At 33.6% G+C, this 52,362-nt stretch overlaps 4 protein-coding genes and 1 long non-coding RNA gene across 10 annotated transcripts; all 5 read right to left on the bottom strand.

The window, feature by feature from the left end:
• Window positions 1-3,111: 3,111 nt before the first annotated feature.
• LOC147390754 (uncharacterized) lies at window positions 3,112-10,347 on the bottom strand. Of its 6 annotated transcripts, none has more exons than XR_015170287.1 (4): window positions 9,950-10,347; window positions 9,534-9,804; window positions 3,773-4,340; window positions 3,112-3,570 (listed from the first exon to the last, which is right to left on the bottom strand). It is a non-coding gene; the product is annotated as an uncharacterized LOC147390754 (long non-coding RNA). The 6 variants fall into 6 exon arrangements; XR_015170288.1 differs by having other exon boundaries at window positions 3,773-3,932; XR_015170285.1 differs by having other exon boundaries at window positions 3,773-3,858.
• Window positions 10,348-16,380: 6,033 nt separating this feature from the next.
• Window positions 16,381-19,222, bottom strand: LOC147390753 (protein NTM1-like 9). The gene is made up of 4 exons (XM_086417279.1): window positions 18,897-19,222; window positions 18,506-18,765; window positions 17,151-17,429; window positions 16,381-16,594 (listed from the first exon to the last, which is right to left on the bottom strand). Exons 1-4 carry the CDS (start codon window positions 19,060-19,062, stop codon window positions 16,553-16,555), a joined length of 747 nt encoding a protein of 248 aa, XP_086273405.1. The 5' UTR covers window positions 19,063-19,222; the 3' UTR covers window positions 16,381-16,552.
• Window positions 19,223-24,043: 4,821 nt separating this feature from the next.
• LOC147390752 (NAC domain-containing protein 62-like) lies at window positions 24,044-28,559 on the bottom strand. Its single transcript, XM_086459862.1, has 4 exons — window positions 28,266-28,559; window positions 27,858-28,123; window positions 26,341-26,613; window positions 24,044-26,243 (listed from the first exon to the last, which is right to left on the bottom strand). The coding sequence occupies exons 1-4, from the start codon at window positions 28,429-28,431 to the stop codon at window positions 25,275-25,277; spliced, it is 1,674 nt and encodes a 557-aa protein (XP_086315988.1). The 5' UTR covers window positions 28,432-28,559; the 3' UTR covers window positions 24,044-25,274.
• A 5,606-nt stretch (window positions 28,560-34,165) lies between these two features.
• LOC147390751 (NAC domain-containing protein 62-like) lies at window positions 34,166-36,706 on the bottom strand. The gene is made up of 4 exons (XM_086417312.1): window positions 36,289-36,706; window positions 35,917-36,194; window positions 35,050-35,325; window positions 34,166-34,950 (listed from the first exon to the last, which is right to left on the bottom strand). The coding sequence occupies exons 1-4, from the start codon at window positions 36,551-36,553 to the stop codon at window positions 34,690-34,692; spliced, it is 1,080 nt and encodes a 359-aa protein (XP_086273438.1). The 5' UTR covers window positions 36,554-36,706; the 3' UTR covers window positions 34,166-34,689.
• Window positions 36,707-45,286: 8,580 nt separating this feature from the next.
• LOC147390750 (protein NTM1-like 9) lies at window positions 45,287-48,960 on the bottom strand. Its single transcript, XM_086460290.1, has 4 exons — window positions 48,627-48,960; window positions 48,155-48,429; window positions 47,143-47,415; window positions 45,287-47,045 (listed from the first exon to the last, which is right to left on the bottom strand). The coding sequence occupies exons 1-4, from the start codon at window positions 48,790-48,792 to the stop codon at window positions 46,404-46,406; spliced, it is 1,356 nt and encodes a 451-aa protein (XP_086316416.1). The 5' UTR covers window positions 48,793-48,960; the 3' UTR covers window positions 45,287-46,403.
• Between the last annotated feature and the right edge of the window lie 3,402 nt (window positions 48,961-52,362).

The raw sequence follows: 52,362 nt of genomic DNA, 5'->3' as shown, positions 1-52,362 counted from the left end.
TTTTGGAATGGGTTGATTTTTTGTGATGATGATCTCCTCACCGTAGAGATCATCCCCACCAAAAATCAGCCCATTCCAAAACCTCTAACTTATGTTTTGAAAAATGTTTTGCTAAAAAGTTGGCCCTTGAACGCCACCCTATATATATATATATATATATATATATATATATATATATATATATATATATATATATGGGAAATGTTCAACACCCTAAGCTTTACCCTACACTTTAACAAACGTGTTTTGTCCGACATGGGTTAAAAGTTTTGGAATGGGCTGATTTTTGGTGAGGATGATCTCTATGATTAGAAGATCATCCTCACCAAAAAGCAGCCCATTCCAAAAAATTTAGCCTCATGTTTACAAGTTGAAAAATCGTGGACCATCAATTTTTTGTAAATCATTTTTGATGGGGTTAGAAGTTTTGGAATGGGCTGATTTTTGATGAGGATGATCTCCTCATCATAGAGATCATCCTCACCTATTCCAAAACTTCTAACCCATGTAGAACAAAACACGTTTGTTAATGTGTAAGGTAAAGCTTAGGGTGGGGAACGGGACCCTATATATATATGGATTAGGATCCGTATACACATAAAGCTACTCATAAAGCTACAATGTGTTTTGTCTTATATGGGCAAAAATATTTGGAATGGACTGATTTTTTGTGAGAATGATCTCTATGGTGAGAAGATCATCCTTGCCAAAAATCAGCCTATTATGAAACTTCTAGTCCCATGTTTACAAGTTGAAAAATTTTAGACAGTCCAATTTTTGTAAATCAGTATTGATGGGGTTAGAAATTTTGGAATGAGATAATTTTTTGCAAGGATGATCCCCTCACCATAGAGATCATCCTCACAAAAAATCAGTCTATTCCGAATCTTTTTAACCATATAAGACAAAAACGTTGTAGCTTTATGAGTAGTTTTATGTGTCTACGGAACCCGACCCTAAATATATATATATAGGAGCGGTTCAGCAGCCCTAAACTTTAAACAGCTTCTTGCCAATTTTTTTTGGGTGTTGGATCGAGTGGCATCCAACGGTTGAAACAGAGATTTACGGTTTTAAGTTAAAAACTAAACTAATTACAATTGCCTTCATGTTTAGTTTCTTATTCTTTCATAAATCCCTCACACCTCTCTTCTTTAATCAGAAACTAAAATCAGTTTCAGAACTTACACAACCTGTAACTCTCTCTCCCTCTTCTTCAAAATCGAAGCTCTCTCCCTCTCTCTATCTCTCAAAATCAATTTTCAGTTGGAACGAAACCTACCATCTCTCTCTCTCTCTCAAGTTTTAGTTCGAATGACCTGACGCCATCGCCGTCGATCTCGCTCTCAAGTTATATTTCGAACTACCTTCAGATCTCGTCATCTTCGGAGCCATCGTCGTCTCTCTCTCTCAACCCTCTCTCGTTGTCGCCATCAATCTCTCTCAAATTTGATCGAACACGTATTTTTTTCACTTTCGATTCTTACGAAAATCGATTGGGTTTATTTATTTATTTATTTATTATAGTTGTTGAACTTGAAATCTAATGTGAATGGTTTTATTTTATTTTTTTACTTAAACAATTTGAAAGAAATTGTTGGTTTTTTTTTTTTTTTTTTTGGGTTCTTGTTGTTACAGAATCCCTCTTCTTATCGCTATTTTTTTTTCTTTACCCTTGTTGATTTTTGTTGTTTTTTGGAAAATGGGTTTTACTAATCTTTCTCTTCTATCCTGAGAATGTAGAAAAATTAATTAAATTATTTTTTGTCTTGTATTGGTGGTTCCTGGAATGGTTTAGAGGATATATATATACAGTACCATACAAGAACATCATAAGAAACATCTCATAAATGTAGGTTGTAAATGATTTAGGTGTTGAGTGATTCTTTTGCTCAGGTTGGAAATATTACTTTCTCGTTCCTTCTTTAACTAGTTCAAATTTTCCATTAAGCATTGTTTGTATAACGAGTTGCACATTTAATTGTGTACAATATTATTTCAGCACATCCATGGATTTTGTTCCGCACATGGCATTGTGTAATGAGGAAATCAACTATAAGGTCTAAAGTGGGAGGGCCTTCCATCAATGATGCATCTGAACAGAAGGGTGTTCCAACTTCACACATGCAGATATCTGAAGCAAAGCGGAGCAGACTCAATGTTCCCACCAGCCTCATCCAACAGAATTACTTCACCAAGGCCAACAATCTGTGTCCAGCATTTTAAGTGGCGCGATTCAATTTCTTTTGTGTTTATGCGTTTCAATACTGAATTGGGGTAGAGTTGTGCAAATGATTGATAAAAGGGAGTAGGTGCCAACCTAGTTGGGATTTACTCTAACCTTTGATGATGCAGTTCCTCACCCCCTAATATATGAACTGTGATGTAAAAGTTAATTTCAAATGTAAATAAAAGTGCTATGTTACTCATTAATTTGATTGTTTTTTTTAATGATGTTCATCGAGATGTAATAGTTAATTTCAAATGTAAACAAAAGTGCTTATCAAAATATGTTTATGCCCAATCAATATGCAGAACATTTTAGCCGAGTCTGATTTATTCTTCCCTTATGAAGATGTATGCGGACCATTTCTAATAAAAGGGATTATTAAAGCAAAGATTAAATAGATGTACTTAGTTTGAAGCATAGTGCATAAAAATAAATTGTGCAAAAATCCCATAAGATCAATTTTTATTTGTTTATTTTTTGTTGAAAAAAGAGTTAAATATTGGGTTATTAAGGATTCCAATAATGCACAAATATGGAACTACTCTTAGCTGTGATGAGAATCTTGGTCTTAGACTTGCAGACTGGGCCCTCGAGCATTTAGCATTACGGTTGAATCTAGTTCAAGTACTTGTCTTGGAAGATCATTCTCTTAATATTCCTTTGGTGTCAATGACATAATAGTTAAAGACATTGTCAAAAGAGGATCGAAATTATACATTAATTGAGATCCATAACACTGTTGTAAGCACTGAGCAATAATTAAAAGGGTATGGTGATTGCAAGAGATGAGATTTGCTCGTATTGTATTGTCAGAGTACAAAAAAACACTCCTCAAATAGGCTACCCAAATAGAAGTATTCAATTCTGATGCACAACCAACATTCTTATATTTATTTTTTCCCATTCATTTTTGAAGAATAAATGTTTGTTAAACTTGAAGGGAAAGGGGCATTCACATTGAAAATATCTGTACAAAGTTGACTTGATAGAATGTTTCATGACAAGGGAATGCAAACCCAAATCCGACACATCTAACAAGAGTCCAAACTCGAAAGCTAGAGACTCCTACAAATTATGAATTTCCATCTACATGGCCACTTGCTTCAGCAACACTCCCTGCTCAGTTCTTCGTCTTCCTGCCACCCACTTCTCAACACTGGGGTCGTCTTAATCAGCTCCCCTTTGATCATTGCAGGTAAACACCGTGCACTCTTTATTAAAGGGGTTCAATTTGACCCACTACTAAGCCTTTATTCCAAAGGAAACAAGCTTGCGTGAATAGTGAGGTCATGAAAACAATTCAGTTTTTTTAATCATGGAACTGGCAGGTACTGATCAACCTACACCAAGAAAACATTATTAAGATAATGGGTCTGAATATATGCAAAAAATAATACAAAATAAATAAATAAAAATTCATGATTGAATACAGGAATGCAAGGTTTGAGTTATTAGATTGCTTTGCAATCTGAAAACATCCCTGCCTATGCATCAATGTGGTTGTGGTCTTTCATCGGAAGATAATATTTTTGAAATCCATACCTTCTTCTGAGAAGGCAAATATTCCCCCGAGCATATCGTCATTCTCCCCATCTTCCTTAGGTTTCTCCCGCTTGCAATGACTACTGCTGATGTCAGGATCATTAAAAACTTCAGTTGACTTGTGCTATTCATTGAGCTCTAATACTTTACAATAACCATCCTGAAAAAATTGCTCAAAATCTATTGAGTCATGCGAATCGAAATGCGCAGGCTCCTCCATCAGATTGTTGAGGTTTGAAATAGAATGGTCAGAACTTGCATTAAAGACTTCACTGATCCTATTGATGCTTGAAGATGAAAGCCCTTTGGCAATAGGTGTTTTACCACAACCCGAGTCACTCTTTAAAGAGGATAACCCACTACTAGCATCATCTTCAAAGTCACCTCTGGTAGAATATTCAAAGGGAGAAGAAACACAATCTCTGTTCGATGAGGTTTGGCTCAGTGATGGTGGTGAGTGGATAAAACTCCCCCTGTTTTCACTCCATGGTTTGGTTCATGTGTGCATAGGACTTGTCTGAAGTCATATGATACAAATCAAGCAAACTCTCAGTTGTTCTTGGTGACCCTAATGGAGAATCAGGAACAACGTTCAAACTAAGAAACCCACACTAGAATATTAGGCTCTAAATCAAGTATTTGAAGAATCAATAAGAAATGATTTTTAATTCAAATTTTATTTTTGTTGGTGCACATGGTATCATCACTCTAATTTATGACCTTTGGATTAAGTGTTGAAGTTGCTTCCATGAAAGCAACCTAGCTAGTGATGATTCTTATTTTTCAAAAATTACATAACCGAGTATTTTAAAATCAAAGGGGGTATTAAGGTGTATTCACTACAAACATTTACTCGCACGGGGGATGTAAATATTTTATAATCGTAAATGCAGTTGTTACCTGAATCTGAGCTTGCCATTGATCCAAAGGAAGTAGGTTTAGATTGGCAACTAGAAAACTCTTCTTTAAATTTCTCTTTAGTCCGACTAGGCTCATAAGATGTACTCTTCTTTAATCACACACACACACACACACACAAACCACCTATGCGCGCACAACACACATTGTATGTACAAAATTGAGTTAACAGGTTCCTGAGCAAGCCAAAAGATTTGCTATGCAGATTTGTTCATCGGAGAAACAAGGAGAGATGAAATTTCATATTATCAAATGTATTTAAATATTCAGATTATCGAGATTGCTTTAAAAGTGGCTAGTCTAGTTTGTGGAAGACGGATTCTGTAACAACAAGAACCCCCCCTCCCCCCCCCCCCCCCAAAAAAAAAAAAAAAAACCAACAATTTCTTTCAAATTGTTTAAGTAAAAAAAAAAAAACCCATCCACATTAGATTTCAAGTTCAACAACTATAATAAATAAATAAAATCCAATCGATTTTCGTAAGAATCGAAAGTGAAAAAAATACATATTCGATCGAACTTGAGAGAGATTGATGATGACGGCGAAAGAGGGTTGAGAGAGAGAATGACGAGATCTGAAGGTAGTTCGAAATATAACTTGAGAGAGAGATCGACGACGATGGCGTCAGGTCGTTCGAACTAAAACTTGAGAGAGAGAGAGAGAGAGAGCTTCGAAGAAGAAGGAGAGAGTTACATGTTGTGTAAGTTCTGAAACTGATTTTGGTTTCTAATTGAAGAAGAGAGGTGTGAGGGATTTATGAAAGAATAAGAAACTAAACAAGGGCCGATTGTAATTAGCTTAGTTTTTAACTTAAAATCGTAAATCTCTGTTTCAACCGTCGGATGCCACTCGATCCAACGCCTAGAAAAACTTGGCAAGAAGCTGGTTAAAGTTATATATATATATATATATAACATTTATAAATTTTCAAAATATGGGTTAGAAATTTTCAAAATATATATAACATTTATAAGTTTAGGGTCAGGTTCAAGGGACATATGAGAAAACATATGTAAAAACAATGTAACATTTATAAATTTTCAAAATATGGGTTAGAAATTTTGGATTGAGCTGATTTTTTGTAAGGATGATCTCTATGATGGGAAGATCATCCAAAAAAAAAAAAAAATTAGTCAAATTTGAAACTTCTAACCTCATTAAAAGTGATTAGAATGTGGACCGTCAATTTTTTACCAATTTTTGTTAATAATTTGTAAATCACTTTTGATGGATTTAGACGTTTCTGATTGAGCCGATTTTTTGTGAGGATGATCTTCTCATCATAGTGACCATCCTTGCAAAAAATCAGCTCAATCCAAAACCTCTAACCCATATTTTGAAAAACCATTGTTTTTTCATATGTTTTTACGTATGGCCCTTGAGCCGCCCCCCACATATATATATATGTGTGTGGGTTGGGTTCCGTAAACACATAAAGCTACAACATTTTTGTCTTATATGGTTAAAAAGGTTCGAAATGGGATGATGTTTTGTGAGGATGATCTCTATGGTAAGGGGATCATCCTTGCAAAAAATTATTCCATTCCAAAACTTCTAACCCCATCAAAAATGATTTACAAAAATTAGACGGTCTACAATTTTTCAACTTATAAACATGGGGCTAGAAGTTTCATAATTGGCTGAATTTTGGCAAGGATGATCTCCTCACCATAGAGATCATCCTCACAAAACATCAGCCCATTCCAAACCTTTTTGCCCATATAAGACAAAACATATTGTAGCTTTATGTGTATATGGATCATAATCCTATATATATGGGTCCCGTTCAATGGCTAACTTTTTGGCAAAACATTTTTCAAAACATGAGTTAGAAGTTTTGGAATGGGCTGATTTTTGGTGATGATGATCTCAACAGTGAGGAGATCATTCTCACCAAAAATCAGCCCATTCCAAAACTTCTAGCCCCATGTTTACAAGTTGAAAATTTGTGGACCGTCCATTTTTTATAAATAAATTTTTTTATGGGGTTAGAAGTTTTGGAATGGGCTAATTTTTGGTGATAATGATCTCCTCACCGTAGAGATCATCCTCACCAAAAATCAGCTCATTCCAAAACTTCTAACCCATGTTTTGAAAAATGTTTTGCCAAAATGTTTGGTGCTGAACATTTATTACGACTCACATTACGACACACTGTTTTGTCTTATATGGGCAAAAATGTTTGGAATGGGCTGATTTTTTGTGAGGATGATCTCTATGGTGAGGAGATCATCCTTGCCAAAAATCAGCTCATTATGAAACTTCTAGCCCCATATTTACAAGTTGAAAAATTTTAGACCGTCCAATTTTTGTAAATCAATTTTGATGGGGTTAGAAGTTTTAGAATGGGATGATTTTTTACCAAGATGATCCCCTCATCACAGAGATCATCCTCACAAAAAATCAGCCCATTCCAAACATTTTTGCCCATATAAGACAAACGGTGAGTCGCAATGTGAGTCGTAATAGGGGTCGTAATAACGCTATCCTCTATATATATATATATATATATATATATATATATATATATATATATATATATATATATATATAGGTTAGGTTCAAGGGACATGAGAAAACATATGTAAAAACAATGTAACATTAATAAATTTTCAAAATATGGGTTAGAAATTTCAGATTGAGCTGATTTTTTGGGAGGATGACCTCTATGATGGGAAGATTATCCAAAAAAAAAAAAAAAATCAGTCCAATCTGAAACTGCTAACCCCATTAAAAGTGATTTAGAATGTGGAACGTCGATTTTTTGCCAATAATTTGTCAATCACTTTAGATGGATTTAGAAATTTCTGATTGAACTAATTTTTCGTGAGGATGATCTTCTCATCATAGTAACCATCCTCGCAAAAAATCAGCTCAATCCAAAACCTCTAACCCATATTTTGAAAAACCATTGTTTTTTCATATGTTTTTACATATGGCCCTTGAACCACCCCAAATATATATATATGTGGGTCCCTTTCAGCAACAAACATTTTGGCAAAACATTTTTCAAAACATGGGTTAGAGGTTTTGGAATGGGCTTATTTTTTATGAGCATGATCTCTATGGTGAGGAGATCATCCTCATCAAAAATCAGCCCATTCCAAAACTTCTAACCCATGTTTACAAGTTGGGAAATAGTGGACCGTCCATTTTTTGTAAGCCATTTTTGATGGGTAAGAGGTTTTGGAATTGGCTGATTTTTGGTGATGATGATCTCCTCACCGTAGAGATCATCCTCACCAAAAATCAGCCCATTCCAAAACCTCTAACCCATATTTTGAAAAATGTTTTGCCAAAATGTTGTTGCTGAACATTTCCCTATATATATATATAGGTAGCGTTCAATGGCAAACTTTTTGGCAAAACATTTTTCAAAACATGAGTTAGAAGTTTTAGAATGGGCTGATTTTTGGTGAGGATGATCTCTACGGTGAGGAGATCATCCTTACCAAAAATCAGCCCATTCCAAAACTTCTAACCCATGTTTACAAGTTGAAAAATCGTGGACCGTCCATTTTTTGTAAACTATTTTTGATGGGGTTTGAAGTTTTGGAATGGGCTGATTTTTGGAGATGATGATCTCTCACCATAGAAATCATCCTCACCAAAAATCAGCCCATTCCAAAACTTCTAACTCATGTTTTGAAAAATGTTTTGCTAAAAAGTTTGCCATTGAACGGGACCCTATATAAATAAATAAATATATATATATATATATATGGGTCCCGTTCAACAACAAACATTTTGGCAAAACATTTTTCAAAACATGAGTTAGTGGTTTTGGAATGGGCTGATTTTTGGTGAGGATGATCTCTAATGGGCTGATTTTTGGTGAGGATGATCTCTACGTTGAGGAGATCATCCTCACCAAAAATCAGCCCATTCCAAAACTTCTTGCACCAGTTTACAAGTTGAAAAATCGTGGACCGTCCATTTTTTGTAAATCATTTTTTATGGGGTTAGAAGTTTTGAAATGGGCTGATTTTTGGTGATGATGATCTCCTCACCGTAGAGATCATCCTCACCAAAAATCAGCCCATTCCAAAACCTCTAACCCATGTTTTGAAAAATGTTTTGCCAAAATGTTTGTTGCTGAACATTTCCCTATATATATATATATATATATTCAATGTTTTTTATTTAATATCTAAATAGAAATATGATCTCCTGAGTACTAAGCTTCTTTTAATCGACCTTATTTTATAACAAACAGTTGTAATTGTAATTATTTGAATTAAAAATATTTTGGAATGTGTATTGTCACCCTATTTTTTAGGAGAAACATTTTCCTAACTTACCCAGTGAAAATTTGAGACTTACTAAGGGTTGTTTTGCTCAAATGGATTACCACCTCAGCAATCCAACACCACAGCCCTCTTAAGTTGCTTCGAAAAACTCAAATCCAAAAAAAAAAAAAAAATCAAAAAACAATTTTTTTCTTTTATTAACTTGATCTAAGATTTTGTAAATAAACGGCTACCGAACTTCCACATAACTCCCAAACTTAAAATTGAAATTCAATGGCGAACAATAATTCTTTTTGGGGAATTTTTTTTCAAAGCTTATAGAATTTTATCCTCCACAATCGTGAAGCATTGGATCATGTTTTTGGATGTGCCAGAAGTTGAGCCCAAGGAAGCAAGTACCCTTAGTGAGTGTGAAATCCTTACTAACTTATTAAGGCTAGTGGGACTCATTTTCGAGATCTCTCATCCATGTTAGTATATTTCTCTTAAAAAATATAAAAATCATTGACTACCACCATCTATCACACACACACAACAACAAAAAAAAAGAAAAAAAAAAAGAAAAATAAAATAATAACAATTAAAATCTTACTTGAGCAGAGTTGGACGTGCGATACTCGTAAATTTTCCAATCGGTAATCTTTTGATCTTTCGAGCATGCCCACTGTAGAATGTCAATGTCTTCTTGAAACCAATGAACTTTTTGACCACAGATGATGAGGACATTATTTGTCGATCCTTTGAGGTGGATTTCCAAAACCCGCCTTTGGTTTGCCTACTAGAACGATGACTTTTTGGGTGCTTTCGACTACGGCAACAAAAGAAGTACCACTCTCGATTATCATTCTTAATCTTTGATAAACCTACAACAAATCAAACATTTTGATCTTAAATTCAACTCTCTATGAAATTGAGCCCTAAATGTAATCTTTAATTACTAAATTAAAAAGAACAACTTTTTCAAAGAAGAAAAAACCCTAAATTAATTGATAAAAGAGTTTCTCTAACTGGGCAATTCGGATGGTTCCCAATTGTAGAGATCAACTTCTGGAATTTCTACTTCAGATTTTTTACATTCGATCTTCAATTGTAAATAATCGATGAGTTCTCGGTCTGTAGGGTTAAATCTGTATCCTTTTGGCAGGTTTGTAGATGAAACATCAATCTCTCCCCCAAAAACAGACAAATTCAATAGTAAGGAATCGATGAGCCGCCGGGCTAAATCTGTATCCTTTGGGAAGTTTTATACATAAAACATCCATCTCTGATCTCTCCTCCCAAAACAAAACAAAATCCCTTAACTACAGAAACCTAATCAATGAAACAACAAACAAGCGAAACCCTACACACAAATTCAAGAGAGCTTAAGAGCGCTCTCTCTCTCTCTGTCTCTCTCAGCTGATCAGTGTGTGCGGGTGGACTGCATCGGAAGACTTCAAACTGAATTTAAAGACCCGTGTCAAATTATTAAACCCTTTTTATTGTATAAATATCGAAAATACCACTGTGAGTGAGGAGCGTAATATAACAGAAATACAAGGGGCACAGACTTAGGACGTAAGTAAGTCACTGCCACGTAAGAATGATACGTTTTCCTTCTTTACTGTCATGACGTACACACTATGGTGCACATGGTTCGGATTGATTCGAATTTTGACAAAATTGAAATCGAACCAAACATGATCGGTTCTACAAATTTGAAATCGAACCAATCCAATTACCCTATAGAACCGAACCAATTCAATCCAATCTTGGTTCGGATCGATTCTCGGTTCTCATACTTATTGAAGATAAATACCTTCTTCCTCAATCCAAACATTCTATCTCCTCCAATTTTAAATCTTAAAAATAAGTAGGACTTTTTTTAAGCATGGACTTTGGGATAATAAAAAAATTAAAAATTTTCTATATTTCATTTAAGAAATTTGATGCAAATGAGGTTCAAAAAGTAGAAAACAGTAGATTTTATAGAAGATGAGATAGAGGATGAGTTCAATAAGTTGAAAATGAAAAAAATTCTCCAAGAAAAATGAAGGGATTTTGGCTTAAGGTTTAAAATAATTGCATTTAGGACATTTTATGTTATTCTCCTAAATAAATAAGAAATATATTCAAGATCCATTCGAGAAGAATTTAAATTTGTTTATCATTAATTGAAGGCCTCTGAGAGATCGATAGCTCAGATATTTATCGAAGCTTTTTGAATCAGAGAGAGAGAGTTCAATCTTCGTTTTCCAATGAGTTGGTGAGGCGGTGAGGTGAGGTGAGTGAGAGAGACGACTGAGATTGAGAACTACGACGGCTAGGATTCTGTTTTCAAAATTCTTCGAACAGGAAGAAGAAAAAAGAAATAAAAAACTGAAATTTTTATTTTTTAAATATATATATATATTTATTTATATATAATTGGTTCGGTTTTCAGATTGGTTCGGTTCTATTATATCCTAATCCGGAACCGAACCAAATTAATAGGATTTTTTTTACTTCGATCCGTACCCGAACCATGGGTGTGTTTAATCCGAACCAATCCAATCCAAAAGCTTCAGATTGGTTCGGATTTCGGATTTACCCAATCCAATGTGCACCCCTAGTACACACTACAGTGATAGAATCTTCTCGAAAAAAGTGACTTGACCTAAGCAAGCCTGTTTTCATTATATAAATTATAAATAATATTTTTTAATATATATATATATATATATATATATATTAAAACCACCAACTACACATACTACCGCATTATTCTTGTTGACCCCAATTCGATCATGGCCAAATGCACATGTGTAGCTATCTCAAGCCGACTACTTGGTCAACTCAAAGAGGGATCTCGACTCATCATCTCGAATCATAAGAATCACCTCACGATTATCTACAACTTGAAAATCCAAATATATCTTTGTCCCATCTATGAAAAGTATTTTTCGTAGATGTCTACCACTTTGTATACCACATTTCCAACATTTTGTTGAGGTCGTGGAATATCATTCATCAATATATTTCCTACTTGATGATACAACTCAGCATATTTTTATCTTTTCATTAGGACCATAAAATCACGAGTGATTTTCATAGCTCCACCTCCAACTGAATACCTTCAACCCATGGAGTCCAACTTCTTAAATGATTAGATTCTTCTAAAATTTTTGGATAAAAACCACATCACCCAAAGAACACATCACTTCATCAAACATTTTGGTTTTTACCATACAACCTCTCGTGAAGTCACAAACTGATCCATCACCCAAGAAAATCTCACTTGTTTTCCTTTCTTAGAATGTATCAAAATATTCCCTTTTCGAAGTATATATGGATAAAACAATTTGAATCTAGTATCCTCTTATTATTAAAAGAAAAAAAAATGTGCATACCTTTGGAAACCGTGAAAACATCTCTATAGTCATCATCACTTAAAATGCAACAATTGTGCTATCAGAACTATCCTCACTTTTTTTTCTTTTCTGCACGAGCAGAATAATCATTTTTGATGTGATCATATTCCTTGCAATAGTAGCATTGTATGTTATCCTTCCTTTTCATTTTGTTCTACTCCTACTATTTTTAAATCCTATATCCAAAGTCCTTTTTTGTTGATTCCCTCCACGAATGATCAACCCTTAAGCATTACCTTTTAGATTGGATTTTCTCCTTACATCATTTGAAAATAATGCTGCTTTGACATCTTTTAGCTTTACCGTATCTTTCTCGTATTGAAGCATAGTTACAAAATCATCATATGGATCCGAAAATGGCGTTAAAAGCATAATGACTTTGTATTCTTCCTTCAATTTAATATCAACTTTGTGCAATTGATCCGATTTGATTGAACATTAACACGTCTTGTAGTCTAAAAGATTCCCACCCTTTGTCATATTCAAGGCATAAAATTTTCTTTCCAGAAATAACTTGTTGGTTAAACTTTTATCCATGTAAAGATTTCCCAACTTCTCACACAGTTCTGATGCCAATTCCTCCTCTATAATGTTAAACAAAATGTTATTTGCAAGACAAAGTCAATACTACTAATCGTTCTTGCCTCAATGTCTTCTCAATATGCATCTATCATATTCTCTAGTTTACCAGACTTCCCTTTCAACTCTCTATCCAGGTCTTGTTAAACCAGGATATTATTTACCCTTCTTTGCCACAGATTGAAATTATCATTCCTATTGAATCTCTCAACTTCAAATTTCATGTGTGAACTTTTCATTGCCATTTGTACGAACGTGTTGCTTTGATGCCAATTTGTGAAACAACGAAGCACTAAAGAGAACAAAAAATATACACGAGATACACAGGATTTACGTGATTTGATAGTATGCCTACGTCCACAAATTAGAACAATCTATTTCACTAAGATATCAAATGAGAATAATACTAGACAAAACACCCAAGATTTAAATCCCAAAGCCAAACCTGATACCATTGTACACCTATTTAAAGATCTCGAGTTACTAAAACATGTTTATATCCCAAAAATAAAAAATTCAAAAAATTCAAAAAATTACTTAATTCCTTTTTGGTAACCCTAAAACACAAACCCCTAAAAAATAGAATGCAAGCCATTTACACAACAGTCTCTCTCTCTCTCTCTCTCTCTCTCTCTCTCTCTCTCTCACATGCTCCTCTCTAAGACATTTCTTCTCTTTTAGCCTCCCCACCAATGAACCAACATCCCACTCTTCCTCTTTCTTCTCAACAAAATCCCACAAATAGGAAGCCTATAAAAGAGCAACGAACCAGCACATTGAAAGAGGGAAGATAAAAGAATCAGACTTGGGTGATTGAGAAAAATTCGATTATTCTCTCTCTCTCTCTAAAACTTCTACAAATATCTCTAACTCAAGGCTCTCATTATTTTGGAAGTACAAAAAGAGGACGATTTTATCTTGACTCTCTCACACTCTCTTACTTGATACAAATTCGAATGTAAAGTTCTTACTTGAAGGGTCTGTCCATGCATGCCCAACTTGAATTAAGTAGTGCTGAGTTTATACCAATTTTAATTTTTCTAAGTTGGAACATTTTCCTTGAGCCTTGAAATCGGTTTGTTAATTTCACTGAGGAGCGATCTATTCCGTGGAAAAATGGATATGAGGATTGGTTTCCGTATGACAAAAAAAAAAAAATTCATTGTTATGAGGTTCTAAACGAAAAAACAAAAAATCAGATTTCATTTGAATGAGTATTGCACTTACTAGTTGATTTATCCTCCTTAGATGAGTTGGTTCACCTTTATCATGTGTGAGATCAATTTTTTTATGAGTTAACTCGCTTCATTTTGGGTTATATAGAAACACATGCTGTTGTTCTTTCATTGGTTTTGATCATCAATTTTACCAATATGGTCTCAATTGATCAATAAAAGTAATCCAACCTAGATTTGTCATTTGTTGTTCAAAACCCATCGCAAAGCTATTCTGTCGATAGTTAAAAATTCATTAAGATCTGTTGTTACTACTCTTAGGATTGTGGTCATGGTCAGATGCCTGGGAAATTAATTCCTCTAGTTTGATACCTATATAACAAGTCAATGTCTTCATCGATGTTGGGATCGTCTCACTTCTATGATGGAATATTGAAAGTGCATTTGAAGGCACTAATCTCAATTTGGGGATAAGGTTAATCCTTTATAGGGTATGATTACTTAACCCATATTCTTTGGAGGGAGGTTATGTGGATACATCTATACATCTCTCATATGGTTTACCAACCATCGTTGTTTTTGGGTAGTTATATATCATGTGCAAAAAAAAAAAAAAAAAAACCCAGATTGAGGACTGATTTTGTTATGTGCCTAGAAATTATTATCTTGTATCAGGATTTGATGCATCTTGATGTATTTTATTTTAATTGTTTTAGAGTTTCAATTAGTTAAGGAGTCTTAGGTAATGGGTAAGGGTAGTTACAAATTGTGTAGTAGTTATGGTTATGGGGTAGTTATTTGAATGAATAGGAGAGTGGGTAGTTTGGATAAGTGGGTAGTTAAGATAGTGTTTCTTTGTATTTAAATTCATTGTAAGATTAATGAAAATATCCAGAGAAATTATTATTAAGATCCTATTGAATTTTGGAGATTCACCATCTCGAATTGATGGTTTAGGAGGTCCAATCTCCCTCGAACGAGATCAATTTCTCATTTTTCTTCTTTTTATTATTTTTTATGATCCGATCTAAGTAGGTACGTAACATTGGTATCAGAGCGGCAATCCTCACATGAAAATTGAATCGATGGATGATGAATTCAAGGAGTTTTGCGAGTTTATGCGTGATGGTTTGAGGGAATGTTGTCTCATAATTGAAGAATTTCTCAAAAAAAATGAAGAAATTATTCGAAGAGGAGAAACTATATTTAGTGAAGTCGATGACCCTATAAATGAGAACTTAGATATGATCGAAGATTAACCTCCACGATCATCTTTCCAAAGATGTGAGATAAATGCTAATGAGAGCCTCGTCAAGTATGTTGAAAACAAAGAACATCAAAGATCTAATGAAGAGGACAAAGGTGAAGTCGATATTTTCGAAAAATATTCAAAAATTGACTTTATCCTCCCTATCGAACTCAAAGCAAATGTCATCAAACCATTAATTATTTTCAAGAAGTGTCAAGACAACGACATCCAAAACGATTATCACGAGGACATCATCGATTCCAAGAGATAAATAGTTTGGGAGTTATGTGTTAAGATGAATGTAATTGATTCCAATATTAATTGGGATCCAGGAGGTTTCAACATTGAGGACAAGTTCGATTTCAAGGAGGATGGAATGTTATGTGCCTAGAAATTATTATCTTGTATCAAGATTTGATGCATCTTGATGTATTTTATTTTAATTGTTTTAGAGTTTTAATTGTTTTAGAGTTTTAATTAGTTAAAGAATCTTAGGTAATGGGTAAGGGTAGTTACAAATTGTGTAGGAGTTATGGTTATGGGGTAGTTACTTGAATGAATAGGAGGGTGGATAGTTTGGATAAGTGGGTAGTTAAGATAGTGTTTCTTTGTATTTAAATTCATTGTGAGATTAATGAAAATATCTAGAGAAATTATTATTAAGATTCTATTGGATTTTGGAGATTCACCATCTCAAATTGGTGGCTTAGGAGGTCCGATCTCCCTCGAACGAGATCAATTTTTTATTTTTCTTCTTTTTATTATTTTTTATGATCCGATCTAAGTAGGTACGTAACATTAAAGTCTAAAATTCATTCGGATTGGTTGAATCTATTATGTGATTTGTTTGAGATGAGAAATCGATTTCTGTTTGGGATTGTTTACATACTTCTTTTTGTTCATAATAGTTTTTTTATTATAAAACCGTGGAGTACTTACTTGGTGATTAATAACCCCTTGACTTGATATTTAGTGAGATTGATTGTTGAGTCAATGACTCAATGTCTTGAGAAGTTTCCATGTTGGTGTGCTAATGGTCGTCTCCAATTTAAGATTAGGAAAATCAAATTTTAATAAAACTAAACAAATTACAGTTGCACACACATAATAAAGTTTGACTCAGTTGAATCATTACTACAAATTCATTAATTGGATGAGTGACTGAAAGTAGTTCCAGATCATGCGCTAGAGGTCCTCGAATCATTGATCAGTCAAATACCTATGCTTCATCTGAATCTGACAAGATGCACTTGTACATAAGCTGAAAAATAAAATATAAAAAAATTAATGTGAGTCTAAATAGTGAATGAAGTTAAGTAGGTAATTGTGTGAACTGGCGAGTCAGGGTGTCTAAATCAAAACTGAACCTCCAAATTTGAATATCTGATTCGTAGATTTTTTTTTCCAAGAGTTAACTCGTTAGACAATTTTTTTTTTATTAAATTAAATTGAGTTGCCATTCACACCAAGTTAACTCAAGAGTAATGATAATTTGACTTTCCCGCGTGGCACTCAAAATATTGTCCTTGACATGACATGTGGTAGAACCATAGATTTTTTTCTGTCAGAATACATATCACATATCCCCATAAATATGTGCAGTGGTGTATCCCAAAGCAAAAAAGATCTACGGTTCTAGCACATGCCACATTAGGAGTGTATTTTGAGTATGCTATGTGAGGGAGTTAGAAAATCATTAGTCTTAAAAAAGAATGGAATGGCGGCGACTCCATATTATGTAGAAATTGATTCCAACGGGAGTCCAATTGCAAACATCTACCACACATCATATCATAGATATTAAATTTTCGCTTCACCTCTTTAGTAATCTCTTCGGATTCACAATCTTCCACAGGTGAAGCTATATGATTGTTGGAGTGTCTCTCTTCAGGTACTAAAGCATAAGTGATCATATTGCCCAACCCATCGTCTAGACACAACGTTTCTTGAACCATTGTGTAGTTTGATGGTGTACCTTCAGAAGAAGAAGAAGATCTAATTGCACTGAGAGAGGAGTCAGGCGATTCTATACCTCTACTCTGTGAATACTCAGTGTTTTCATTTTTATCAAATAAACGACAAAGAACAAATGAATCCTGCACAAGGCAAGATAAGGCTGAGAATTTTCTAATCGACCTTATTTTATAACAAATAATCAATATTATTTTGATTTTTAAATATTTTGGAGTCCGTACTATCACCGTAATTGAGTTCATAAATATTTCCCAATAAAAATAAATAAACCATCGACTACCACCATCCATTATTCCTAGAGAAGAATAACAGATTATAATGAGTCCTGATAATATGACTTGCCAGGTGGCATATTCAATTGACTCCCTCTCGTAACAACCTCGGAATCAAAGATTTGTACCTTTTGGATACACGATTGTACTTCCCCGTAAAAAAATGATTCCTTAGGGAGCCATGTATCCCGAGCCATATAGATCTATGATTCCCAAACTTGTCGGCGATTGAGTATGCCACATGACTCTTGAGTCTTATTATCATGACTGATTATAATTCATAGAGTCTTGTTAACCTGGGAAATTGAATTTTATACTAAAAATATGCGTAAAAAAAACTTACTCTCCAAAATACCCCAGATTCCAATTTCCCATATGTATTGATTGCTTTTTAAGGTTTACCAGCACACGTTTAGGACACCCTAATTCATAACCCAAAAACTTGAAAAATTACATTAAAAAAAAAAAAAACAATTTTGTTGACGTGTGCGCTTAGAACAGGGGCCGAGTTACAGTGGGCGCACTTGCACCTCCCCCCGGCACCCAAATTCTATGGATTAGATTTTAGCGGATAAAGAAATCTGCCACTATCTCCACCACAATTAGTCGCCCCACAACTATTTTTTTCACTCTTACTTGTCACCCTCACCACACAAATTATTTTTTTTCTACTCTCCATTGCCCCCACCCCACATGAGCCAAATCCTGGCTCCGCCCATGCCTTGGAACATGGTTAAAAGTACAACGAATACACTTGGAAAATTGGATTTTTTTTTTATACTAAAAATGCCTTTAAAAAACTATTTTTACAAAAATACTCTCATAATACAATTTCCAAATTGTATTTATTGCAGTTTAACGTGTACCTACCCTGGACGACACGTTAAACAAAGGAAAAAAAATAAAAAATAAAATAAAAATTTGACCTGGGCAGAGTGGGTCATGGAATACTCATGAATGATCCAATTGGTCCTCTGAACCTTTGAAGCACGCCCTCTGTGGAAAACCAGTGTCTTTTTAGTACCGATCAATTTCTTGCCAGATGAGCGAGATTTTATATCTCGAGATTTTCCTGTGACTTTCCAATACCCGCCTTTGGTTAAACGAGAACGTTTTGGGTACTTTTGATTACGGGGACAAAAGAAGTACCACTCCGGATCATCATCAACCTTATTCACTGATAAATCTACAACAAACAAATCAAACATTTTGATCTCAAATTCAACTCCCTAAGAAATTGAATCAAACTTAGTTATTAAATTAAAAGAACAAATTTCTCATAAAAGAAAAACCCTAAATTAATTGATAAATAATTACGGGGCAATTCATATGGCTCCCATTTGCAGAGATCAACTTCTGTAATTTGTTCTACTTGGGATTCTTTTCCTTCGTTCTTCAATCGTAAGAACTCGATGATTTCTTCGTCCCTAGGACTAAATCTGTATCCTAATGGCAGTTTTATAGATAAAACATCGAGATCCATCTCTCCTCCTAAAACAACGCAAAATATCTTAAGTTTAGAAACCTAATCGATGAAACAACAACCAAGAGAAATCCTAAAACACACAAATTGAAGAAAGCTTCAAACCTCTCTCTCTCTCTCTCTCAGTTGATCGCTCTGTTCGTGACTGCGTGTGGAGAACGAATTTAAATACCCCGTCAAATTCTGAAACCCTTTTTATTGCTTAAATATCGAAAATACCACTGTCAGTGAGTGAAAAACGTAATATAAGGGAAGTATCAGGGGCAATTATGACAGGGTCTAAACTTCGGAGGGAAGAAAGGCAGTAGGCGAATCAGAATGAAACACGTAAGAAACATATTTTTTTCTTTCCGTACTGTAATGACATACATACTAGCATTGTCAACGGATGCTTATCGATTTGACTACAGTAATATTCAAAAAATTTATTTGATATCCAATTTAAATTCGAATTTGACGATTATTTTAAAATTCTATCTAAATTCGAATTCAAATCCAATTATCTTATTAGATATCGAATAATATCTAATTAAAATTTGAATAATTTATATATTAAAAATATTTTTTTATTTAATTAATTTTTTATTATTTAAAAAATTTATTATATATTATATTATGTATAAAATAAATAAATCAAATAAAATAATATAAATTATATATTATTTTGAATCGAATATTATCGAATTTGAAATGTTAATATTCAAATTTATATCTGATAAGATTTCAAATATATTAAACTATCCAAATTTGATAGTTCGTAAACACTTGAGGTTACCCTTGAATTATAAAAAATAAATGTAAGCTTCCTCCCCAAGTCTCTAGAAAAATGAAGTAAATAGGGTATGTCATGAGTTTGTAAATACTTGAGAGTATCTCAAATATTCACGAACATTTAAAGGGGTATATTTAAATAATTTAAAATAGTTAGTGGTAGGAGCGAATGAAGATGCTTTAACAAACAAACAATATAAGATAAGATATTCTCTTACAAAAAAAATAATTGGATTACAAAAAATAAATGTAAGCTTCCTCCCCAAGTTCTCTCACTCCCCCAACAAACTCTTGCCCACTCCTACGTAATTTTATATGTCATCCGAACCCTTTTTTCTTTGTCAATTGCAAATGCATCAATGATGTGGGGTCAAAGAAAAGACTCATGTGCCGAAAGTGAGCAAGTTGGGAACACGTGTCATGCAACAATGTTTTACGAGTAAAAAGCATTTATGGTTATGTGCGTGCAACCACACATTTATGTCACCCCTATGTCTCCGTTTGTGTCACTCCAACATTAGTGTTATAGATTAGAGAGAAAAAGAGAGCAAAGACCCAATTTTAACAAATTTGGGTTCATTGCAAATATTCGAAGATGCTCACTGGGCTTTCAAAATCAATTCATTAAAATCCTTATCTTAAATAATCTCTATGACGGTGATTTTTGCTTTCACCCTTCAAAACTTTGAGATCACCAATGCATGTGAGCTATAATTTATCATAGCTGGATCTTCTCCTCGATTGTAACCACCTTGGAGCATTGATGTGGTACATATCGACTTATATACGATGCTTAAGTAAAAAAAAATCTCGGAGATCAATCAAAAGTCCCATACTATCATGTTGTAGACATGTAAGGCTCAAGAGTTGGACCTCATCTTCATGGGTTTAGGAGTGGTCACCATTCAATGTTAAGGTTTGAATGATCACCATAAAAATAGAATTTTGGAAATCTGATTTTTTGCTTTATAGTAATTCACATTCAATGGAAAAGGGTTAGGTTTACCTAAGAAACTAGGTAGAGAGGTTTAGTTCAAGGACAAGAAAAGTGTTAGGCACCTTATCACACTCATCAAGTAATCGGTATCAAAAAAGGTTATAAACAAAGTAGAGAAACTAATTTTTTTGATACTTTTGAAGATATAAGGGATTATAGAGAAGTTAAAAATCCAATGGACTATAGTTTGACCTATAAAAACCCAAAAATGAAGTGATGAGCAAGCCATGTACAAAAGTATATGCTTGCTGAATTTTTTTATAAACAAGGATTTGGTGTGAATCACCATGGATTTCACCCCACTTGCCTTTAAGCTATTTTTTAAAAACATTTATATACCCTTAGGAGGGTTTATTTGTGTTAGTTTAGCCTTAGAGAAATGTTCATAGGTTAGATACACCCTTAGAGAAGTTAAACTTTATGCATGCAATTTTATCCACTTATGGACTATTTTTTGTTGGCTTTAACTGAGATTAACATTATTTTTACTTATAGCCCCTTTTAAAATAAAGAAGTTTGAGTGTGTTTGTTGTGGATGCATGAATGGACTTATGAAGGAGAAAATTACCTCAATGAAGAGAGATTATTCTCTTCCTCATTAGCCATTAAACAAAAGAAAACAACTAAAAACTTAAAAATAAAGTGTTAAAAGCATAAATGAAACTTGAAATAACTTGCATTAACATTAAATAATATTAAAAATTACTGGGGACTTAAAAGAGGAAGATATCTTCTCAAAGAGAAGACACTCTCTTCAACTCGTTGCCCTTGAGGGAAAGCAAGAATACTACATTGCAACAAAAAAAAAATTTGAACTTAAACAAAATAACAAAGAGATTAGGTGAGAAAGAGATGAGCAAATAGAAAAAATCAGTACTTAGGTATCCCACCCCACCTTAGTATTTTTCTTTCTTTCCAAACATGTTCTTCTTTTAATTCTAGGCTTTCGAAAGGGTAAGTAGAGATTTGAGCATAATTTTCTTGCTCTTAAATTCTCTTGAGAAACCCTTTATTTATAGTCTTGAGAAATCCCTTGAGAACAAAAGAGTCCTAATTCTTCCAATGGCACAATATTCTCAACAAAACCTTCATAAGTGTCATTCTTTTCCTCATATACCATTGTCCTTAATGGTCCTTTTCCATAGCCTTGAGTCTCACCAACAAAGATTCCTCAAGGTTAAAAATGTAAAACTATAAGAGATTCTAGAGTTCTCTTACAGTGACCAAGGTTAAAGATAATAGACTAGGCAAAATGACTATAAAGCCAAGGTTTGGAGTAATAGGAGAATGAAAGTGGGGGTAAAATGGTGTCCGTATGTAAGTGAGGTGAGGACATGGGAAAATTAGAACTGTCCACAAGAAATGTATTGAAAAGGCTTGAAAATGGTCTGTCCACATCATGGACAAGGCAAATTTGGCATATCCACATCTAAGATACGGATAGACTTAAAAATAATGTCCATACTCCATATATACTTATATGGCGACAAGCCAATTTCGGCCTATCCACACCTAAGGTATGGACATGCCTTGTTTGAGCTTCTTGGAAGGCCCACAGGGTTCTTCACTTCGATAGGCCTCAAGGTCTTCATTGTTGCTCCCTTGGAAAGTTCTTTCTTCTGCATTATTTCTTGGTCTTCTCGGGCTTGATCGAGGTGAAAATGGGGTGTTTACAACTGTAATAAAACTCCTCGAAGAGGATTTCTTCTGGAAACATATTGTTAGAATATCTTTTACTTACTTGCATAAAATGGTGGTGGCTTATCGTGTGGCACAAATTTATTGGAGCTGACTCTTTCATTTGTTCTTAACATTTTCGGAGCGAAGTTGAATTGGAGTATATCCATATTCAGATCCAAACTTTTTATCTATATCCAAATCTTTATCCGAATCCAACTCTCCTACTAGATAATAAATAAATAAATAAATAAATAACAAACAACTGCATCGGAACAAAGTTGTTCACTTAAAAAATCAGATCCAAGCTTACCCAAGAAGGACAACTTAGCTAAGTGATAAGAACTAACGGAGGCTGTTTCCAAAGTCTTAGGTCTTGAACCATTTCTTATACTAAATGCTAACTAAAGAAATCCAACCTTACCCAAATTGCCAGGCCTGGGCCAACAAGATTAGTTCTGCATGCCGGGCCAGGTCTACATGAAGTCCAAAGCGTGCTAGGCCCACTGATTGATAGTGTAGTCGGAGCTTGCTGTCTGATAGACTTGAAAACAGAGCTTGTTGGGCCTTAATCTGGATCTGTTAACATTTTTCAATTTTTCTTCTTGTCTAATTGCTAATACTACTCTAGTTTTCAATTATAATCCTTTCATTTACTGGAATGCATGTTGTATTAAATTAGTAGAAAAGGATATTTTGATATACCCAAAAATATAATTTTCAAAGCATGTATCATTTGAATCTAGGCAGGTATAAGGATGGTTCCGTACATGACTTGGATCTGAATAGGATCTATGAACATCAAACCATATTCGACACATTTTTTTTATTTACAAATACTCTTAAGAGTTCCAACCCACTAAATTTGGTTTTTGGATCACTTGGATTTCGAGTCCAGACCCATTTTATTCCCTACTTGCAAATTCTCCTGTGGGTCATCATACAAGAACCTTCAGCTGGAGAGAGATTTTCGACTGCAAAGGTTTTAAATGGCTTTGATTTTGGCAAAGGACGGGGATGAAAATGGTAGGAGCCACAGATTGAGGGAGTTGAATGGAAGATATTCTTGGGATTACGAGGAAGAAAGAGATTTGGTGGTAAATTGTGACGTTAAAATTCTCCCATTTTGGGTGCTTAATCCCAAATGCTACCCATAATATGAATTTACATAGGCTATAAATCACCACTCATTGAGAAAATGAGTTTCGAAGGATGTCGATGGGCGATAATTCCAAAAGTTGGATGGAATTTTATTCAAGGAAAAGCATGTTCATGAATACACTCTTAGGAAAGAGATTTTTAATGAATTTTGTACAGCCTGACTTATAAATCGGATGCGAAATAGGAAAAAAGCTAAAAGCCATTTCACTAGGAAAATTTTCTAACATAATTAAGGATCATGAAATCTAAGCAAGTCAAGGACACAGGTCCCTTCCCCCATACTCGACAGCTTCAAGCAGCAAATGTGGTCCTACTACATAGTAAAACCTGCAAACTCAATGGCTACGAGGAAAACTTTCCTATGCAGAAATGCTCTTTACACCATAATTTAAGGCACTCAAAATTCCATTAAATAGAAACAAAGATACATAAGTAACACAGTAATACAAAATCCAGAATTTTTACATATATGCACACACTTCAACCAAAACCCTATAGAGTTTCCATAACAGTCATTATCTAAAGCATTAATTATAAGCACTATTAATGCTCAGGATAGAATTGAATGGAGAAATAGGATTCATGTTGGGATAAGGCGTATGATAGTAACGAGTCTCTATCATTCACGACTTCAAGTATCTCCACACCCCGATGAACATAATGAACAAGGACATAACCAGTGCAACAAGGACTGTATATTTAGGTAAAAAACTTGGGTGACTAGTGTTTGTCATCTACCCAAAACAGCCCATTGATGATATGGTCTGATTCAATGATATTATATTCATGCTTCTCGTTGATGATTAAAAACGAGGGAATTGAATGGAATCAAAATATGAGTAATCGGTTTGATGAAAGTACAGTAATATTCATCATCTCGATTATAAGAAAGGAGAGAATTGGAAGGGTTTAATGGATTCAAAGTTGGAGAAAGGAACACGGAAAAAAGGTTTAACATGAGAAAGAAGTGGACTTTCAAAAATCCTAAATGAGAGAATAAGAGAATTATGAAATTTCTATATCTCTTGTTTAGGATATTTTTAACCCATACATAAGTTGCAGAACTTGATGTAATGCAACTTTGAGATCTTGGGTTCCAAACCATATTACACACCAAATAAAAAAGAAGTGGTCTTAAATGGTTCACTAGTAGAAGGAAAGGTGTTCCAAGATGCTCAGAAGCATTGGAATGGTATACAAAGGAGATATTTCAGTTGGGGTCTAGGGAACTTGTAAGCAAATGACTTTCGGAAATTCGAATATATATATTTAAGGTTATTGGATAGAGATTTCAGTAATAACAGAGTAATTGGAGAGGTTTTGGGTTGAGTGGAGGAATTTGAGAATGCTTCAATAAATTTATATAGTGAAACCTGTCCACAATATAAATTTAGTGGGAATTTTATTTGGTTGATTTTTTTTCCCCCTATTATCGTAATGGGGCAGGATTAGATCCACTCTAACCACCAAATAAAAGGAGGGCGTGGGACTAAATTGATAAAAGTCGCTGGCTATCTATAGCAGGTTTGGCTTTCACCTGCTCTTGTGCCACTTGGGTGTCTATTTCATTGAGAAGATCCTCCCAGTAGTTACTGGACGATGAGTCCTAGTCATCAGCGGTATCCTGGAATTGCAAGCCATTGCTGAAGACAATGGTAGAGTAATCCTGCTGGAATTGCATGCCATTGCTGAAGGCAATGGTAGAGTAATCCTGCTCGCTACTAGTAGTAGCAGGTTTTGCTTTCACCTGTTCTTGTGTCTCTTCGGCATCTATGCCAGTGTCAATATCTTCGCAGAATTTTTCGAAAGATGAGTAGTACTCATCAGTAGTATTCTGGAATTGCAAGCCATTGTTGAAGGCAATGGTAGAGTTGTCTAGGTAAGAAGATCCTTCCCCGATGAGCATGTCAGAAGGAAATGGACTAGATAAAAGCCGCTCACAAACTATGGGAGGCTTTGCTTTCACTTGTTCTTGTGCCACTTCAGCATCCATGTCAATGATAATATCTTCCAACAATTTATTTAAAGACGAGTCGTACTCATTAGTAGAATCCTGGAATTGGAAGCCATAGCAGAAGGCAATGGTAGAGTAATCCTGCTTGCTACTTGTAGCAGGTTTTGCTTTCACCTGTTCTTGTGACTCTTTGGCATCTATGCCAGTGTCAATATCTTCGCAGAATTTTTCGAAAGATGAGTAGTACTCATCAGTAGTATTCTGGAATTGCAGGCCATTGTTGAAGGCAATGGTAGAGTTGTCTAGGTAAGAAGATCCTTCCCCGACGAGCATGTCAGAAGGCAATGGACTAGATAAAAGCTGCTCACAAACTATGGGAGGCTTTGCTTTCACTTGTTCTTGTGCCACTTCAGCATCCATGTCAATGATAATATCTTCCAAAAATTTATTGAAAGATGAGTTGAACTCATTGGTAGAATCCTGGAATTGGAAGCCATCGCAGAGGGCGATGGTAGAGTAATCCAGATAAGAATATCCTTCCCCAGTTTGCATGTCAGACGGCAATGGAGGAGAAATCTTGGGTTCCAATGTCTCAAGTGTTGGCGCATTTGAGAAACCAACCTGAAGAAGCAAGTGCAAGAAAGCTTTAGTTTTTGGGTTCCTGTAAAGTTGAGTTTCATATGAAAGTAGAAATTGAAATATCGAATTTCTGCTTCACCTCTTTAGTAATCATTTCGGCTTCATGATCTTCCACATGAGAAGTCATATAATTACTGTAGTCTCTCTCTTCAGCTACTAAAGCATTAGAACTCATATTGTCTGATTCATCATCCGGCCACCAAGTTGCTTGAACCATTGCATGGTTTGATGACATACCATCAAGAGAAGATTTACTGGAGGTAGGAGATGAGTCAATTTGTACTACATCTTCATTGTTCGAATACTCTGTGTTTTCATTCTTATCAAATAAACGACAAAGAACAAAAGCATCCTGCACAAGGCAAGAGTGATGGAATTAATAAAATTCTAGCAATGCACAGAGACACATAGTTAATAAATATGTATTATTGAATACTACAATGAATTCCAAGAAAAAAAATTGATAGATTTCAGTACTAATATAGTAACACACCAAAAATCTCAAAACAAGTGATACAAAAGTCATTTATAAACTTCAGAAATTTAAATAAGACATTGTCAACTGATCCCCATATACAATGTCTTGAAATTTGCCATTTTCTTCACATTCAGGATTTTTGAGTCTTTAGCCAATGTTCAAACAAGCAATATCATTTATTCTCAACCAACAAGAGAGTATCAAGTTCAAAAATAGAGTTTTTAAAAATTTACACACAAAAATGCAAAAGTGCATTCCTAACCTGCATTTTGGCATACAAATGCTTCATTCTACCCTTCTTCCTAAGCATGTCCAAATGAAATTGCATTTCTAACAGAACTAAATCATCATCACATTGACTCCTCTGCATTAACCAGGTTTTTATTTCTTTATAAAATAGTTAATTATTTTTTATAGTGTATATATTTATTAGGGAAGAGTTGGTTGGTTCTACATCTTCACTGTTCGAATGCTCGGTGTTTTCATTCTCATCAAATAAATGACAAAGAACAAAAGTATCCTGTACAAGGCAAGAGAGATGGAATTAATAAAATTCTAGTAATGCACAGAGACACACAATTAATAAATATGTATAATTGAATACTACAATTAATTCCTAGTAAATTAAAAAAATATACATATATGATAGATTTCACTACCAATATATAGTAACACACCAAAAATCACAAAACAAGTGGTACAAAACAGAGGGAAAAGTCATTTATAAACGTCAGAAATGTAAACTAGACATTGTCAAGTGATTCCCATATACAACATCTTGAAAATTGCCATTTTCCTCACATTGAGGATGTTTGAGTCTCCGATCCGTGTTTGGACAACCAATATCACTTATTCTCAACTTACAAGAGAGTATCGAGTTTGAAAATAGAGTTTTTAAAAAATTACGCACAAAAATGTAAAATTACATTCCTAACAAGCATTTTGGTATACAAATGTTTCACTCTTCCCAGCTTCCTAAGCATGTCCAAATGAAATTACATTTCCAACAAAACTAAATCATCACCACCATCTATCATTTCTAGGTCGACAAGAATAAGAAAATTTCATTCAAAACGAAATTTGAAAAAAAAAAAAAAAAAAGAGGATTAAAATCTCACCAGTGCAGAGTTCGTCGTACGATACTCGTGAATTATCCAGTTGGTCTTCTGACCCTTTGGAGCACGCCCTACGTGGAAAACCAGAGTCCTTTTAGTACCGATCAACTTCTTTCGAGATGAGCGAGATTTTATATCTCGAGGTTTTCCTGTGACTTTCCAATAACCTCCTTCCGTTGCCCTATTAGAACGAAGACTTTTTGGATACTTTTGATCAAGGGGACAAAAGAAGAGCCACTCTGGATCACCGTTCTTAGTCTTTGAGAAACCTACAACAAATCAAACATTTTGATCTTAAATTCAACTCCCTAAGAAATTGAAACCCTAGATGCAACCGAAACTATTAAAAATTAAATAGAACAACATACCCTAAATTAATTAATAATGGAGAAATAAAAGGGTTTCTCTTACGAGGCAATTCGAATGGCTCCCATTTGCAGAGATCAATTTCTGCAATTAGTTCTACTTCGGATTCTTTTCCTTTGTTCTTGAATCGTATGAAGTCGATGAGTTCTTCGTCACTAGGTTTAAATCTGACTCCTTTTGGCAGATTTTTAAGAAAAACATCCAGATCCATCTCTTCTCCCAAAACAACACAATATGCCCTAATTTCAGAAACCAAATCTAAGAATCATCAACCAACCACAGAGCTTACAAGCTGTGTGTGTGTGTGTGTGTGTGTGTGTGTGTGAGTAGACCGAAGAGAACGACTTCGAATCGAATTTAATACCCGCGTTAAATCGTTAAACCTTTCTTATTGCATAAATATCGAAAATACCACTGTGACAGGTGTGAGAAACATAATATGAGAGAAATACGAGGGGCAGTTATGACTTATGAAAGAACTTTCTTGCTTAGGAGGGAAGAAAGGTAGTTGGCGAATTAGAATGAGCCACGTAGGATACATGCGTTTTCTTTCCGTACTAGTGTTTAGTGTTGAGTGTTGACCAGTTGGACCATTTGATGAAGAGTTTGATTAGCCTTACTAACTTAGTAAGTATTTCACCCTTACTAAGGACCTTGGGCTCACTTTACAGAATCCAAAAATATAATAAGATGCTTCAGGATTTTTGAGAATAAATATTCTATGAATTTTGAAAAAACTAATTGTTGGTAAATTTTATTTTTTGCTGTTGAATTTTAAATTTAAGATTGGGACTTTTGTGAAAGTTCGTTAGTAATCCATTTCAAAACATTGGATCAAAGTTTTTTTTTTTTTTTTTTCTAAAGTTGAATGGTTTTTTAATCTGAAAAAGTGAAATTGAGAGGGTTGTGTTGTTGGACTGCTGATGTGATAATCCATTTCAACAAAACGACCCTTAGTAAGGTCGAAAATCTTACTATAAAGTAAGGATAGGGTTTCACCTGGATGAATGTTCTCGAAGAAAGTGAGTGGACCTTTCTTAGTTTAGTCGTGCTGTGGTGACACAAACGGAGATAAAAGGTAACAAAATGATGTGCTGTCGCGCACATTACCATAGATATCTTTCCACGAGATACGAGTAAAAAGCATTTATGATTATGTGAACGCTACCATTTTTGTCACTTTTGTGTCATTACAGCATTTTCCTTGTTAGTTTGCATCTAACAACAGTTTGGAGTAACATCGTGGAAGTGTGTATGAATCATAAATTTTTTCATCGAGATACACATTTGCATTATGTATATATAAATATATTTTTTTAAATAATTTTTTACTATTTAATATAAATTATCTTTATATGTATTATTTATAATTCTAAAATTTATTAATAAAAATAAGAGTTGGGATCCGTTGACTCCTAAGAATGACTCATGCAAAATACATATGATCCCAATAAAAGTTAAATATTAAAAATGTAATACAAAAATAAAAGAGAAATATGTGTTTTTGAAAAAAAATAGATAAAAAAATTCAAAAATATACATAAAAAAAGCACATATCTCAAAATCTTATAAAATTATTTATTTCTTAGTATTATTTGATCACAACTTTCGTAAGAAAATCGCAGGAATCAACGGATTTGAATTCGGATGAGTATTGGAGCATTCAAGAAGAAATCTCCGTGTCGGGAGATTTTAGAATTTAAAAAAGAGATTTCTTGATAATCTAAGTTTAGAAGATATAAAAAAAATACTTCTATTTAATAAAGTTATGTTAAAAAAGAGAAATATCGAGTATTTGTGTAAAATAAAATAAGAAAATTAAATATATATATATATAAAAACAAATTTGACCCACGATATTGGATTCTATTGAACCTATCGAAGCATGAGGCATACGTCTCATACCTCTAAGACGTAAGCCTTATTAATGTTTGATGAGGCTTAAGCCTCAAGACATGAAGCCTACGTCTTGCCTAGAAGCGTAGGTTTTTTAAAACACAAATCTCGAAGATACTTATTTCAAAGATTAATTTGAATCATTATATTTTACATTTAAAAGTTTAGGATCATATGTTTTTTTCATGAGTCAGTTTTAGGGGTCAAGCGATCTTGGCCCTTAAAAGTAATTTAACATGGTCACCCTATGCTTATTTAAGATTAAAAAACCCTTTACTTTTTCATTTTTCTATTTTACTTGACGTTAACAAATAAATCAAAGGTTGAAGATTGTCCACAATTGAGAAAAAACATTATAGTTTTTTTAATGAAAAGTAAAACCAAAGAGTTCCTAAATAAACATCACTTTTATTTTATGTAATAAAGAGATAGAAAATGTTGGATTTTTAAAGAAAAAAAAAATCAAGAACTGTTTCTTTTTTGTGATGTTAAAAGATGAAGCTTTTATGATCCTTTTTTTGTTAATTTTCATCAAAGAACTAACTGGTTTAGAGTTCTTTAATTATTGTTTTTTTATTGCTAAATTATTTTTTGACAATTGAGAGAATCGTAAAAGTTTAAGTGCTTATAATCGATTTCTATAGTTTATAGTTGATTGATTTCTCACTTCCTCTATGAAAGTGGGCAATTTGTTGAACCACATAAACCCTTGTGTGTCTTCGTGTTTGATTGTTTCGATCTTACACTTGTTTCACTTCCTCACAATAAGAACTTAGTCAAGAGACGTGAGGGGTTGTGTCTAAATGAACATATTTGCGATTGATCGGAATCAATTTGGGAATAATTGACTCTACCAATTTCTAAAAGTCATTTCTTGAAACACAGGGATTTTAACGGTTAGATTTTGAATCTCATTTTGATTTTGGAATATAAAAATTAAAATGTAAAATGTTCTTTTAGAGTGCAAAACATGGTTCAAAAAAATATAATCTTATGTGTATAAATTACTATTTTTAAAGACTGCATTTAGAATCTAAAGCCAAGAATATCCATATGCTTATCCTATTGAAATTTTTTATACATAATATTGTAGAAATTTGAATTTTGTTAAGAATTCTTGGATCATCATTTTATGAACCCTAATAGGGTATTTATAAAGGTTACATCAACCAAGATGGTAAGCTTAATCTAAAAATCTTAGATAATTAATATAAATTATTATTAATATTTAAATTTAAATATATTAATTATCAATCATTCTTGAGATAGAAAATAGCTATTGATGAGATACACTAGCAATGATTCAGTGTATCTCATGCACTTTAATACAATCTATCTAATGCTCTAACAAATATTATATACTTAAGCGTAAAAAATAGAAATAAAAAAAATACTTTGACATAAAAACACAAAAAATCATCATCATCACTAGCAATTAGAGGTGCAACTTGGTTCGGTTCGGTTCAGTTTGAGGTCAAATTGGAACCAAATCAACATAGGTCGGTTCCACTAAATAAGAACCAGAACCGAACCAAATTCCATTGGAATCAAACCAACCCAAACCAAATTAAAGTCGGTTTGGTTCGGTTCGGTTTCACGGATTGCAAATATTTTATAAATTATAAGTAATATCTTTTAATGAAAAACTAAACATAAAATTTCATATAATAAATCACAAATTTATCCATAAAAACCCATTAGTTTATCCATAAAAGATCACTAATCTACATAATAACTCTTAAAATAATTCATAAAAATTATTATATACATATATATTTATTTATTGCATAGGGGTCGATTCTCGATTTGGTTCGGTTCTATACAAACTTGATCTAAGAACCGAATCAAATTTGATCGGATCTCCATTTTTGTAATCCGGAACCGGCCAAGTTGCACCCTTACTAGCAATGTCAAGTCTAGGGGTGTCAATGGGTACCCATTTATCCGGAATCGAATAGGAACTGAAATCGAAAATCCCGATTCCGATTCCCTTTTTATTGGAACCGATTAGAGTCGGGTTTAATATGGAACCGAACCAATAGAAACCAGAATCATTAGATTCTATTCGATGGATACCAACAGGTACTCAAAACCGATTTATTTTGTCATTTATTTTTACATTATACATTATTTAAGGTAATCCTATATTTTAAAATTTAAAATATATAATATAAAATTCTTCAAATTTCATATAAACTAAATATTTGAATTTAAGAAAGAGTCATTTCTTTTTAAATTTATTACTTTTAAAGGAAATACATTTTAATATTTGAAAATAAAAGTCATGCATCTTCATTTTAGTGGAATAAATTGTTATTAAGTTGATACTTTACAAATAATATGTTATTTTTTAGAAGAAATTTTTTATTATAATGATTTTGAACTAATTTTTCTCATTCGATTATTGAGAATCAGAACCGACGGGTACCCATGATTTTTTATGATTGCGGTTCCGATTCCACTTATTTTAAAATCAAAACCGAAACCAATAAGAACTGAAACCGATAAAATATAAAGGTTATGATTCCAAATATCATACTAACCGAACCGGAACCGACACATTGACACCCCTAGTCAAGTCCCCATCCAAAAAGTTTCGTCCAATCAGAGTTGAACATTTATCCTCATAAAATGGGGGTTGAAAATGAACTGTTAGCAACTTCAAACAGAATGCTATAGAAGAATGAAAAATAGGCAGAAGATACCAGACATAAAAAAAATATTGAGAAATTCACCAAAACAGTATCTATAGACGGATGAAAGATAGGAAATACATAGAAGATGGGCACAAATCAAATAGAATATTAAGCACGCAAAAACACAAATCAAATAGAATCAACCTAAATATCGAGGTAGGATACCCATCTAGGATGTTAAGGATGGCGCGGCTCATACAATCCACACGACTCATATTGAATGCTGAACATAAGAATGATAAATTAAATTATTGATGCAGAATCATAGGTTGATCATATTGATGAATGTTTAACACTAAAAAAAAAAAAAATATATATATATATATATATATATATATATAAAATAGCTATAATATGAAGAACAAGGTATACAATTTGAACCCCAAAACTCTGATAAATTTGTGGTGATTACCGTCTTCATCATCAGAGCTTCATCTAGAGGGCCACCCCCAATAAGTTTGGGATTTCAATAAGACAATGATCAAACCATGGAAAAGAATCCCACAACTTTCAGCATTGATTAATCTTTTTTAGAGAGGTAGCTCAGGATTTGCACTTTACTACAATTGTGATAACAAAGGACTCCAACCTTGGAAACTACAATACATATATGGAGTCGGGTAAACAAGTTACGAGGAAGAATCTCCCAATAGTGGTCCAAATGCAAGGTCGGGGATGAAAATGGTAGGAGCCACAGATTGAGGGAGTTAAAATTCTCCCATTTGATTCCAAATGCTATAGATGAACAAAAGATGTGGCACTAAACGACCTGCTCTGCAGAAATGCTCTTTATACCAAGACATAAGGCACTCAAAGTTCCACTAAATTGAAACAGAAATACAAAAGTACACACACATTAATACAAAATCCAGACTTCTTACATATATGTACAGCACCTGTAAACACTCCTACCAACCAAAAATCTATAGAGTTTCCATAACAATCATTATCAAAAGCCTTAATTATAAGCACTAGATTATAGTGATGAGTCTCCATCATTCATGACTTCAAGCATCTTCAAGCCCCAATGAACATAATGGACAGAAACAAAACCAGGCAACAAGGACTGTATATTGAGATGAGAAGCTTGGGTGACTAATGTTTGTCATCCACCCAACACAGCCGATTGATGATATGGTCTGATTCGATGATATTATATTCATACTTCTTGTTCATAATGAAAAACAAGGGACTGGTTAAAAAAATCCTAAATGAGAGAATAGGAGAATTGTGATATTTCTATATCTCTTGTTCAGGATATTTTAATATGTTGAGATTTAACGCCATTTTAACTGAAATAGGCGTGTGGGGGTGTTGTACTTCTTATTTGGATTTTGGGTTTCTAGTTTAAACCCATAATAAGTTGCAGGACTTCATAGAATGCAACTTTGATAGTGTGGGTTCAAAACCATTTTACCCTCCAAATAAAAAGAAGTGTTTCTAAGATAGTTCACAAAGGTGTTCTTAGCATTGGAATGGTATACAAAGGAGATATTCGGGTGGGGTTGTAGGGAACTCCCAAGCAAATGGAAGGGGATTCGAGTATGGGAGATTGTTTTTAGGAAATTCGAATAGATATATTTAAGGTTATTGGATAGAGATTTCGGTAAAAACGAAGTAAATGGAGAGGTTTCTAGGTTGAGTGGAGGCATTTTGAAAGTACTTCGATAAATTTATATCGTGAAAGCTATCCACAATATAAATTTTTTAAGCCCTTAGTGGGAACTACGGAATTCCTAAATCTTTTATTTGGTTGATATCTTTTTCCTATTTTCCTAATTGTTCTCTTTTAACAATTATCGGATTCGTAGGGTGTGGGGTGGGATCAAATCCACTTTATCCACCAAATAAAAGGAGGGCGAGGTACTAGATAAAAGTCACTCGCTACCTATAGCAGGTTTTTCGTTCACCTGTTCTTGTGCCACTTGGCTGTCTATATCATTGAGAAGACCAGCCAAGAATTCTTCGAAAGATGAGTTGTTCTCATCAGTAGCATCATTGGATTGGCGGCCATTGTTGAAGGCAATGGCAGAGTTATTCGGACAAGAATATCCTTCCTCATTGTGCATGTCAGAAGACAATGGAGAAGAAATCTTGAGATCAATTGTCCCAAGTGTTGGCGCATCTGAGAAATCAACCTGAAGAAGCAAGAGCAAGAAAACTTTAGTTTTTGAGTTTTTTCCACATTATAAAATCTAGATGAAAGTAGAAACTGAAATATCAAATTTCCTCTTCACCTCATTGGTAATTATTTCGGCTACTTCATCTTCCATGTAAGAAGCCTTATAATTATTGTCATCTCTCTCTTCAGGAACTAAAGCATCAGAGCTCAGATGGTTTGATTCATCATCCGGTAACAAAGCTGCTTGAACCATTGCGTGGTTTGATGGCATACCTTCAGGAGAAGAAGATGTAGTCGCAGTAAGAGAGGAGTTGGCTGGTTCTATATCTCCACTGTTTGAATGCTCGGTGTTCTCATTCTTATCAAACAAACGACCGAGAACAAACGAATCCTACACAAGACAAGAGGGATGGAATTAATAAAATTCTAGCAAAAAATAACCATGTATTGCCGAATAGGACAACTAAATCCAAGAAAAAATAACAAATACTACGATAGATTCCAATACCAATATAGTGAGAGACAAAAAATCTCAAAAAAACAAAGTCATTCATAAACCTCAGAAATGTAAAGAAGACATTGCCAAGTGATTCCCATTCCCATATACACTGTCCCATTTCCCTAACATTCAGAATTATTGAGTCTCCGTCCAGCCCATGTTCGAAGAAGCAATAACATTTATTCAAAACCTGCAAGAAAATATCAAGTTCGAAAAAAGAGTTTTTTAAATAATTACATTTCTAGCAAGCATTTCAATATACAGATGCTTTAGGCTTCCCAAACTAAGCATGTTCAAATGAAATTACATTTCTAACAAAACTGAATTGTCCATAGGCTTTATGATCTTGTGACTAAGCATCTTCTAATCGACCTTATTTTATAACAAACAATTCTAATTATTTGAGTTATAACAGAACATCATTCAAAACATCAAAAATCGAAATTTTATATAATAAAAAATAAATTAAAACTAAAATCTCACTTGAGCAGAGTTCGGAAAGCGATACTCGTGCATTATCCAATTGGTTTTATTACTCTCCCGATTCTTTTGATCATCCCTTTCGTAGAATACCAATGTCGTCTTGGTACCAATCAACTTCTTGCCCCCAGATGATGGAGACATTATTGGTCGATCAGCTCCGGTGGCTTTCCAAAACCCACCTACGGTTGCCCTATTAGAACGATGACTTTTTGAGAATTTTTTACTACGGCGATAAAAGAAGTACCACTGCCGATCATCATTCTTAATCTTCGATAAACCTACAACAAATCAAACATTTTGATCTCAAATTCAACTCCTTGATTCTCAAAGAAAAACAAACCCTAAATTAATTGATAAAATGGTTTTTCTTACTGGGCAATTCGGATGGTTCCCATTTGCAGAGATCAACTTCTGAAATTTCTTCTACTTCAAATTCCGTATCTTCGATCTTCAATCGTAAGAAATCGATGAGTTCTTTGTCCGTAGGGTGAAATCTGTATCCTTCTGACAGTTTGATAGATGAAACACCAATCTCTCCTCCAAAAATAGACAAATTTCTTCGTAAGAAATCGATGAGTTCTTCATCCGTAGGGGTAAATATGGATCCTTTTGGCAGTTTTATACACAAAACATCCATCTCTCCTCCTCAAAACAACACAAAATCCCTTAATTACAGAAACCTAATCAAAAAATCAACAACCTAGAGAAACCCTAAAACACATAAACTAAAGAGAGCTTCACAGCTCTCACTCTTTCACAGTTAATCACTCTGTGCGAGTAGACCGCAGAGAACGACTTCAAAGACCCGTATCAAATTGCTAACCCCTTGTTATTGTATAAATATCGAAAATACCACTGTGAGTGAGAAACGTAATAGAATTAAAATACCAGGGGTAATTACGAGAGGTTAAAAACTTAGGAGGGAAGATGGGAACTGCCACGTAAGACGCAAGTATTTTATTTCCGTACTATGATGACGTACACAATACAGTGTTACCACGTTGCCACTTGGATGAATGTTCTCGATGAAAGTGACTGAATCTTTGAATTACATCGTTGCATTTCCAAATGCTGCGAAAATCTATGTAAAATGCCACATGTCTAGGAACAAAGAGGGTTTCTTAAATATTACATATATTTCCATGTAACTAACAAGTGCTAACACGTCGATGTAAATGATTATATTTTGTATAGATAAATATATATTAAATATTTAATTTTTATAATTTAATATAAAATATTGATAGAAAACTAGAGTTTAGAGCGAAGAGATCCACTTTACAATCGGGTAAAAAAGGAAAGATAGTAGAATTAGAAAGAGGAGAAAAAGAAAGTAATATATAACCATTCGGCATCACTCAAAACACCTTACGTTTTACCCTAATGAATATAGTTGTCGATCTTGCACAATTTAACAGACCAAATCATCTCAAAAAAAGTTCAACACCTGATCACTTATCATTCTTAGAAAATTACAGAGACAACATCAGACTTTTTTTCTCTCTCTCTTTTTCTCTCTTTGAAAGAGAAAGGGGATTAGGGTCTCAAAAAATTGAGAGATGGATTAAGGTTCGTTCTGTGAAAGTGCATCCGTTCATTCTTTAGAATGTCGTGAAAGAGAGACTTGTCATGTGATTGTGAGTGAGAAGATCGTTGGAGAAAGGGAAGACGAACCCTTACTTGAAATCAAAGATTTACAGACCGTTTCCCATGTAGGGTTTGTGAGAGAGAAAAAGAAAATCGAGAGATGGTCATGAGAGAGAGGGGAGATGAACCCATACCTAAAATCAAACATCTGTCGAGGGAAAAACTTGTTGGGTAAATTACGACCTCTAAGATTCATGTGTGAGAAAGAGATAGAAAGAGGAAATAGATAGATATATGTGTTACACCATCGAATGTCTTTATGGAGATAGTATTATAAATTATTTTTCTTGAAGTTTTTAATAAGGTAGGAAAAATGTATTTGATTTCCTTCTAATTTTATAAGAAAAAAAAAAAGATTATTCTTTGAATCTATGTTATTAAAAGGATTATATTCTATGAACTTTATGATCTCTGTTTGTTCAAGTTTTTTAGGTCGATTTAGTAAATTTTTATAAGGTAAAAAAGTCGATTCTTCTTGGAACCGAGCATCATTATATGAGGTGAGTGATGCAAAACCCAATAAAATAAGAAGGTCGGTTCCCCTTGGAATTAAGCATCATTCTATGAAGTGAGTGATGCAAAACTTAAGAAGGCCAAAAGGTCGATTCCTCTTGAAACCGAGCATCACTCTATGAGCCGAGTGATGCAAAACCCAATAAAACAACTCTAAGGGAAATGAAACAAATTTTTATAAGGCAAGAAGGTCGGTTATAAGTGAACCGAACTTCACTCTGAGGAAAATAAAACAAATTTTTATAAGACAAGAAGGTCGGTTCTACGTGAACCGAACTTCACTTTGAAGGGAGTGAAGTAAATTTTTATAAGGTAAAAGAGTCAATTTTACGTAAACTGAGTCTTAGTCCATAAGGTGAACCAAGCCCTACTCATATGAGGTTAAGCAGGTTCAAAAAGGTTAAGTCTCGAAAATCTAACGTACATGAAAGATCAAATTTGTAAAAAATAAGCTTAGGAGATTAAGAATCATATTAATTTGAAAATCAAAGATGATGCTCACTCAGGTCAGAAGTATTTCTCGAAGGCAGTTTTTAATACATAAATCTCTACTTTCGAGAGTGGACTATATGGAGAGATAAAATCGTCTCCCATCCAGATCTTTTATCTACACTATTAACATGCACCCCGAGACAAGCACATAGCATCATTTGAAGAAGACTATATCTTATTAAGAAAGAATCACAATTTAAGAGGGTTATTTTCTTTTTTATGTACTTATTAATTGGGATAAAAGGTAATATGGCCAATTGTAATTTAATTAGGGTTAGGACTCTTTTTAGGATTTTTCTATTTAAAGTTCTTAAGACTATAGTAAAGGAAAGAAAAACAAAGGGGAGGTGAGGAGGCCATGTAACCAAAAGATTTTTAGTGAAACGGCCCATCGAATCTGTGGACATAGGCACGTTTGTTGAAGTACGTAAAAGATCATTGTATTATCTATCTTTCCATGTTCTTTCTATTATTTTATAGATTTAATGATGAAATCATGATCGAGGTCGATTTATCACAAAATCAACATTTACATATCTTATGCATCATAATATGATGCATATTATTCTCCTACACAAATCAACATCCCACTCTTCCTCTCTTTTTTTCTCAATAAAATCCCACAAATAGGAGGCTTAGAAAATAAGTTAAACTTCATTCAGATGTGTTTGATGTTTTACACCAACAAAAATTTATTTGGGCTATCATTATCCAAACCCAAATCCGATTTCAGTTTCGGATTGTTTACATGTTTCTTTTTAGATTTGTTGAATCAAAGTTAATGATCCATTAGTATATGATGTTTTTTTTTTCCTGTGGAGTACTTGATTATTAATAACCTCTTGATTTGATATTTAGTGAGAGGTTGATTGTTGAGTCAATGATTCAATGTCTTGAGAAGTTTCGATATTGGTGAACTAATGGTTGTCTCCAAGTCAATATAAGTAAAATCAAATTTCAATACAACTTGACAAATTACACTTGCACACACACGATCAAGTTAGGACCATGTGGGAAGTAAGAGCCAGAAATACTTAGAACATAAATAATGTCATTACTAGCTGGATAAATGTATTTGAATGCAAGTTCTGAGAAGCATAGTAAGAAGTAGTTCTGACAAAATTTTGTGTTTGAAAACTATTTTAGATTCTGGTACAATGATTAGAATGCTTTTACATGTAATAATTATTGTCTTAAACTTATAATTCATCTAATTAATGCCCTAAAAAGTAATAATTACTATTTTTATTTATAAAAAATGCTACCTAATCATTTTAAACTAAATATATACCTTTTTTTTAAAAAAAAATACAAAAATGCAGTAAAACCACCCCTAAAAATTGGTCATGTAAAAAATAAAATTTGTATAAAAATAACCTGTATAAAAAACATGACAACTGTCACATAGAAAAAATAACATGTATCATCCTATATACAACTATATAAAGATTTTATGCATCCATAAATAATCATAAATAACTATGTCATAATCAATTATATTCATAGTATTGCTGTGTTCCCTTGTACATACGGGAGGCTTTGACTATATTCAAAAAGTGTTTACGTACCTTTTAGTTAATCTGATTATTTAATTGGGAATTATAATTCTTTATTTATCTTTTACAAAGAAATCAAGTTCTATGCTCGATTTCCAGCATTATATTCCTTTATTTTGTTCTACTAGACGCTAGAGTTACTTGTTCAATTATTAAAAGAGTTAGAGATTATAAGAAACCGATCATCTTTTCTTATTCTTCTAAATTAATTTTAATCCATTTTTTATTATAATTAACACACAAATATTTTATAATTAAAACCAATCATGACTTCAATTTATATAATAAAACACAACGGTGAACTCAACTCCTTTTATCCCCCTATAAAGAGTATTGGGATTTAATATTTCTATGAATCTAAAAGATAATTTTTAATTTTATTGTCTTTTCTATCTCTTCTTGTCTAAGAATACTCTTTCAATTTGATTGTCTTTCCTCTTCTTCCTTCTTTTTCAATAATATCTCTCCAACTTTATTATCTTTCCTCTACTACCTTTTTTCTGGATAGAATCACTCCAACTTTATTACATTTTCTCTTCTACTCCTCAACCCCTAAGAGGATGGTGACATGGGAAAACTTTAGTTCTAGAATATGGGCAATGCAAATTCAAAAACCAAAAAGCCAAAATTTTTACATGTTCTTGAAGCTTAGTACCCAAGTTTCCTTCTGACACAATATTCTAGGATTGTAAAGTCTAAAAACATTTCTTTTAGTAAAGAATTTTTTCTCTTTCAATGAATTCAAGCACTCCACTTTAAGCTATCCTATGAGGAAGAATCTCCCATAAGTGGTCCAAATCTATTCGCAGTTGCTTTTACCAAGTAGCTCTAGAATGGACAAACGTGAATGTGATAATGCTTTGGTTTTCTCTACTATGTATAGTCCATGCGTAGATGCACATGTATTAAAAAAACGTAGAATTTATGCAAAATTAAAACTTCTTATAATTACTTTAAGTTATTTTGAAAAAAATTAAATACATATTTAATTTTTATCACTTTTATATATTACAAAATCCATTTTGCAAGTTGAAACATTAACTAAGGTGAATTTGTAGATGAGATAATAAAATGATATTTGTGTAATTTTATGAAAATAATAATTAACTAATGAGGATATGGGTGTGGTGAGACCTTAATTTTATTTTTTGATGAAAATGATCTTGATAATAGTAAGTTTAAAAATAAAAGTGGGGGGCATTTTTTAGTTTCAAAATTTGGTGTCAACAAACACGACCTTCTCTCATTATAATATTAAAGATTTTATCAATTATTTCAAAAAAAAATTTCTACTATTTAAATCAAAACAGTTTTATACTATTTAATTATGGGTAGCGTTCAATGGCAAATTTTTTGGCAAAACATTTTTCAAAACATGAGTTAGAAGTTTTGGAATGGGCTGATTTTTGGTGAGGATGATCTCTACGGTGAAGAGATCATCCTCACCAAAAATCAGCCCATTCCAAAATTTCTAACCCATGTTTACAAGCTGAAAAATTGTGGACCGTCCATGTTTTGTAAACTGTTTTTGATGGGGTTAGAAGTTTTGGAATGGGCTGATTTTTGGTGATGATGATCTCCTCACCGTAGAGATCATCCTCACCAAAAATCAGCCCATTCCAAAACTTCTAACTCATGTTTTGAAAAATATTTTGCCAAAAAGTTTGCTAAAAAGTTTGCCATTGAACGTGACCCTTTAATTATTTATAAAAATGCTACAATGATTATTAATAACAAAACGTATTTTCATGACAGTTGTGGTGTGGTATATGTCATACTGCCATGGGTGTCCCAACTGTATGTGGCAGATGTCCATCAATAATACACCATACGTTCTGTCGGAAGCTCTTGAGGACTATGGGAACCTCGCACCTTCTACGAACCCATATCTCGTGTCCTCTCTGAAACCTGCCGAGCAACTCTGGCTGAGGATGAGGCTCGCCCCTTAGCTTGACCTTTCTTTTCAAAAAATTGTATTATTTTACTAAAATAGCATATTTATTTTTATGTACTTAAAAAAACTTGATTTTAACAAATAGAATATGCCATAAGTTTGTAAACACATGAGGGTATCTCAAATATTCACCAAGATTTAGAGGGGTCTGTCGAAATACTATAATCTGGTTAGTGGTAGGACCAAATGAAGATGCTTTAACTAACAAACAATATAATATAAATAAATGTAAGCTTCCTTACCCACTCCCACATACTTTTATATCATCATTACCCTTTTTTATATTTGTAAATCACAAATGCGTGGGTGATGCGGGGTAGAAGAAAAGACTCATGTGCCAAAAGTGAGCAAGTTGGGGAAAACGCGTCATGCAACAGTGTTTTATTTCATTCTATTGTTACTAATGTACATGAAAAAGGAATTTAACAAGTAGAAATTTGTTGCATTTGATGGACTTTTTTATTTTTTTGATAACCAGGGATCTCGAGAGACAGCAGACCAGGTATATAGACCACGCTCTTGTCTAAGGACTAGTCCTCAGGCACATGCAACGCCCACACATCACACGCATCAGGTAAGTGAGGATGTGCCCTCATGGGTGTCCCGTAAGAAAGTAATGCTCATACTAAGTATTGGGCTCATGACCTATAGACAGTAACTACTTATCAATCAGAAATTGCCATTGAGCTAATCCTTCAAAGTTACATTAGAAGAAGTATTATCCCACCAAAAGGGTAAGATTCATTTTCACTCCACCAATCACTAACCATAATTATGCATTAGAGAGAAGAAGAGACAAAGACCCAATTTTGACAAATTTGGGTTCCTTGCAAATATTCTAAGATGTTCATCGGACTTTCAAAACCAATTCATTAAAATCCTTATCTTAAATAATCTCTATGGCTATGATTTTTACCTAGATCACAAATGCATATGAGCTATAATTTATCATAGGTGGATCTTCTCCTCAATTGTTATCACCTTGGAGCATTGATATGGTACACATCAAAGTATATCTGATAAGCTAAAAAATCTCAGAGATCAATCAAAAGGCCCCTCCTATCATTCTTCATTGACGATTTTTGTAGCTTGTCTCTTTAAACCTCAATTTAGTAATTTTCTTAAGATATTACAACCCACCAATGATCATGAGTGGAGTTAGTAAGGAGGCAATGGGGGCACTTGCCCCCACTAGGGTTGTCAATGAATTGGATCAGACTTGAAATATGATCTGCCCGATTCGATAACTTCGGGTTTGGATCGAGGTTTTGGTTTCTGATAAGGTTTCAATCCAATATCTTATTAGATCAAATCTGGATCAACCATGTCCCAATCCGATAAAGACCCCATCTGCTATTATTTTAGAATGTATATAAATTGTAGTATATATTCGTTGGGATGTGCAAGGTTTATTTAGATTTTGTATATAAAACCAGGTTTGGTCCGATCATGACCACATCCAACTGTTAATGGATCGGGTATGGATCTTATTATTGAGTTCTGACAATAAATCCGACACAATACTTATCGGAACCGTCCCGGATCCAATTGGAACCTTGTTGGATCGGTAGCAAATCAACCTCGATTTGATCTGGACCTGATCCATTGACAGCCCTAGCCCACATAGAACTTTGAGATACCCCTTATTTTCAATTAATTACATGCCTTATTAGCCCCCACTCCCTCCCCCCTTACATTTTTTTAAAATCAAATTGCCTCTTGACTGGGCCTTCTCTCTTAGACTAATTGGAAATGATTTAAATATCCATTTTTTACAATTTCTAAAAAAAAAAAAAGTAAAACCTATAAATTTTTTCTCAAAACTATTTTTCTTCAAGTCCTTCAAGTGTACCATTAACTAGAGTTTGCTGCCACTACTAAAAAATGCAGGCTCCTTCTAACGGACTCACTGATATCATTCAGGAATATCCATTTTAAGGTGACATTGCTACCAAAGGTACAACTCTTTCCCTCCCTATTTGTTCTTTTCATTTCTTGGGGATTATCCAATCTCGGTTGAGCAATGTATTCAACAAATCTTGCGTCAATCTTCATATTTAAACGCATTTCTTGTAAGTGTTTATTAATGCCTAATACACATTTGTTACGTTTATTATTCTACTCTCGGAGTACATAAAGGATTTTCATTTCTCCAAGAGATATTAAACACGTCTACGCATTAACGAGCCACGCTGTTCTCTTGGCGATTTTTGTAATAAAGCTCCTCGAAAATGATTTCATCTGGGAACATATTGTTAGAATGTCTTTTACTTTACTTGAATCGAATGGTGGTGGCTTATTGCATAGCACAATTTTATTGGAGCTTACTCTTTCTTTTAACATTTTTTTTCTACTTTAATTCTTGTCTAATTGCTAATGTTATTCTATTTTACCATTATGACTCTTTCATTTATTGGAATTTCGAATCTAAGCAGATATTGGAATGGTTTCATGTGACCCGGATACTCTTTGGAGTCCAAACCCACTAAAATTGGTTTTTGGATCACTTGGATTTCAGGTCAAGTCCCATTTTATTCCCTATTTGCAAATTCTTTTCTCTGGGTCTTTACACAAGGATCTTCAGCTCGGAGAGAAATCATATCTTGATGCCGTAACAATTGGTATTTGAGCTAGGTGTAATCAAAGATACAAAAATATCTCAGGGTCCAAATACTTTCGACTGCAAAGGTTTTAATATTAAGGAATCTAAGATTTGGCCAAGGACTGGGGACAGAACTTGTAGGAGCCACAGATTGAGGGAGTTGAATTGAAAATTTTCTTGGGATTATGAGGAAGACATAGTTTTCAAGGTAAATCGTGAAGCTGGAACTCTCCCATTAAGGTGCTTGATTCCAAATGTGACACATAATATGAATTTACATAGATATCGACAGGCTATATAATTCCAAAAGTTCAACAATTCGATTCAAAGGGTACTAACGGAAAAGCACGTTCATGGATTCAATCTTAAGATAGAGATTGATTGAATTTTGTACAACCTGAATTATGAATCGAAAGCGAAATAGGGTAAAAGCAATAAGCTGTTTGACTAGGAATAATTTCTAACATAATTGAGGACACAGATCCCTTTCCCCCCTTTACTCAACAACTTCAAGCAGCAATTGTGGTACTACTACATCGTAAAACCTGCAAATTCAATGACATTGAGAAAATTTTCCTTTGCAGAAATGCTCTTTATACCCTGATATAAGGCACTCAAAATTCCTTTAAATAGAAACAAAGATACATAAGTACACACACATTAATACAAAATCCAGAATTTTTACATATATGCAAACACTTCAACCAAAACCCTATAGAGTTTCCATAACAGTCATTATCAAAAGCATTAATTATAAGCACTATTAATGCTCAGGATAGAATTGAATGGAGAAATAGGATTCATGTTGGGATAAGGCGTAGATGATAGCAACAAGTCTCTATCATTCACGACTTCAAGCATCTCCACACCCCAATGAACATAATGAACAAGGACATAACCAGTGCAACAAGGACTGTACATTGAGGTAAAAACACTTGGTGACTAGTGTTTGTCAACTACCCAAAACAGCCAATTGATGATACGGACTGATCCAATGATATTATATTCATGCTTCTCGTTGATGATTAAAAACGAGGGAATTGAATGGATTCAAAATATGAGTAATCGATTCAATGAAATTACAGTAATATTCATCATCGATTATAAGAAAGGAGAGAATTGGAAGGGTTTAATGGGTTCAAAGTAGGAGAAATGAACACGGAAAAAAGGTCTAACATGAGAAAGATTGGAGAGAAAGAGGTAGACTTCCAAAAATCCTTAATGAGAGAATAAGAGAATCATGAAATTTCTATATCTCTTGTTTAGGATATTTTTAACCCATAAACGCAACTTTGAGATCATGGGTTCCAAACCATATTACACACCAAATTAAGAAAAAGTGGTCTTAAATAGTTCACTAGTGGTTGGAAAGGTGTTCCAAGATGCTCAGAAGCATTGGAATGGTATACAAAGGAGATATTTCAGTTGGGTTCTAAGGAACTTGTAAGCTAATGACTTTGGGAAATTCGAATATATATATATATATAGTTAAGGTTATTGGATAGAGATTTCGGCAATAACAGAGTAACAGGAGAGGTTTTGGGTTGAGTGGAGGGATTTTGAGAATACTTCAATAAATTTATATGGTGAAAGCTATCCACAATATAAATTTAGTGGGAATTTTATTTGGTTGATTTTTTTTCCCCCTATTGTCGTAATGGGGCAGGATTAGATCCACTCTATCCACCAAATAAAGGAGGGTGAGGGACTAAATTGATAAAAGTCACTCGCTACCTATAGCAGGTTTGGCTTTCTCCTGCTCTTGTGCCACTTGGTTGTCTATTTCATTGAGAAGATCCTCCCAGCAGCTACTGTACAATGAGTTGTAGTCATCAGCAGTATCCTGGAATTGGAAGCCATTGCTGAAGGCAATGGTAGAGTAATCCTGCTCGCTACTTGTAGCAGGTTTTGCTTTCACTTGTTCTTGTGACTCTTCGGCATCTATGCCAGTGTCAATATCTTCCCATAATTTTTCGAAAGATGAGTAGTACTCATCAGTAGTATTCTGGAATTGCAAGCCATTGTTGAAGGCAATGGTAGAGTTGTCTAGGTAAGAAGATCCTTCCCTGAGGAGTATGTCAGAAGGCAATGGACTAGATAAAAGCTGCTCACAAACTATAGGAGACTTTGCTTTCACTTGTTCTTGTGCCACTTCAGCATCCATGTCAATGATAATATCTTCCAAAAATTTATTGAAAGATGAGTCGAACTCATTGGTAGAATCCTGGAATTGGAAGCCATCGCAGAAGGCAATGGTAGAGTAATCCAGATAAGAATATCCTTCCCCAGTTTGCATGTCAGACGGCAATGGAAGAGAAATCTTGGGTTCCAATATCTCAAGTGTTGGCGCATTTGAGAATCCAACCTGAAGGAGCAAGAGCAAGAAAGCTTTAGTTTTTGGGTTCCTGTAAAGTCAAGTTTCATATAAAAGTAGAAATTGAAATATCAAATTTCTGCTTCACCTCTTTAGCAATCACTTCAGCTTCATGATCTTCCACATGAGAAGTCATATAATTACTGTAATCTATCTCTTCAGTTACTGAAGCATCAGGGCTCAAATTGTCTGATTCATCATCCGGCCACCAAGTTGCTTGAACCATTGCGTGGTTTGATGACATACCTTCAGGAGAAGATCTACTGGCGGTACGAGACGAGTCAATTGGTTCTACATCTTCATTGTTCAAATACTCCATGTTTTCATTCTTATCAAATAAACGACAAAGAACAAAAGCATCCTGAACAAGGCAAGAGTGATGGAATTAATAAAATTCTAGCAATGCACAGAGACACATAGTTAACAAATATGCATTATTGAATACTACAACCAATTCCAAGAAAAATAAAAAAGACAAATATGATAGATTTCAGTTCCAATATAGTAACACACCAAAAATCTCAAAACGAGTGATACAAAAACATAGGAAAAAGTCATTTATAAACCTCAGAAATTTAAACAAGACATTGTCAACTGATTCCCATATACAACGACTTGAAAATTGCCATTTTCTTCACATTCAGGATTTTTGAGTCTCCGGCCCATGTTTAAACAAGCAATATCATTTATTTTCAACCTACAAGAGAGAGTCAAGTTTGAAAATAGAGTTTTTAAAAAATTACGCACAAAAATGCAAAATTGCATTCCTAACAAGCATTTTGGCATACAAATGCTTCACTCTTCCCATCTTCCTAAGCATGTCCAAATAAAATTACATTTCTAACAAAACTGAATCATCACATTGACTCCTCCGTGTTAACTGGGTTTTTATTTCTTTATAAAAATAGTTAATTATTTTTTGTACTTTACATATTTATTAGGGGAAATTCCCAAAAAGGTAGAGAATTTTGAAAAAAATCCCAAAACAGTGAACTATTCATTTTAATTAGAAAAATGGTTTATTACCGTCTTCAAAATTAAAGCATTTTGGTTAAATTGGGGAAAAATTTTTATTGTTCTATAAAATTGTAAAATCTCACCTGCCCAGAGTTCGCCATGCAATACTCATGAATGATCCAATTGGTATTCTGACCCTTTGGAGCACGCCCTCTGTGGAATACTAGTGTCCTTTTAGTACCAATCAACTTCTTTCCAGATGAGCGAGATTTTATTTCTCGAGGTTTTCCTGTAGGTTTCCAAAACCCGCCTTTCGTTGCCCTATTGGAACGAACACTTTTTCGGTACTTTTGATTACGAGGACAAAATAAATACCACTCGCGATCATCATTCTCAATCTTTGTAGGCTTTGATAAATCTACAACAAATCAACATTTTGATCACAAATTCAACTTCCATTTTGATCCCTAAATGAAAAGCCTAATTATTACTAACTTAAAAATAAAAAAATAAAAAATAAAAAGCTTAGCCCTCTCAGATAGAAATTCTCTAAGAACAACAAAACCTACATTAATTGCAGAAAAGTAAAAAAAAAAATTAAAGGGATTCTCTTACGGGGTAATTCGGATGGCTCGTATTTGTAGAGATCAACTTCTGGAATCTTTTCGTCTTTAGATTCTTTGCCTTCGATCTTTAATCGTAAGAAATCGATGAGTTCTTCGTCCCTAGGGCTAAATCTGTATCCTTTTGGTAGTTTTATAGATAAAACACTCAGATCCATCTCTCCTCTCAAAACAACACAAAATTCCTTAGTTTCAGAAACCTAATTAAAGAACCAACAACCAATAGAAACCCTAAAATACACAAATTGAAATTGAAGAGAGCTTAAAAGCCCTCTCTCCCACTCTCAGTCTCAGCTGATCACTCTGTGCGAGTATCCGTAGAGAACAACTTCAAACCGAATTTAATAGCCGCGTAAATTGTTAAACCCTATTTATTGCTTAAATATCGAAAATACCACAGTTACAGTTCAACGTAATATAAGAGAAATAAGAGGGGCAATTATGAAAGGGCCTAGACTTAAGAGGTAAGAAAGGCACTCAGCAAATGAGAATGAGCCACGTAAGATGAATACGTTATCGTTCCGTACTAGGATGACCTAAAGATTACAGTGTTGGCTGTGGCAAGTCGGAAGAATGTTCTCGAAGAAAGTGAATGGACCTTTGAAAATTGAGAAACACTTTCCTCACTAACTTATTAAGATTTTGAACCTTACTAAGGCGGATTTTTCTCAAAAAATATTTCTTTTTTTCTAAAATTTCTAGGATTGCTTTAAAAAATTTTGGAAACTAGGTTAATTATTTTTTATATCTAAATGGAGTTGTGGGTAGAATTTTTTTTTTTTTTTGAAGTTGCAAGATATGGTTTTTTTAACTTTTTAGAAATCGACCATTTTTTTGGAGAATCAAATCAAGAGGTGGATTTGAGTTTTATTTTTATTTGTTTTTATTTTTTTTATATTTTTTTATTCTGTTTTTAATCCTTAAATGGAATTGGTTAACTTAAGAAAGATAGAGATGGAAGATTTTTTTATTTGGAAACTAGAATTTGAGGGAGTCTAACTAAGAGATCTTAGGAGATCTTTTGAGTACTTTTGCTCACAACCCAACAACCATTTGATATATGGCACAAATGACATCAACACTAAGAAAGAAAACTTTTGTCTCCTACCCATAATCACATTGACAAATGTGTAACATTAAAAAAATTACCCATCGAGGACTAGTTGAGATGGTAAGGAGAGATTGGATTTGCTCTCTAAGTTGTGTCTTCCAATCTCTACAAGCTCCTCCACAAAAATGTGATTATTTAAATTTCGTAACACATGATTGGGTGTTGGATGGTGCATTCGGCCTCAAGTAGATTGAGTCCCAAAACTCTACTAAAATTTGTGTTGATTATTAACTTGATCATCGAAGCTTCATCTAAAGGGCCACCCCCAGTAAGTTGGGGATTTTCATAAGATGACGATCGAACCATGGAAAAGAATATGACAACTTTTGACATTTCACTCTAGCAAGATTCTAGAGTCACTCGTTCACTTATTAAAAGATTATAAGAAATTAATCATATTTTCTTCTTCCTTTTTCTTTTCTAATTTTAATAGATCATAATTCTAACTATCACACAAATACTTTTAAAATTCAAGTCAGCCTTGACTTCAATGTATATAATAAAACACAACTAGAGATCTCATTCCTTTTATTCCCTGTAAAAAGTGTTGGGATTTAATTTCAATATTTAATCTCGTGGACGACTTTTACTTTATTAAGATATCCTAACTTTATTTTCTTTTCTCTTCTATCTAAGAATATTCCTTCAACTTGATTGTCTTTTCTCCTTTTCCATCTTTTTCAATAATACTTCTCCAAATGTATTGTTTTTCTTCTGTTACCTCTTTTTCAATAGAATCACTTCACTTCATTATTTTTCTTCGTATACCCCTCAACCCCAAAGAGAATGGTGGTACCGGCAAACTTAATTCTAAAATATGGGTGATATGGATTCAAACCCCCAAATCTTTACATGTCCATGAAGTTTTGTCTCCAAGTTTCTTGCTCATCTTGATGTTATAGGACTCTAAGATTTAAATACATGTTTTTTAATAAAGAAGCTTATCTCTTTCTCCTATTTCAAGCAGAAGGATCTCCCAAAAAGTGGTCCGAATCTATTCGCATTATCTTTAGCATGTATCTTTAAAATGGACAAATGTGAATGTGATGATGCTTGGGCTATCTGTATTTTATTTATGGTCCATGTGCAAACACACATGTATTTTAAAAAATTAAAATTTATAAGAAATTAAAAGAATATTATAATTACTTTAAGAAGTTATTTAAAAAATTAATTTTTATCACTTGTATATAATACGAAGGCCTTTTTGCAAGTTGAAATATTAACTTAGCTGAATTTGTAGATTACACAATAAAAAAAAGTATTTAAATTTGTTATTTTTTTTAATAACATAGCACATTTATTATAATGAACCTAAAAACTTGTGATTTTAACAAATAAATTAAGCATACCCCTTGGAATTTTCATGAATATTTATGGTGCACTGTTGCATTTTTCAAACATATGACGATATACACCATAATCCTCAAATGATCAATCACTTTCTAAAATCCTTGAATTTTTCTTAAACATCCATAATCTTCATCCTATTCAATTTTGCGGGATTTGGTGATAATATCACTAAAATCAAAGAATGTTATCACTTCAAAACACAAAGGTATCTCAAATATTCCCTAGAACCCAATAAATACATGAGATTCCCCGGTGATTGACTTGAATGTCCCCATCGTCAACCTCTAACAAAAAATGAAAAAAAAAAAAAAAATCCTTGAATTTTCGTTCATAAAGTTGTCATTTAAATTATTTTAACTTAGTTTTGCTCTCTTGCCCAAAAAAAAAATTATCATTTCCAACTTCACCAAAAATCCTATATTATTCTTAAAGTTTGAAGGGTAGAGGAGATGGATTCTTCAGAGGATTAAATTATGGGTAAAGAAATTTATCTTTCCTTGATGATGACAGGTTTTGGGGTATAAATATAAATCATTTTGAAAAGAGGTTGAAGATGTGGGTATTTAGGTTATTTCAAAGTCTTTAAGAGAAGATTGAAGTAATGAGGGTATGTCATAAGTTTGAAAACACATGAGAGTATCTCAAATATTCACTAATACCTAGAGAGATATTTCTAAATCATGGCCAACAATTGAAGTTAAATCTAAAATAAATAATATGAAGTGGTGGTAGGTCCAAATGAAGATGCTTTTCCTTTGGGGAAGGTAACGAAGATGCTTTAACTAACAAAACAACAACAACATAAGATATTCTCTTACCAAAAACAATTGGATTATAAAAGCAAGTGTAAGATACTTCCCATAGTTCTTGCTCCCCCAACCCCAATACCTTATGTCACCCGTACCTTATTTTCATTGTCCGTCAAATGCATCAATCATGTCGGATCGAACACAAGACTCATATATCAAAATTTAACAAGTTGCTGAAGACGCATCATGAAGCAGTGTTTTAATTCATAATATTATTATGTATATGACAAGAATGAATTTGACAAGTGAAAATTTGTTGCATTTGATGGACTATTATCCCAACAAAAAGTGTAAAATTTATTTTTGCTCTATTCATTAACTTAATTATAATTAGAGAGAAGAAGAGGATAGAAAGACCCATTTTTAACAAATTTGGATTCATTGAAAATGTTCATGGGGTTTTGTGAGTCAATTAATTAAAATCCTTCTCTAAAATAAATTGTAAGAGATGATTA

The sequence above is a fragment of the Akebia trifoliata genome, chromosome 11, assembly GCF_017979445.1.
Source record: "Akebia trifoliata isolate Shusen 1 chromosome 11, ASM1797944v1, whole genome shotgun sequence".
Classification (NCBI taxonomy): domain Eukaryota; kingdom Viridiplantae; phylum Streptophyta; class Magnoliopsida; order Ranunculales; family Lardizabalaceae; genus Akebia; species Akebia trifoliata.
The sequence above is the reverse complement of the archived record's forward strand: the minus strand, read 5'-3'. Positions and strand labels throughout refer to the sequence as shown.

What these genes read in the sequence shown, in the direction of transcription:
- LOC147390750 (XM_086460290.1), bottom strand. Translation starts at nt 48,792, where the DNA reads ATGGATCTGAGTGTTTTATCTATAAAACTACCAAAAGGATACAGATTT. An exon ending in GCATGGCGAACTCTGGGCAG is followed by an intron (nt 47,416 to 48,154) that starts GTGAGATTTTAC and finishes TGCCTTGTTCAG; the next exon opens with GATGCTTTTGTTCTTTGTCG. An exon ending in CTGAAGTGATTGCTAAAGAG is followed by an intron (nt 47,046 to 47,142) that starts GTGAAGCAGAAA and finishes TTGCTCCTTCAG; the next exon opens with GTTGGATTCTCAAATGCGCC.
- LOC147390751 (XM_086417312.1), bottom strand. Translation starts at nt 36,553, where the DNA reads ATGGATGTTTTGTGTATAAAACTGCCAAAAGGATCCATATTTACCCCT. An exon ending in GCTTTCCGAACTCTGCTCAA is followed by an intron (nt 35,326 to 35,916) that starts GTGAGATTTTAG and finishes TGTCTTGTGTAG; the next exon opens with GATTCGTTTGTTCTCGGTCG. An exon ending in CCGAAATAATTACCAATGAG is followed by an intron (nt 34,951 to 35,049) that starts GTGAAGAGGAAA and finishes TTGCTTCTTCAG; the next exon opens with GTTGATTTCTCAGATGCGCC.
- LOC147390752 (XM_086459862.1), bottom strand. Translation starts at nt 28,431, where the DNA reads ATGGATCTGGATGTTTTTCTTAAAAATCTGCCAAAAGGAGTCAGATTT. An exon ending in GTACGACGAACTCTGCACTG is followed by an intron (nt 26,614 to 27,857) that starts GTGAGATTTTAA and finishes TGCCTTGTGCAG; the next exon opens with GATGCTTTTGTTCTTTGTCG. An exon ending in CCGAAATGATTACTAAAGAG is followed by an intron (nt 26,244 to 26,340) that starts GTGAAGCAGAAA and finishes TTGCTTCTTCAG; the next exon opens with GTTGGTTTCTCAAATGCGCC.
- LOC147390753 (XM_086417279.1), bottom strand. Translation starts at nt 19,062, where the DNA reads ATGGATCTCGATGTTTTATCTATAAAACTGCCATTAGGATACAGATTT. An exon ending in CCATGACCCACTCTGCCCAG is followed by an intron (nt 17,430 to 18,505) that starts GTCAAATTTTTA and finishes TGCCTTGTGCAG; the next exon opens with GATTCATTTGTTCTTTGTCG. An exon ending in CCGAAGAGATTACTAAAGAG is followed by an intron (nt 16,595 to 17,150) that starts GTGAAGCGAAAA and finishes TTTATTTTTCAG; the next exon opens with CTTATGTACAAGTGCATCTT.